At 35.8% G+C, this 72089-nt stretch overlaps 2 protein-coding genes across 2 annotated transcripts; one reads left to right on the top strand and one right to left on the bottom strand.

Moving 5' to 3' along the window:
- Positions 1-15006: 15006 nt before the first annotated feature.
- LOC134664845 (uncharacterized) lies at positions 15007-21618 on the top strand. The gene is made up of 3 exons (XM_063521575.1): positions 15007-17033; positions 21105-21126; positions 21454-21618. Exon 1 carries the CDS (start codon positions 15022-15024, stop codon positions 16969-16971), a length of 1950 nt encoding a protein of 649 aa, XP_063377645.1. The 5' UTR covers positions 15007-15021; the 3' UTR covers positions 16972-17033; positions 21105-21126; positions 21454-21618.
- Positions 21619-25996: 4378 nt separating this feature from the next.
- On the bottom strand, positions 25997-48959 carry LOC134664606 (protein artichoke). Its single transcript, XM_063521336.1, has 5 exons — positions 48760-48959; positions 32055-32274; positions 28589-31711; positions 28053-28345; positions 25997-27747 (listed from the first exon to the last, which is right to left on the bottom strand). Exons 2-5 carry the CDS (start codon positions 32203-32205, stop codon positions 27175-27177), a joined length of 4140 nt encoding a protein of 1379 aa, XP_063377406.1. The 5' UTR covers positions 32206-32274; positions 48760-48959; the 3' UTR covers positions 25997-27174.
- Positions 48960-72089: the final 23130 nt, after the last annotated feature.

The following is a 72089-nucleotide window of genomic DNA, read 5'->3' as shown; positions in this document are numbered from 1 at the left end:
AAAAAACAATTAGCAAATCCCAATCGTTGGTAGGGACCTTTACTGATCTAAGTATGCGCAAATGCTTTGAAATGTTATCATTTAAGGATCTAAGGGCAGTGGCTGTATTAGGTAAAGTGTCAATATTAAACAGAGCTCTCAGATGGCTATAAACGAGTGTCTTAGGGCTATTATATCTCTCGCACAGTAATTGCCACGCTATGGCGTGGCTTTCCTCGGCAAATTCCAATGAGCTAATAACCTCCAGTGCGCTGTCAGTTAAGCAACCCTTTAGGTATTTAAATTTTTGGATAGGTTTTAGACTGGTTTGATTGACGAGTGCGTCGAAAGTGTCTCGAAATTCAATCCAGTCCGTAACCTGTCCATTATAAGACGGTAATTTAATATCTGGGTATTTAATAGAATCGTGCTCACGTGGCTCGCTGACCTCGCGAACGTTGCCTTCGGGGGATGTGGAGGCTCCTGGTCTAGATGCCTGCGCTAAATAACCTTTGCTTAAAGACACACATTCGAAATAAGTGTTCTCAAAGGTCTCTCTTTCCTGTAAATGCTCATCTAGAGTTTCACTTAAAGTCTCAATTCTATCTTGAATGATTTCGAACTCTTTGAAAACACTTGTTATTCTAGTTGTACGTAACTCTAAATCGATTATATGATCAGCAGTTAATGAGGCAGGTGTAAGTTTCGACAGATATTTTTTAAATAAGGTTAACTTCCCCTTAATTACTCCTCGTTTTTTAATTAAAGTTTTTAATTTTACATCCCCAACAACTGTGGATTCCGTGGAATCACTGTCCGATGAAGGCATATTTAAATGCAAGATATGATTGTAGAATTGAATAGGTATAACACGTGTACAGTTAGGTTATAAAAACGCGAAAGTTGAAGGATTTTCAAATAATTTAGCCCGTTAATTAATTGCCAGCCACTTACTTGATAATAGAAACCTGCTTTTAGCCTTCTTCTTCTCTTCTCAACCCTTCTCTGAAGCTTGACCTCTGCAGGTGACCTCGTGGCGTCGTCGCTCGCCACGACTCGCTCGTTGCTTGATGAATCGGTGACTTTCCAATTGATTTTGGTTGCTCTCTGCGCATATGCGAAGATCGTGTCGATTGTAGCACCCAGGTTTCCTTCTCCGCTGACAAAACGCTTCGATCCCCCACGTGGCGATGCGGGAACACAAAGGCTGTATGGATGCTTACCGCTCGATTTTCCCGTCTCGTTGTTGCTAGGCTCGCATCGCCCAGCTTCTACTCCGTGCGTATTCAATAGAAGTATCTTCTTTAGGATCGGGGTCACCAAAATGATGGCACGTGGGCGTAGGTCGGAGGATATTGAGGGAGTCGGAGACAAACCAGCGTGTGCTTCTTATGGTGTATATTCGGAACGTGATATGAGTACATCGCAGATTAACTAGCCTAAAATAATAAAATCTAATTACAGCGCCACCTATGCACTTTGTAGGGAACTAAGTACGTACGTTATATAGATCATTAAGCCATCTAGTGATTCTAGACTTCGATAAAGTACGTAAGAGGTGAGATAGATGGCGCTGTTAAATATAGAATTTAACAGCGACATTTATACGGCTATTTTGACCATAAAAATGTCGATTGCGGCATACAAATGTCGATATAGTGTCATACAGATGTCGAGTAGGTGCCATACAATTGTCGTCAGGGTCTTATAAATGCAACAAACATAATAAATAGTGGCATATACATGTTGATACTGCCATATAATGTCGATAAAATACACGTATACACGTCAAAAGCGCCTTACAAATGGCTAAATAGTGTCATACAAATGTCGATCTTTAAACGTCCATATCTAGCTAACTATAAAAAGTACAGAGGTGCCTCTTACAGTATATTTTTTGTTGTTAAAAACCCTTCGTAAAACGATGATTATAAATCAGATTATTCAAAAATAAAAAATTGCCATACAAATGTCGAAAAAACACCCTCTTCAAAAATTGACCCTAAAGGAGCATTCCACGGGCTGTCCCGTACAAACGCATTTTATTTCCTGTGTTGCGACTTTTTTCTCGGCATTTAAAGCAGGCGATTATTTTTCTGTGCATATTTTTGACCATTTGTCATAGAAAAGGAAACTCGTATACCTTTAAATCTTCAGAAACTTCGCGTTTGTACGGGACAACGGTAGACAATTTCATGGAATGTAGGAGCAAGCAGGAGGAAAAGGAAAGGAAGGAAGCTATCGAGCGATAATACCTCGTTTTAATATACATGTAGAGTCTAAACTGGCAGTCCCTAAGGTATATACATTATCTCAACTAATCGCTCAGTTCGCCTCAGTTGACTGCTGTACCAAGAACTCTTAATAATATCTTCCCGAGCTTCAGTGTATCAAGGCTCGCTAAATAGCATTAAATTAATATTTAACTACTTTTATGAAAAGCAGACTGTCTCTTAGAACCTCTTTAGTCGTTCATTTTAATTTATTGCTGAGAACATTTAGTTGACATCTAGGTCAGCGTTTTAAAAAGTTTCTAGAGCAAATACTTGGCCTGGACTTCCTTTTTGAATCAGGTCATAATTTATTCGAGTTTGTGATTTTAACGCGTTCTTTAATCGCATCGTTCTGCAAAATGGTAATTTTGTTACCCGACTACGCCAAATTCAAAAGAAAAGTTTTTGATTTTACTGTACCTAGGCTTATAATGTGCTACCAGCTATTAGAAAACCAGTTCGACTTTGGAATTTAAAGCACAAGAAAACGATTTTAATAATAATTTTTAATAATAACAAAACTTCCATGAGACGCGGACATATTAAATATATTAAAAACGGGTCACTCACGTATTTTAAGTCGAAAAACACTCGATAAGTTCACAAGAAAACGAATGACAAGTGAATGATTTTAGTTATAACGGATGTTACGGCTGTTATGCACGGTTGGGCACAATAACAATATCAACATAACCTAATAGCGTTACAAAAAATCTCAACATCAATTCATTCACACATCCGAATTCGATAAACGAAGTGGTACAGTCAACACAACATTCGGTGCGCGCGGCATAATCAATAATCGTTATGCAATGTCACGATTTGGCGAAGCGAGGAAAATACGTACTCAAATAATACAGGAATAGGTCTGAGACGTGATGTTATTGTTTCAGCCGATGTTATGGTCGTCTTTGAATTCAGGGGAAGATCATTTGTGCAGTAATATTTTCAAGTATCATGCATTAAATAATATAAGTATTTTTTTAGTGTAAGTACTAAATAAAAATCAGAATTGTACATTAATTTAGGTAGACTATTGCATCCACTTAAAAAGAGTAAGTAAAGAACAATTACATTTTATAGGACAATTTCCGTCGATTTTACATAGATCGACCTACTACTAGTAGCTCAAAAAGGCTTGTGTTGTGAATAATGATGTGTTGTGGATTTTGGATTTACGCATATAGGATGTGTGCATACATATTCACAATTTAACATCACCGACATAATTATTTATTTCAAAATATGGTGTAAAATTAGTTCCATCCCGGACGAGGCACCAAATTCCTTCACTACGCAGTTTCCGTTGAAGAATTCTTCGCCGGCAATTTGGTTTGAATTTAACGCGCCTCTATTAAATATTGATTAGCCGAAGAAGCTGTCAGCCCCTTTTTTTTTATTGTACAGTCGAAAGTTTTACCCATTTTGTTCTTGTCGCAGTGACAATAGTAAGAGGTATTCATATTGATTGTTACTGTAACAAAGTACGAAAGGGGACATAAATTAATACTTTTGAACCTTCGAGCAACACGGAAGGGAGGCGGCATTCGCACTATTTCCCCTCTGCCGAGGTACAAGATTAGCGCGTCAATCTAATCTACCGCGGGTAATAAAACTAGTTGCACTTGGATTTTTCACTAGACCGAGTCCAGACGCGCGCGTGAACACTGCTGCACAAAAATGCCTGTTTGCTCGGGTTTTTGTTATAAAAAGAGGTCGGGGACATCAAATTTACAAAAAGAAAGTGTTGCATTTCACATGTAATATTTTTTTTTACATATCGTACGTTTAATTACATTTAAATACAATTATAATATTTTAATCTCAAGTAATTGTTGGATTTATCGATTTTGCTCGCTCAGTACAAATTGCGGATCAGTCGAGCGACAAATCCGACTTCTCATCTCTCAGAATACAATGACATACTTCAACGAAAATGTGTTAGTGTGCGTGTTGTGACACTAGTCACTCGTCCGTACACAAAAAGAGATCGAGGTTTGCAAGATTTGTCTTTGACGTGTGTCATTTTCTATGTATTTGTGTCGTCATTACAGATTGGATTTTGTATGTAAGTGTGTGAGAAGTGCAACTGTGTGCACCTTTCCCCCCGCGAAAAATGGCAGAAAGATTTGTACGGTGAGATATCGCTTGGGCCCCTCCCTTCCGACGTGTCGGAAGCCGGTGTTGTTGTTGGAAGTTCTGAACATAATATAATGCACCATTTTACATCACAAGGATACAGCATAAATTTATAGATGTCCCACAACGAGGGTTTTATATTCAATCAAATTAAAAGGGCAATCCCATTGCTATGGCGTCCCAGTTTTTCTCAAGCGTAACAGAGTAAATGTAAAAGCGATAAGTTAGCGATTCCATTGACATACGACTTTGCCATGGGTCGCATACAGATGACAGATTTAAGAGATCTACAATTCTACTTACTGAAATAATAGGGTTGCTCAGATTTAGTAAGGAAAGGCAAAAATAAAACGTGTAACCTTTAATGTTATGAACTTAACCTTTAATGTTAGCAATTTCGCCCATATCTATCTGTAGTAACACACGTCTGATACTAAGTCGCTACGACCCAAATTGAGTTAGGATCACACGTGTGATACTAGGGCGCTCCACGAGTTAAGCTCAAGTATTATCAGGGTGGGTATGGGTATCTATATGTCGAGTGTTAGGATGCTTAGATATCTACACAACCGCTCTCTACCGTGATTTTGGGAAAAAAGCAAAACAATTTAAGCTAGTAAGTAGGTATTGCAAGTTTTTCCGTACCAATGTGGTTTTTACAGCGCCTCAAAGCTTAAAGTCTAAATTTTCATTATAACTACTTTACGCATAATAATTGGCTATGAAAGTAGCAGGTAAGTATGCTAACTTTGAACCAACTTGAGCAAAGCTCATTTAAGTTGGTGCTACTCTTCAACAAGTTTTTTAGCATTGGGCGACGGTGGTTTAATTTCTGATTTTCTTTCGTACCCATTTAGTTATACTTTAGTAATAAAATGCAATAGGTAATATATTACAGAACACATCTTGATATTCACGCGTATTCGGGAAACGAGATAATCACAAGATCTAGAAACGATATAGAGATCAACTAGATTTACATTAGATATCGACTAGATGTGACTTGGATATCTAAGTCATAACTTGTCGAAATCGTTCAAGAGGACCTCCAGAATCGCGGAAACTTCAAATTTGACATCTCTATCTTACTGTACGGTGAGTAGGCACATGACGTGTTGGGTATTAGGGTCAACACGTCATGTGACATTTAGGTGACATTTAATAAATAGAAAATATATTTAATAAAATAAACAATAATTCTAAGTACATTTCATAAAGGTCACCTAAATGCCACTCACGTAGGCCACTAGTATATAAGCACCAATTTACTCAATAAAGGAGTTCAGTATTCAGCAGACTTTCATAGTATTATTTGCTACCCGAACGCTCCACATTACATGGCGACCCTGCCAGTGGAACTGCTCAGCAGTTCTGGTATCACCACCTTCCGAATCGTCTAAGTTGCGCCGTCCAGCCATCTAGCCAGCCAGCCAGCCACCCAGTCAACCAGCAAGCCAGCTATCCAGCACCACTAAACACAGCACTAGACCCTGAGCAACTATGGAACCGAGCACAGCTTCAGCCCAGTGCAATACGATCACAGTAACAATAACGGTAAATACTCAAGGACAACCAACGAGAACAGCAAGATGGACAAGGAATCAGCCACATACCCGCCGTCGATCCCAACCGCCAACCCTGCCAGTACAGCGTACGACTCAGCACACTCAGCAACACCACCAAGCCACGTCAAGGAAGAAGAATAAGGGGCAAGCCACACGCCACATTCAAGAAGACCAGGAGGAAGACTGGACGAAGGTACCAACATCAGACTAAATAGCCTTCTTTACACATTTTTTTTCTTTACCCTCTATCTAAATTTATCATTAAGTATCTATTAAATCTAATCTGTAATCGTAATAATGTATAAACTATTCTTTAAACATGCAGATACAACTGCGAGTGATATTCCAAATTCTGCTATCTATTAATTTATTAATTATAATTAATTTACGATTACTACTTGATGACGAAAAACAAAACATGAGTATATGTTAAAAAAAAATATATATATATATTCACCAGTTAACCACAAGTAATTAATTTTAAAGTAAAAAAAAAAAAAGTTTTTTTTTCTCTGTAAAAAAATGGTTATATATGTACTTATAGATAAAATTAAATATAAAAAAAAAACTTATTAAAATAAAACGAGTAATAAAACATACATATAGATAAAATTAAATATCAACAACTAATTAAAATAAACCAAGAAATAAAACAAAAACATTTTCTAATATCCATCAATAATTTCAACCAGTGCATCATTCATTAATTAAAACAAATAAACAAAAATTTAAACAAACAATACACATATAACGTGTCGCATGGTTAACTCAAAAAACTTTACATAATCAGCAACATTAAATATCAAACACGGGGGTGCATTCCATTATTCCCATCTTTGCAATTAACGTATATTATATATTTTAAAGACTATAAAAGAAATATAAAAAAAACACCCGTTACTAACAATAACACTAACATTAACATCATAATATCATTATTTAGCTTCGTTAAAAACAAAACAACCCACTAACCCCACTAACCAACCACCTCCCACCACTTACCCTAACAAACTAACCTAACATTTCAAAACCCCACTAACCCACTAATAGCCAACACTAACACTAACAAACTAACCTAACATCTCAAAACAAAACCTATTTCCCAACATAAAGACAAAACCACTAACAAACAAACCTAACAGTAACTTTGACTAACTGACAAACACTAGAATCTACTATTCCACACATTAAACAACATCACTTATGGTCTATTCAAATTATTATCCAATTTAACGTTCAAAAATTTAGCTTTCACACCATTTGGTTTTCAGTAGGTAACATATTTAATACATTTTTGCAAATGCCCTCTTAAAAAATTAAAAAAAAAAAACCTAATCAAATCATTTCACTATTGCAATTTTATTAACCAAACAAACTTTTATTGGTAAAATAAAAGTATTTTACATGTCAACAATTTATTCCTAAATACAAAACACATTAATATTTTATACATGAAAACATTGCTTACACAGAATATCATTATTATATTAGGACTAATAATTTCAACTTATAATAATTTCAATATATTATAAAAAAATCATATATTTAAATAATTTTATTTTATATATTTTAATACCTTTAATGCGATTTATAATCTATTTCTTTTTAAATTATTATTACTATCCACTCAATTTAAAAATTTGACATCTTTTTTTTTTTAATTAACAGTATAGCTTATTACTATGACATGTCATGGTTATCGTCAATCAAAATGTATAGGCCAATCTGAGTAATTTTTTTTTTCCTAAAGTAAATAAATAACATTCTTACATTAACTTACATTTATATATCAATATTATTCAAGCCACGAATCTACTACTTAACTAATTAATTATTGCATAAAAATAAGAAAATACCATCGGCCACTCACCACTCTCATATCCTTATAATATTCAAATATAAAGAATAATACAAAAATTAAATTAGATCATTAATATTCACATCTAAATAATTGCCAATAACAACAAAACATACAAAGTAACACATAACAACACTAAATACTAATCTATTTAAAAATACGATTAATGGGATGCACCAGCCTTGTGAAGGCCGCGTCACGCGTACTCGTCATACGTCACCCAATACGGATGCAACACATGCTATGTCATCTTAAATTTCGAGTACATAAATTAAGGAAAAAAAAAAGCAATAAACAGTTCATACATTTGACGCATTATTAGAGTTTTAAACTAAAAAATTATTCACAACATATGATATAAAAATTAAGGCATCAATTAGGTAATACGAGTAGGTATAAAATAAATATAATGAAAGACAAATAAACAAAATAAAAGGGAAGGAAACATCTAAACATCACATTGAAAGAGCTAAATCAGATAAGTGTTGCAACCAACAATTAGCCTGATCAACTAAAAGTTATTGTGACTCTTATATGCTTTAAGTTTTCAAAGTGATGATTTCCTTTCAAAACGGGGTAGCTCGTGGAAATAAATAATGTAAGCAAGGTACACCAGGATACAACCAGGCAATAACCCTTGAAACCTAAACAATTCGAGCGAGCTCTCAATTGCAGCGGTCCTTGGGCACACGGAAAGGTTTTTTGTTGTTCCGATGTGTGAAAACAACTGTCTGGCAATGCATATTACGCGTAATATGTATCAGCGCGCTATAATAAATAATACATTTTTGTATCCTTAATAAATATGTTGTATGTAAAAAAGGTCGGCCGACCGAGAGCGCTATTGAAAGGCGCTGTGTACTTTTTAAAAGACAGGTGACAGGTATCACAAAGTCAGCTTACATTATTAGGTCACAATGCAGACATTACAAAATGGCTCATTGGCGATCAATTCCTACAATAATAAACAAATTTTCCACAAATCACGAGCAAACTAAATTCTAAAAAAAATAAAATAATAATAAATGAAAACCCCAGGGAAAATAATAGACACTATAACACAGAAAAACATTTTTTTTTACAAGCACTGAATCCTTGAGACATCATGATACGGTCGAGTTACCTAGCATGAAGGTCCTTGGACACATAGTATGTTTATTAATATAAACATGTGTTAAAAACAGCCTGTAATAAATATATATATACCTATATACATACAAATATCAAATATAGCATTATACTCAATAAATAAATAAAATCAACTATAAATCAAAATAGAAAAGAAAATAATTAATTAATACAATAGATGATATACTAAATATATTTATGAATAAAACTAAATTAAGACAAATAACATTAATTATAAAAAAACCTAATACCAACATTAATTAAATACCTACAATTGATAATACAGTGATAATAATAAACAAATCAATTAAAAAAAAACGAACTTAATTAAAATAAGTTAAATTAATGCAAAAAAATCATACGTGTAAAATATAAATACAATACAAATACACTTTGTATTGTGTCCATAATATGTATAATAATAAGTTAATGACCAGTTTACTTGTCAAAGAGAATTCTCAAAGATACCTAACAACCTATTTGCCATACCTATAATAGGTCAATGTATAAAAAAAAAAAAAAACATAAAATAAATAAAATAATACAAATAATAAAATAATAAAGTATTATATTATACTACAATACGAGTTTTTCGTCATCAATGTAGAAAAATCATTTTTAACCACATAGTCATTAATGTTATTATTACCCAATGTATAAAAGAGCCATATACTATTATTTAAAATCAGTGAACAAATATTAGCATTAAGTAAGAACAGATTGTAAAAAAAAAACCCCCAGTCATACAGCACTAAAATAAAACAACACACATATTAATGCAACCATTACATAGTCAATGACATATTATAAAAATTATATATCAAATTCTCAAATTATTATATTTTTCGGCATCTAAAAATATCAATTTACACTAAACCGTAATTTTATATAACAAATAAGACCCAATTTATAATTTTAACCCTTATTCCCTAGAACTTAAGTATAGATCGCAAAAGTCCCAGGAGGACGCTAGACATAATTTAATTAAGACAAAACAAGTTAAAAAACAAAAATATACAAAAAAAAAATATAAAAAAAAAAACATTCATGTAACTATAACGTAGGAGACTTAATATTAAAAAAAAAAGGAAGATAGAGATAACATGGACCCCGTATACACGGAACCCTACACAGTAGCACAACACCAAGGTCAAACATTAAAATTATTAGTATCAGGAAAAGAAAACATTGCACACCAAAACAGAACAAAGCACTATTACCATTAAAACTCACCTCTTCGGCACACCAGACACGAGAAACACATACACACACAAACACACAAGTCAAATTCAAACGTAATTGCAAGTTCCATGATCGACACAAATCCGCGAAGTAAGCGACAGAACTGATCTAATAATCTAACAATCCACATTTCTTATTTTACAAAATGCAATTTAAAACCGATCACATTTAAACTTACCAAGCCGACAGAATCCATAAAAGGATCTCCATCTTCCTTATTAGAACATAAGAAAGCAAGCAACGCATTGTTTACAGTATTATATCTAATGTCACATAGGAATAATTGTAAGACACATACTAAATGTCAATACCGCACTTTTAGCTATAAGATAAATATAGTCATGTAACCTTTTAGGATAATTAATAGCAGAATAAGCAAAATAATAAACAACGACACCAAGGTGTTTATTGTAATTTAATAACAAAGTAGTAATACGTAACAGGAAGTGAAAAGCAAGTATTGTAATTACATTTAGAATATAAAGTAGATAATTTTAAGAACCTATTAATCTGTCATATGTTAACCAATTTTTTATTTATTATATGTTAAGTGAAATATTTCCAACATTGTAAACCTTTAATTGTTTAAACCGTAATTTATCTTTAATCAACTTATTAAAATGATCCGTTAAATTATTTTATTTAACAATAGATACCTAATTAAAATCATATTCTAATTAATATTTAAAATAACCTTGCTTGTTTCTTTTTTTTAAAGGTAGCTTTAGTGTCTTTATTTGTATGTGCATATACGTTTTGTTTTAGATTGTAAGGTTGGCATGTATTGGAATATTTTGAAATTAATGTCTTAGATTAAGTTATTATGTACACTGAAATTACGACAAAAATATATTGTAACCTATTTTTGTCTCAAAAAAAAAAAAACGGGGAAGGTGTACGGTGAGTAGGCACATGACGTGTTGGGTATTAGGGTCAACACGTCATGTGACATTTAGGTGACATTTAATAAATAGAAAATATATTTAATAAAATAAACAATAATTCTAAGTACATTTCATAAAGGTCACCTAAATGCCACTCACGTAGGCCACTAGTATATAAGCACCAATTTACTCAATAAAGGAGTTCAGTATTCAGCAGACTTTCATAGTATTATTTGCTACCCGAACGCTCCACATTACATTACAAATATCTTTAAATTATCCATATCGTAACTTGTTGACGTCTAGTAGAGATCTAATTCATTTTCCGAATCGAGCCGATTGTATTAGTGTGATTGTAGTAGTGTACAAGTGCGAAAAATAGGAAATTCGCAACGAGTGGCGATAAATTGAAACACGGCCGAAGGGAGTTTTTGAAATCAACACGAGTTGTGAATTACCTTTTCGCACGTGTATTGTACAACGTTTTACAGTACCTACATAATATGGCCCTTTAAATTCTGAACATACGCACGTATTGTCCTTAATCCCGCCCTAGAACGGTGAATTAGCACCATGGGCTCGATTCGGATTTTGAAATACCTATTGATATCTATTAGATATCTTTTAGACAAATCACCAAGATACAGATAACGATATGTTTAAGATCTAACTTGTCAAATTTGACATTTGCGCGATTCTGGAGATACTCTTGAACGATTTCCACGGGATATGACTTAGAGATTCAATTCACATCTAATAGATATCTTACTCTATCGAACGTAAAAGTGACATTGGTTGCCCGAATTGCGCTGCAAAAGAGAACTAGTTGATATCTAAACTATAACTTATCTAGAATGGATCTAGTACGTGTCGTCTCTCGTGAATATCTAGAAGTTCGAAAACGGCAGCTTATGTACTGTAAAATCTTTTAAAAACTAGGTACGTATGTACATATATCTGAATAGGTTCGGACATAAACCACAAATACTGGCATGGGTGCATCATGTTCCATTAATACGATTTCAGTTCAGGATTGCGAAACAAATCAACAGCAGTCAATTAGGCTATTGATATTTGCATGCAAGGGATCTGACGGGCACGAGCGACTAATGGACTGGCTTACTTTGCCAAGCATTTGTAATACAATATGAACACTCCAACGCCGACGCGTATTATAGGTCAAGTACTTAGAAGTGCCTACATAATGTGCGTTTGTCCTTCTGTATAAGGCCGGCGTAGATAGCTGGATTCAAACACGGAATTTCATATTCTTTATTCACTACCTACTCAGTACTTACTTGAACAGACTTAGCTACCAGTGGCGGCGCGTCTAGATTGTTCGTAGGCAAGCCGTAGCTAAGTGGCCGTTTCTTTTCTTCATAAGTTTAAAGAAAATGGCCCAAGAGTCTGAATATCAGACAAGCCGACGGGAATCGAGTTCTATGAACGCTTCGCCACTATTAGCTATCTACACTCCGATCTCGCTGACTTTTCATTGACTTGGCAGTAACATCATATCATAAGTGACATACTTGACGTAGAAATTGACAGGAAAACAGCTTGGCGTGGTGACTGCCTTCTGACTCTATTTATCTCTATTAAGGATGACTCACGTTAGACCGGGCCGTGGCCGGGCCGGAGCATCCGGAGCTTCGTTGTCGATTAAAAGCACCACGTGATCACCGTCAGCCGTCATAGATAATGACATGTCGGACGCCTCGGCCCGGGCACCGCTCGGTCTAGCGTGAGTCATCCTTTATGGCTCTGTTTTGTTTTTCAGATTGATCTGTGATAATCATGTTATTCCGTGGTTTTAATTCTATTAACATAATTATATTGGATATAGAATTTCCACGAATGAGTATACGCTTCTTCAGATTTCGAACAGTAGAAGTCTTGTTTCTACTGTTGGAAATCTGAAAAAGCGAAGCTACAAATAGTTATCAAACTGCGCGGCTAGAAGATGTTGATGTCAACTTGAGCCAGTCTTCTCCGAGACCACGGAGACAACGTCGTCCTCGAAACGTCGGAGGTAAATCTTAAAACTTAAATACGCGATTAAGTCCCGTTGTGCAGTTTGATAATGTTTAATAATCGTGAAAGTTTAAATCAGTGTTTTGCAAACCGGTACGGGCCGGAATTAGCAAATAAAATAAATCGTCTGGGATATTTGCGTAGGAAACGAGTGCGAATAATAACGTCGTTGTCATTTTTAGGGTTCCGTACCTCAAAAGGAAAAAACGGAACCCTTATAGGATCACTCGTGCGTCTGTCTGTCCGTCTGTCCGTCTGTCACAGCCAATTTGCTCCGAAACTACCGGACCAATTAAGTTGAAATTTGGTACACATATGTAAGTCTGTGACCCAAAGACGGATATGTAACGTCAACAAATAAATTTTAAACATAGGGGCTACTTTTGGGAGGTAAACGATAAAATTAAAAAACTAAGTTTTGAAAACTATATCGTGTTACATATCAAACAAAAGAGCTCATTGTGAGAATCTCAAATATATTTTTTTTATAAATTTACGATAAAAAGTTTAGAAGTTATTCAAGAAAATAGACAAAAAATGACCATTCCCCCCCCCCTCTATCTCCGAAACTACTGGGTCTAAAATTCTGAAAAAAATACACAAAATAGTCCTTTATCTAAAGATGATAGGAAAACCTATTAGAAATCTATAGTCAAGCGTAAGTCGGATTTAAGAACAAAAATGCGGTTATGTTTTTTTAGGGACACAGCCGCAATGGTTTAAGTGAAACGTGATGTAGACAGCTATCGTGAAGGCCCTAGGCAGATATCCGCATAAGGCCAAAGGCCCGAAGCGTCCCGTAGCTTCTAGCGTGAGTCGGACTGAAGACAAAAAAAAATGCGACTAGGCCGTATCTGGCACATAGTCGCAATGGTACTTGTAGTACTGTTTAATTAGGTTACTTTTGTTACGTGTTTTAAAAAGCACTATACAGGTTGGCCAAAAAATAAACTAAGTATTCCCGTTGCCAACGTGCAACCCCGAAATCGCGAAGAAAAATTTGGCTGTTTCATACATTTTGTCTGGTCCTATAGGAGGTTTTCTATAGGAGGATACATTTTTTTTCGCGATTTCGGGGTTGGTCCCATACTAAAAGTTGATCAGTATAATCCCAAAACCTCCCCGGCTACGGGAATGCACTTATTTTTTGGCCAGCCTGTAGGTATTATCTCTCTTCGGCCTTCGCTTTTAAAATACTTTCGACCTGTCGGACGCGCCGAGTTTTCAGCTCTACGCGGAGCTCGGTCTTCAGTCTTCGCATTTGGACACTTGTACTATTGTTCGGCATTTAATCTTCAGAGTTCTAGAGATATAAGCCACCACGCCAGAAAACTTCATGTTACATCTGGTTTTTGATTGACCCATTCGGGTTCTTCAAGACGTTTCACTCACATCACGTTTCACGTACAAAAAACAAAATTGTTGAAAATTGTCTGATGTACGGAACCCTTGAATCGCGAGTTCGACTCGCACTTGACCAGTTTTTAATTAAGTGTCGCGATTCGGACTTACTACCTACGTGTGTTAGGATAAAACCGCGTAGGGACATACCGTTTTCTGCAAATATTCTAAGGGCTGCTAGCATCCGTCTTTTAAAACTGCTAATAAGAAACAATTATTCAGACTTGAACAAAGTGCAGTGTGAGTTGTACGAGGTGCATTGTATGTGTAGTGCAGTGTTGTCACGTGATGATTTTGATTTACTCGATCGGATAAGCTTTGAACAAGCGGATCGTATTTCTAAGTCTAGTAGTGATGTGCATGATAAGAAATATGACAGACTGCTTTATCGATATGGGAGAAACGTGAGTACAAGTGATCATCATGGGGACAAAACTACCACCACAGTTGTGAATTTATCGAGTGCTACACTGGATAAAGCAACTGTTAGCGTACTGGAAAAAGGCTTAAATTTTGCAATGACGCCTAAGAGGGTTCCGTATGAGACTGTGATCTGTGGTGTTGAGGAGGCTATAACGCGTAACAAGGTGCCGTCGTGCGACGCGGAAGAGTTAAGACAGGATGTTGCCGTTATTCTAAGGAAAGCCAAACTTCCAAAGAGTAATACCACTGCGGAGGAGCGATCAGCCCTTAGGGATCTAAAGGGAAATGAGGACATCCTGGTTCTTAAGGCTGACAAGGGAAACGCCACTGTAGTGATAGACTCAACGGATTATGACAGCAAAATACGACACTTACTGGATGACAGTCTCGTATACAAGCCTGTTTCGTACAACCCTACAGCTAGGGTCTCTCGTCGCATTAGGGCTGTCATCAAAGACAACAGGGAGTTGTTCGAAGAAGACGTGTTTGATCGGTTGTACAAACCCAAGATCGTACTGCCACCTAAACTGTACGGATTGCCAAAAGTACATAAAAGGAATGTGCCTTTGCGGCCTATCGTGAGTCAAATCTCTTCTCCCACTTACGATCTTGCAAAGCATGTTGCGTCGGTGTTGCAGCCGCTTGTGGGTAGTACGTCGTCTTTTGTGAAGGACTCTCGTCACTTTATAGATATTCTCAAGGGAATAACGCTGGAACCAGATGAGGTAATGGTGAGCTTTGACGTTGAGTCGCTCTTCACCAATGTTCCCGTTAAAGAATGTCTAGAAGTAGTCAGAAGGAAACTGAGCGATGAGGGTATATCGGAGTCAGTAATGGTGTTGCTGAGGAACTGCTTGGAAGGAAGCTACTTTTTGTATTGTGGAAAGCATTACCTCCAGATTGATGGGGTAGCCATGGGTAGCCCTGTAGCACCGGTTTTGGCAAATATCTGGATGGAGCATATCGAAGCCAGTATAAACTTGCAGCCTTGGGCGGTGAAGTTGTGGAAGCGCTATGTGGATGATGTTTTCTGTATTATGAAGGGTGGGAAGCAGGAGGTGGAGCAACTACTCCGATATCTAAATTCAATTCATCCGAAGACGAAGTTCACGTATGAATTGGAATCACAGCGCAGTTTGCCGTTTTTGGACGTGAAAGTGATTGGTCGAGTGGACGGAACCCTAACTCATACTGTTTATAGGAAACCTACACACACTGACAGGTATTTGAACGCCCTTTCTCACCACCATCCTCGTCACTTACAATCGGTGGTTACCTCGCTAGTAAACAGAGCACATGATCTGTGTGACCCTGAATATTTAGAGAGTGAGATGTCGCATATTCAGGAGGTACTAAGGAGGAACGGGTACAAGGTAAAAAAGTGGCAACCCAGACGAAAGGCAAGGCGGAAACGTCCTGATGTCTCCAGACAGCCGGCATTTTTGCCGTATGTAAAAGGGGTAACGGATAAAGTTGGCACAGTACTTGGAAAGTACTCTATAAAGACGGTGTACACACCTTTATCCAAAGTAGCAGGGAGCCTAAGGTCACCGAAGGACGTTATTCCGTTCCAGTCACCTGGCGTTTATAAAATAGATTGCAGTTGTGGTAGTTCCTATATCGGAGAAACTAAGCGCACCATAGCAGAAAGAGTTAAGGAACATATCGCAGCTGTCAAAAATCGTCAGGTCAACAAGTCTGCGGTGGCTGAGCATTTGCTGGAGTCAGGACCAAACCACTGGATTGAGCTGCATAACCCTAAAATCCTCTCCACTGATCGCCATTTCTACAGTAGAAAAGTGCGGGAAGCCATTGAAATCAAAAAACATTGCAATTTTAATCGGGACGAGGGTTTTAAGATCTCATCCACATGGAATCCAGTCATTAGTAAATGTAAGCGGAAACGAATATCGACAGTCGATAAATCGAATATCGTTAGTGTTGTGTGTCGACAGAGTGACATCCCTAGTGCGCAAAACGTTCAAACTGATAAACAAGACCAAGTGCGGGTAGTTCGAAAAACTCGCGCGGCTAGAAGATGTTGATGTCAACTTGAGCCAGTCTTCTCCGAGACCACGGAGACAACGTCGTCCTCGAAACGTCGGAGGTAAATCTTAAAACTTAAATACGCGATTAAGTCCCGTTGTGCAGTTTGATAATGTTTAATAATCGTGAAAGTTTAAATCAGTGTTCTACAAATAGTTACTCAATATATTATATATCTCTTATATATTTAAGCGACCTGTGAGGCCAAACGACAGTATCTATGTAGACTCGAAATTCCGTTTTAATAACAAATCTTCCGTGAGACACCGATACATTAAATATAATAAGAACGTATTCGTCGCCAACGCAAGCTTTTGATGACGCTCCCCGGTACGGAGTGTTGAGCGTTTTTCGACTTAAAATACGTGAGTGACCCGTTTTTAATATATTAGAAATTGCGTTACTGAATTTAGTAGGTATCTAGTTAGGTACCTAATTTCGACTGTGTAATAATGGACTAAGTAGAAAAGCTAAGTAACCTTAGGGATATCAATCAAGAGTACTAGATTTTAGGAGACAAAGACGAGAATAAGAAGAAGTAAGGAGCACTTAGTCTGGATCTTGAAAAGGAAACTACCGTTATTAGCTTTCATTCAACTTATAAAAGGTTTCGGGTTATTAAAGATCTAATACCTACAATTTACTTAATATTTTAAATTTGTTACTACCTGTGAGTTCCTTTAATTGGCTTTCTGTATCCATTATAATTTCTATGGTATTGTCATAGCTGTTGGTTCTCCAAATAAATAAAATAAAATAAAAAAAATAAAAATAAATGCAAAAGTATGTCTGTCTGTTACCTCTTCATCCTTAAGCCGCAGAACCGATTGGGATGAAATTCGTATGGGGATATTTTGAGTCTCGGAAGGGGGTTGTTTTCGACTATTATGTCTCTTGATTAAAACCAATATCCCAACACATTCCACTTTGTTCTCTCGCCAACCCTACACCCCAATGCTCGTTCAATGAGACGTCATCAGAAACCTATTAAGTTGCATAAGCGTGCCATACATTCATTACTAATGTGCCGTCATTTGCCCGATTCCGAGTGATGTACGGGTCTTATTGCCGCAACAGCTGCGGTTGCCTCATTAATACGATAATTATCTCTGTCGGGGAACGCATCATCGCGAAGAGATAGATTTTCTTCGCCTGCCGAATTTAACGTATGCTATACATGTATTATTGTTCTATATGTACAGTCACCAGCAATAATATGTTACTCTTTAAAGGCAGCAAAAATATGTGATACGCTCTTATGAGTCTACAAATAAGATCGTGTTAGATATTTTTGCGGCCTTTGTTGTGTAACATAAAATTGCAGGTGACTGTACCTTTCGTATGTATTTAAGGATTTGAAATAATCAAGGATATTAAAATAAATACGTATTGATTCTTGAATAAAAGTGACATTCCATTTCCAACTGCAGCTGCAATACTGTTCATTTTCTATGGAAATTGACAATGACAGCGACGCGTTTCCATAGTAAAATGAACAGTATTGCAGCTGCAGTTGGAAATGGAATGTCACTCTTAAAGTTGCATCTTAGAGAAAATGTACACAAGTTGACAGTGATTGTTATTTCATACTCCCCCATTTTACGGTATGCAGGCATATCCATAGAAAATACACTTGAAGACTGATAAAATTGATCATCAAGACACAAATATTTGTCATCATAGTGACTTACAATCAATACTTTGTGACTCTTTAATTACCTACCTTAAATTCGATTTATCAGTTTTTTTTTTTGTGTAAGATATATTTTTCTAACATGTATTGCTTAATACTTTGGTGGCTTACCGAAAAATACTGTGACTGGCTGGGCGTTTCCTGCGATATATATTACGGCGTTCCACTCTGTTGCAAGTTTTTTGGACAAACCAATTTTAGAGCACGTACCTACCGATTTACATATTTACCGACTAAAAGAGAAATTCTTATATGTAAAAATCCAAGCAGTACCAACCTAAAAAAGTAGTTTAACTAATATTCAGAAATGTGACACTTTATTTAGTAAGTAAACAAAATGTTCTTTTATTTTTTTTATAAGTAAATGATTTATTTACATACAATATATATATACAGTGGTACATCTAAACGATTTGAAGAAAGGTCCTGGACCCAGGCCTCTCTGCCTATTCGGCACGGTGGCCTGGGTATCCGCAAAATTTCCAGTGTGTCGCTGCCTGCCTTTTTGTCCTCGGTGCATAGTGCTCAAAACCTAATTGGAGGCATTTTATCTCGCTCTCTCGGGGCTATAGAGGCAGCACATTGCACCGAGGCCAAGAATGTTTGGTCACTAACCTGCAGCAACACGGACCCGCCACTCCTTGCTCGCAGAGGCAATGGGACGAGCCGCTCTGCCGTCTAGTACGGAATAATCTCGTTGATACGTCAACTAGTACGGCGGAGCGAGCTCGTCTCCTTGCCACTGCAGAGTGGGAGTCGGGTCTGTGGCTACAAGCCCTACCCTCTCCATCCATAGGGACCCTATTGGACAACACCACCTTCAGACTGGCGACTTGTTTGCGCATAGGGACTGTAACAAACGTCCCCCATCACTGCCGTTGTGGTGCCATGGTGGACAAATTTGGACATCATGGACTTTCCTGTGGCAGAAGCGCCGGACGCATACCCAGACACGCCAGCATCAACGACGTCATCCGAAGGGCCTTTGTCAGCGTCAAAGTCCCGGCCATACTCGAGCCCGTCGGTTTGGCTAGGGACGATGGCAAGAGGCCCGACGGTATGACGTTGGTGCCTTGGAAGATGGGACGGCCTCTAGTCTGGGATGCCACATGTGTTGACACCCTCGCGCCGTCCCACATTCCAGGCACCAGCAGAGATGCTGGTCATGCCGCGTCCATGGCCATGGCAGAAGACCTCAAACGCCGCAAATATGCCACCCTTGGCAGTAGTTATATTTTTGAGGCGTTTGGGGTCGAAACGCTGGGGCCGTGGGGGCCAAGCGCGCGCCGTATATACAGGGCCTTAGCGGAGCGCCTTATAGATGCCGCAGGAGACCAGAGGGCTGGCCAGTATTTTGCTCAACGCATAAGTATTGCCATACAACGTGGCAATGCGGCCAGCCTTCTGGGCACACTGCCCATCGGCAGTGACTTGGGGGACGTTTTTTATTTATAGGCTTTTTATTTTAAGTTTATTTAGTTTAGAGATAGTTTGTATTATTATTTGTAAGCTAATTTAATGTTTTATATTTACTTAATATAATTAACTATGAACATTGTATGTTCAGTTGTCATTGAACTTTACTTATCTAATGTCATATTCTTCAAATAAAAACGAAATTAATAACTAGCTTAAGTCCAAAATAGGCCCCTGAGGCATTGTACCAAGGATATCTTCTTTCATATTATGTAGACAGATCATTGTCGGCAATGTCGACTGACTTATAGCTAACAAAAAATGCTCGTTGATTGCTGTGTTCATCACACAAAATATAGAAAAGTTCGTAGATAGTAGTTAAAAGTACTTTTATTTTTAATTATAGGTATTGAAGAGTCAAGCGTCTTGTACAATTTAACTTCTTTCCCCATGCTCGTTACACCTCAAGTCAGTTCTTTACGGCTACCATCAGTTTGGCATTGACATAAACGCTATCGTGAACGTAAATTACTTTCTATGCGTCTCGCTCGTACTGACACATTAGTGCGAAAGAGATATATATAAAGTAAATTTTGAACGTATTCATACAGATAGCGTTTATGTCAATGCCAAACTGATGGTAGCCGTACTTGATTTTTATAATAGGTTATAATAGGTACGTTTTGTTTCTAAAATAAAACAAGCCATTTATTAGACTTATATCAACCGGGATATGTATCGTGATTGCATTTTGTACTGTTTTCGAGCTCCCGATATTTGGACGTAGCTACATGCATCTTGTTCAGTGGTAACTAAAGAGCTCGAAAACAATACAAAAGGTAATCACGGTCCATATCCCAGTCGATATAACTCTAGTGAAACTAACCGTGAATCATTCAAAGCCATTTATTATTAAATTTGGTAATTTATTAGTCTATTTTTAGCTTTCTAGGAATGGATACATTTTATTTTTGTTTTTAGGAATTAATTCAATTAATGTTTAAATATTTCTTCCAATTTCAGACTGTGCTCATGGGATAACAAAGTAATGAAACATTTCATATTTCTTAGAACCTTAACGTAATGTCAAAGAGAAAATTCAATCGCTTTGCGAGTTTAATTAATAGAAGTGCTCAAATTCATTGACCAAACCTTTCTATTTCAGCGACCTCAGTAAATAGTGGTCTGCCTTTTAACTTGACTATTCAACCATTAAACAAACATTGTAAAACCGCAAAAGGTATTTTAACAAGCTGTACGAAATTCAAATAACCATACAACTGAAAATAGCTCCCAGGCGTCTAATTTATATGCTTACAAAAATAGCGTTACTTGCAAAAATGATTGTATCTAACTACCTCATTCTTTGCAGAAATACGGCATTGTTGGATACCCTTGAATTTGCCTAGAAATTTTCAAGAATCGAATCACGCTGACAGTGATTGACGAGGTGATCGATTTAACCGCAGACCTGCAACAACACATAAACTGACAAGTGACATGACGCGTTGCGTGCAGTGTTAAACCGATTTGCATATTTTTGGGGAGGAAAGGTTTAATTTATGTTGAAAATCATTTAATATGTTAATATTTTCCAGCTTAGTTAAGAAAACATTATTATAAAATTACTTACTGTTGTCATGTTTTTACCTCAAGACCCAGCTTACTCTTAGACGACACCGATTTATAAAGGGTTTATCCTGTAATGTTTAATCGAATCGAATCGAATTTGTGAACAGTTGTGAGACATACTGCCGTATTCGAACTTCAAGATATTCACAAGAGACGACACGTACTAGATCCATTCTATATACGTTATAGTTTAGTTATGAACTAGTTCTCTTTTGCAGCGCAATTCGGGCAACCAACGTCACTTTTACGCTAGATAGCGTAAGATATCTATTAGATGTGAATTGGATCTCTATTATCTCTAAGTCATATCCTGAGGAAATCGTTCAAGAGTATCTCCAGAATCACGCAAATGTCAAATTTGACAGGTTAGATCTTAAACACATCGTTATCGTATCTTGGTGATGTATAAAAGATATCTAATAGATGTCTATTTCAAAATCCGAATCGGGTCCATACTAACATTAAAATAATTTTACGGTTGGGTTTTCCGAAACATGTCGCGCGACACGTGAGTCTAAGTCGTAAAATTATTTTAATGTCCATAACGTTTATAAATGATTGTCACTCGTTCGTGTACTTATAGGTACAGTCAGCATTAAAAGTAGTGGCTAAAACAACGCCATATGTTTGTGTATGTTTATGTGTCTCTCTCGAGTGCTTTTGCAAATAGACATGTACCTATCTCCACAGTTCGCGCTTGTAAGTATTTGTCACAGCCTGATTGTTTTCCATACAGTTGAAAATATTAGATAATTTTTACCCTTAGTGATAGGTTTTTTGATGCTATCTGCACGTAAAAAAAACGCTCTCTTTTTCGTTGATATTATTTTACGGCAGGATAATGAAGGATGATCGGACAGACATTTGAAGCATTAATAAATTATTTCAGTTAGTAAAAAAATCTGCTCGAGAATTATCTCATTTGAGGCAATTTACGAAGAGTTCGGCTGGTGTTCAATGTTATGAAATACGCATCCAATTTTGTGTGCATAATTAATTAACTAATTAACGGTTCTTACAACAATTTTATCAGGTTGTGTTTGTTGAATATTCAATCTGTTTTCGATATTACGTTTACGGTACTTACCGCGTGTGTTTTTTTTTTCACCAATGGTGAAGTCAGGGTTCCCTAGGGTCCACTCGACGGCAATAAAAACGCGTTTCTATAGTAAAGTCTGTACCTATTGCTACTTGAGTGTATACAGTTGCCATCATTGATAAGTACAGAGTTTAGTTTGGTCAAAAAACTACAATGAACAGTGTCCGTTTTCAGAGTTTTGCCTGTAAGTAAATAAATACCTACTCAATGCTTATTGATACAAACTCATCCGTTATTTCTGCGAGATTGAAAATAAAACAATCCAGATTAAGATGAATTTATTAAATAATAATTGAATCCATACATCGTTAACTCTGGTCCTAAAATATAAGAAGCGTCCTAATTTTTAACCGAGTCTTAAAATTATCATTTTTTAATATACCTAAATTACTAGCATGTATTTTGTAGATTCGTCAACGCGGATAATAAATTCATTACTTATACATGTTCTAAAACTGTTAATATCGTGAGGATAAGATCAAAATTTCTAACTTCTACTTATGTTATTAGTTCCATGAGCGACTGCATGCAGACACGGAATGAGCTTCTAGGTACTCGTATTTGAATCGCAAACAGCCATTTAAAGCGCAAAGCCAGCGCTTCTCCTACATCCGACTCGCCTGGAACAATCGCATTTTTAACGTGGCCGCACTCCTTTGTGGACAAACTTCGGCGCGATTCGATTCGAACCGGGTTTTCCTTTCATGTCTATTGCTGATGCTGTATCTACGTCGGTATTTTCATAGTTTACTTAGCGATGACTCGCTTTCAAGCGCTCCGTTTTCTGTGAAAATGACATGTCAGATGCCTCAGCTCGGGCTCGGCCCGGACTAGCGTTAGTCATCCTTTATTTTGACCAAATCAGAATTAGATAAAACCAGTACTTAACTGTTTGGCCTATTTGTGTTAATGTTTATTCGATTTTTATGATGTGAAATTGTAAAAAGCCGCTAATAATATTTTAAATAGACTTTCTTAGGTTGGTACTTACACTCATAACATTTTTGATATCAAAGTCCCCTAACTCACGAGCAGATACAAAATGAGTTTCTTTTTACTCGTATTTGAATTGAAAACAACCATTTAAAGCGCAAAACCAGCGCTTCTCCTATATCCGACTCGCCTGGAACAATCGCATTTATACGTCGCGAGGCCGCTCTTCTTTGTGGACAAACTTCTGCGAGATTCGATACGAACTGGGCTTTCCTTTCATGGTTTCCTTCATTTTGACCGATATGCGAAACACACATACGCAACAACATTAAAATAGGCTTAAATGTAGATAAATTTGAAGTTACAGTGCTGCAAGTGGTTCCAGAAAATAATAACACTCAGCATGTATCGCAGGGTTACGACGCTGATTTTCAGTGTACTCATTGACACTTAAAGCAAACACAGAACATAAAAACAAAACCGAAATAATCGACCCTTACCAAGCATAAGCGTTTTATTGACCATATTGTTTAACTAGTGCGGCATTTATTTCGACTATTTGATAAGATATAATATTGCTGCTAGTGAGCGGAGATTAGCATCAAACCAATATCACATTATTAAAATCTGAGTCACATCGGAGACGCCCCCGACAGGACCGATCTCATTTTTATCGAGGCCTTTCTTGTGGGGATAATCTTGTGCCTCATTCGATTCAGATTTCCGTTATTTGTTACTTCGCACGTTTACCCTTAATATTAGCAACTACCAACTACCAAACGAAACCAAACTACTAACTTTACTAATCAACCAAAAATAGTTAATCAAAGTACAGTAGTAATAGTTAGTCAAAGCAACTAAGTTTTACTAACTTTCACCAAAATCCTGTTTTTACATGAGAGCCGATTTGACCAACATCCAAAAAAATCGTAAACATATCAGCAGGAACACTTTCGTTGTCAAGATAAGGCCTCTTCAAAAAATCTCCAGAATGACGGGTTGTATTAAATATCTTTCAGTCCTTGGAATCTTGACGATTTGTTTTTGCCTCCACCAGCCGTATCCATAGGTCATTTTGAGGTTAGAACTTGTGTATAGGAAGTAGGTATCACATACTTTATTGAAATTTAAACCATTATCATTTAAATTTAATTTATTTCGCTCGATTATTAAAAAATATATATTTTTCACACTAGGTATTCGTTTCAAATTCAACAGTCAATTTTTCTTGTATTATGTGACTGTTGATGATGTACAGTCACGCTATGTAACGGCATTAAGATTCAAAGTGATAAACCTTCATTTGATTGTACCTAAGGAGAGTACTATAAGTACTTACCGACTATAAATTTTTTTTTCATACCACCTAACACGATTACTTATAATATATGGCTTTCCATTAGAGAAGGCTCCATATGCTTCAAGTGCAATAAGGTCATTGTCATCAGAAATTCCAACAGAAATTGTGATAGACATGAAGCATAAGGACCCTTTTCTTATGGAAAGCCACATATTTTCTTATTCCGCATTCTCTTCTTGCAGATTAGAAGCTGTTGTTCAATCAATCGATTTTCCATTCTCCGGGACCTACCACATATATAGCAAAGGGTGTTACACTGAATGCAGAGTATCCGATCGTCTTGACTGAATTATTCATTTCATCCATTTGATTCAGACGACACAATACATCTTGTATCAAGGATATAGAATTTCTAACTCCTTGTCTCGTAAAGCTTATCCCTGACATTGAATTTCACTTGAAGCAAAGATAAACACAAAGGCAGGAAATTTTATTGAAATTGTCTTACAAAAATCCATGTACCTATACAAATATTTGCTGTCTACTTTTGAAAGATAAATTGAGAAGGAACCATAGTACAAGATACCAATATTTTAACTTCACAAATTGATATCATTTCACGCCACCACATTATTATTGCATAAACAGATCAATAATTCATAGTCAGTCAAAATTAGATAAATTTTATAGTTTAAATTCTACTCCAGGAAGAGTGAGCTGGCATTTCGTTCATATTTTACTAAAGCGATCAACACATATCGGGTTAAAGTGTTAGGGTTTTAATAACGTTGTGTATAAATAAGAACATTAATTATCTGAGATCTAAAGAACGAATGAAGTCTTTCAGTTTTTCTTTGAATCCGACAAGAACTATCTTAAATATAACGAAGTTAAATTATAACTTGAGCTGTACCCATAAATAACAAGGTCTCTAAATATGAAATAAAACGATTAATTTTAGGAGTTTTATTTTATCAATACTACAGTCTTTGTACAAGTTTTAAACAGATTGTGATGAATCAAAAACAGAGTATAAAGTTGTGATTATTTGGTACAATGTTTTATATACAATGCACCTGATATCTTCGTTTTATATACAGTTAATATACTAATTAATAATTCAGTTGTTAGCTATTCGTTACTAATTTGCATCTTGCTAGGTGAATATTCGTTTTCTGTGTGGCACGTATTAACATTAGTCATTTACAATGTATTATCTTATAATACAGTAACACCTACCGAAATGGATATAAACTATAGATGATTATACACAATAATGTTACTAATTTTTTTTACAATTACAATCAATTTATAATTACAATCAGTTACAAATAATCACAATAATATATTCATTGGTATCAAATCAACATGCAACGTTAAACGTTGTAAAATAAACTAGGAACCACATTATTATTAATGTGTCAAAAAATTATTCGCCATACAAGCAAATACAATTTACAAAATTACGTCATAATTTAAATAAACACGAGAAGGCGGGGTTGAGTAAACAGCTTCAGCATTTCTTGTTCTTTTGATGCCAAATACCTACTTTCATTTTCAAGGATCAAGCGACTGCCACTGTGAAAAATTACTCCAATGATTAGGCAGAATACACAGGCGGCATTTATTTATGTAATGTAACAGCTTTTACGATTTTATATTTTAAGAGTGCCGTCTGGCTCTGAGAGATCTCCACATAATTATTAAGAGCTACATAATGTAGGTAGCTTATTGTTTAGGCACACATAATTATGTCACGTAGTCTTTACGGGTCAGATTACATAAATAACAAGATCTGATTTTGTATTCTTCAGGAAGTTCGTGCTTCATGTCCTTATAATGCTAGAGAAAACAAAATAGGTTCTGTTTGACACACCAGGTTGCCATCCGCGTGTTCTTTAATATAAAAGTTTTTCGATTATCACACATTTCGTTATTGATAGCCCCGAATCGTAATAATTCATTCGTGTCTGTCAAACTTCCCAGAAAAGTTTCAAAGACGATGAGGGTTATAAAAGGTTCCTACCTATCGTGAGTGATACTCAGTCCTATTCATACGGGAACCAAAATGAAAAAATCCCTTCAACTCATAAAGGGATACTCACGTGTGAAAGAAACTTTTATTACACTCATGTTTGCATTGTGTTTTTGTTTTTATCTGTAATTATTGAATTTACATCCATGTCTGTAGTTTGTACTTCTACGCTCGGCGCAGAAAAGTCATCGTATGATATATACTGCGGTGCTTGCTGCACTTCTACTTTGGCGATAACTGGACGTTTTTTTGTTTTTATGTAACCTAAAGCCGATACTAAGACCACAAATACAATGAATCCCATGCAACACCCAACCACTAAGCTAAGTCTTCTTGTTAGTATATCAGCAATTCCCATATAAGTATTAGAGAACGGACTATCTACAGCTGAGCCGAAAATTTCTATCGTATTTACAGTAGTACATTTACTTATAAGAGAATCGTTCATAAACGGCTTGAGGTTATTGAATATCTGTTCATCATTGTACAAATTGGTACTTGAATTTTCTGGTAGAAGAGCAATTCTTGCATCTGGCATGGAAGCATCGGAGAGAGTTGACGTCTCGAAGTTTCCAAAAGCAATGACGCAGACAGTGTAGCGCGCGCCTGGGGTCAAGTGGTTCAGCCGTATAGACCTTTGTGTTGCATTCACTATTTTTCCGCGAATCTGCAACAAATAACGGGTAACGTAAACAAAGCTGTACAATTTTCAAGTTTTCATATTAGGCAGATGAAAAATCTGTGCACATGAGCCGTAGCTGAAACGAAGATTTAAATGGATTCACAGTAGCACCATAAATATTTTTTATGGACCATTGAAGTGATGCAGAGCCTTTGTATTCAAATGTTTGTTGTAAAGGTTGTACGTATTTTATACAACTCTTTACCCGGCAAGTTACCACGTTTAATTTATTTACGATGGAATTGAATGACGATTGCCGGTGAAATCTTTGGATAAAATTATGTACTTACAACACTAGGATTTTGATCTCCGAAATAAGCCACTCTGTAGCCATTTAAGCCGTTCTGGTATCGGCTTTGCCACGTAACGCTGACAGTGTATGTTGTAATGTCTTGTATAGCGACTCGGATCACAATGGGTAAGTCGCAAAGTTTCTGAGACGGTAACTCTATAAAACTGTGCCCATGTAGTTCCTCGGGGTGTTCGCAGAGCAGGTTAGCGCTGCCGGGTAATATTATCTTATGATGGTCTTGCATCCATCTCCACAAATCTTGAGATTCACAATTACATGTAAGTGGATTATCTGAAATGAAAACAGTGGACATTAGTCGATATAATCACCTTTATTGTTTAATTTTAAACATATGAACAAACAAAACTTTTAACGCATAGTTTTAATTATTCCGATATCATATATATGTATAAATGCTCGAAGATATTATCTAAAAACGATTATTTCTGGCAGTAAGTAAATATTTGTTTTCAATTTCGCTAAAGTCTACAACTACTCAAAGTTTAAAGGAGTTAGAATAAAATGTATGCTTACCGTTAAACGAAATGCTTTTGACTTGCGTTTCAAGAGCCAAAAGCATATTCATTCTTATTACTTCGAAGTAGTTACGGCTCAAATCGATGTGCGTTATTTTATTCAAATATCGGAAGGCATCTGGCGATATTGCTGCTAACCAATTTCCACTTAAATACAGCTCTGTGAGGCTCTGCAATCCCCGAAATATGTCCTTATTTATTCGATTAATGTGGTTCGACGACAGATCCAATCTTTGCAAACTATGTAGGTCCGCTGTAAACTCTTCGAGGTCCCGAATGGCGTTTCGGGATAAATTTAATAATCGTACCGAATATAATCCTTGCAGTCTCTCTCTGGGGATGTTGTCTAACTTATTCTGGCTCAGATCTAGTATATTCAAGTTATGCAGTTTAGCAAAAGCACCAGGAGATAGTCTGTCTATTGAATTTTCTACTAAGATTAACCTTTTGAGAGCTGGGAAATTTTCAAAATCTTTGCTCGTGATAATTGTCAAGTTGGTTTTCCTTACAATTAATTCTTCTAAAGCTGGATATTGCCGTGATGGATATGTTTGCAATAACTGCACTAAAGGATTAGAAGACATGTTTAGCGTCGTGAGCGCTGGAAGAACGGCGTCTGACAAACCGTTGCTAGGTATGTGCTTAAAAAGATTATGCGATAAATCTATTTCTTTCAATCCTAATGAATATTGAAAAAAATTCGCTGGAAGAACTGAAAGCATATTTTTGCTTAAGTCCACAGTCAACAAATTTTTCAATGCAGGTGAACTGAAACCATTCAAAACTGATATCTTATTTTCACATAAACTAAGTGTTCTTAAATTTTGTAAACCAATAAACTTATAAAAATCAACACTGCTGAGCTGATTCTGACAAAGATCCAAGTGTTCAAGAGACGTGACGTTAAATAAAGCCACGTGAGGAAAATCAGTAAAACTGTTGCCTTTAAGATTTAATTCTTGTAAAATTGTCGTGTAAGCGAAAACATCTTTATGTAAATCTTTCAAACTGTTAAAAGCTAAGTTTATTCGTAAAAGATTTTGGTTTTTAATGAAAGTTGCCGGAGGCAATTGGGATATGTTTGATAGTTCCAATGACAGCGCTTGTAACGAGGGTAAATGAGAAAAAGTTTTGTTTTCTAATAGCGAAAAGTTATTTCGGGATAAAATCAGGGACTTCAGGCCAGGTATCTGAACTTGAATGATATCCTCCCAAGTTAGCAGATTACTGTTCATTTCCAACTCACTTAAGTTTGGTAAAGTTTTGAGTGAGTCCGCTTCAATTATTGATATTGAGTTTTTATTAAGTCTGAGTTGTTTAATTGGGAGTGACGAAATGTCAAAATCCAAGACAATTATTTCGTTTTGGGATAAATCAAGAACTCTTAATTTGGTTAAAAACTTAAAGGTATCTTTTGCCACCTGATTTATGTTATTGCTTTGCAAATACAGTTCTTCCAACGTTACAATCTTGAAAAATGTTTCATTATTTAACTTAATTAGATTATTGTTACTTAAATCTAAATATTTCAGTTTCTTTAGCTGAAAAAATGTCTTATTTTCTATATGTACAATGCTGTTATTTTTCAAATACAACCTTTGAATGTTTAACAAATCAATAAATAAATTAGCAGTTAATATTTTTATGTTATTTTGGCTAAGCCACATTATTTGCACATTTACTTGGCCTCTGAGAGAGCTATTTTTCAATAGTGACAAAAAGTTAACGCTTAGTTGTATCGAGACTAAAGACGAATTTCTATTTGGAAATACGTCTCCAATAGTGGCCAGTCGATTGCCTTGCAAATTTATGTGCTGAAGATTTTTCAAAGTGATAAAAGCCTGCGAGTCTATATTTTGTATGAGATTGTTTTGTAAATGTAATTCTAAAAGTCCTGGTAACGGACTGAATACGTTTCGTTTAATACGTTCTAATTTATTATTTTGTAACCGGATTTCTCTTAGTGTGACTAAGCTATCGAATAATAATTCGTCTAAATCGTTAATTTTATTATTATCTAAACTTAAAGTGACTAACTTGGTATTGAATTTAAAAATGTCACGAGGAAGTTTCCTTAAGTAATTTGTTCCCATATGTAATTGCGTTAAATTTTGAAGAGATGCGAAGCAGTCGTCGTCTAGTCGCTGCACAGCATTATGTTCTAAATTAAGAACTGTCAAACCTAAAGCGTTGCTAAACGCATCGCTCGGTATTTCAAGAATATTATTTTCCGACAAGAATATTTCTGACAAATGATGAAGGTTTGCAAATACACCTCTAATATAATGGAGATGGTTGTGGCTCAAATCGATTGTGCGTATATTTCTATTCCTCTGAAAAGTATTTTTTTCTATTGTTGTAATTTTGTTTCGACTTAAATCGAGCGTTTCTAGTTGTTCTAATGAGTAAAATGCTTTTTCATCTATAAGTTGAATCTGATTGCTAAAAAATGTTAATGTTCTAATATTAGGCATAGAGCGAAACCAGTTGTTTTCTAATTTAGTGAATACATTTGAACTTAAATCTAAATTTGACAAACTTGATATAGTAAAATTATAGTCAATAGGGATTGAACTGATTTTATTCCAGGCTAGTCTTAAATTGTTCAGTTTGTTCAACTTTCCTAAAGTTTGCAAAGGAAAATAGTTCAGAAAATTTTCAGTAATATCCAGCTCAGTCAAATACTCCTCTAAGTTATGAAACGCAATCTCGGAAACATTTCCTATTTTATTTCCTTTCAAACTAAGTTTCTTAAGTTTAAGCCCTTTGAACGCGTTTGCTTGTATTTCTTCGATGTCGTTAAGTTGTAAATCTAGTGCTTCAATAGTGTGCAAGTCAAGGAAAGACTCCTGTGGTATTCTGTTTAATTTACTGGAAACTATGCTCAGGGATTCCAATGAGTTGCTGAGTGGTATGAAAGCATTAGAACTTATTTGGTTTATGCCGGACTGTGAAATTTGTAAATTGATTATTTTTGTTTTCTGTGGGAATAAATCGGCTTTTAGCTCGGTGGTGGAGCGCTCCAGGTCGTAAATGGACAAAGATTGGATAGTGCCTCTGATCTTCGATAATACGTTTTTTACTGCGCTGGGAGTAGCACTGGGACACTCCAAAAATAGACCTGAAATAAACCAATATTTTATATTTGTTCACGCTACGGAAAATTAAATTAAATCCCCTGAATAATGAATTACTTTATTCACTTTTTGTTGAAAATATTGGTTGAGTGAATTAATTGCGTTATTCTTGAAATAATTAGTTGGAAAACTATCGTTTTGTTTTTGAAAGTACATATTATTGTGAGGTAGTTGCACACCAAATTAAAAAAAATATTCACTGTGTTGGTATTAAGTATACCTTTTAGCCTATTATTTACCAAAGAAAATGAAAACATTTGAACGATAACTTCCAAACTGTAATTAAATTTCATAGTATCATGAGTTTTGTTAACAATAAGTACTCACCTTCTTTGAAGCTATAGCACGGACAAATCGGGTTCTCTGCTAGAGTAGGACACATGGGTTGCTCTTCGCCTTGCAGTATCGGAATATGGATGATCATTAGAAATGCGTACAGTCCACATGCTGCACCGGAGAACTGCGTATAAATAGCCATCCTGAATCGACGTCATGTCACTAACATCGTGCATCGGAACTTCCGTGTGCTTCGTCAAGTGTTTTGCAGCTAAAGGGACAAAATAAATGTTATGCATTAGTGTTTGCGAATGACTTGGTTAGTTGGTACTATTAATTAAATTTTGAAAATGTTTATTTAATTCTAAGTCAAATATTGCCACAAAAACGAATGGGAAAGTTAAAAAGTTATCAGGTTTTTAATAAAATGATATTTAATTTAACAACAGCCCTAATATATCAAATCAGTATTACATATTAAATATTTAGACGCTTCATATACTTTCATAACTATGATGTAGGTAGTTTAATCACTGGTCGTGATATTGTTATTTGTTATATACAACAATTTTCAAAGTTTTTTAGGCTTATTAGTGCAGGCTCCTACTTAACTACTTAGTGGTTTTTCTATAAGACTGTGGGTATTTTGATATGAATTGTATTAAAAAATCTTTAAATGTACCTAACTGTAATTTTAATAATGTTTATTTATTCGATTTTAACGAGGAAAATATTTAGTTAGTTAATAAATTAAAGAACATCAACAAAATCTCCTTTACTGGAACATTGCAAAATTAATAAAAAAAACATATCGTGCAGCAATGGAGATAATTTAATAAAATATTGCCTAAATTAACGAGTGCTGGCGGCAACGGGCGCGTAAACAATTTTAAATTCATGCAATAAAGATTAGTAGCGGGCTGTATATCAATGAAACAATTTACATATAGAGCAGTTTTTGGGAGTTTGTGCTTAGGCGGAATAATGGTAAATAAACTTTTCATTATTTATTTGTTTAGCGTTTGTTTCAAAAAAGTGGATCTTTAGATCTATGTCGGTTTTGTTTTGTTTGTGGTCAGCCTTAACTTTCGGGATAAAATAGAAAACTTATCAATTTACTCTGAGTGTTTATTTTAATAAGGACACGATCCCTTGAGGGCACTTAAAATAACATACAAAAAAATGAAAGCGTAACTTTTCTCGAAGCGAAACTCAGAACTTTTCAAGAGGAAAATATCTCTTCGATACTGTAGCTGTCTCGAACTTAGGTATTTACACGCTCTCTCGTTACACGAGCTATGTTTTAAAATGTCATTTGTAACTAAATTTATCTTTCATTTATTTATGTAAAGTAATATTGCAGGGTCTCTAGAACAATGTCGCATAACTGTTAGACCGCAGTTTGACTTCTGATCCTCGTAGCAGAGCTCCGAGTCTTCAATAAATCTGATAATGCTAGGCTAAAATGTGGTAACGTGTCCCCCACCAGCTACTGAATTTCAGGTTATTGAAGCCTGTGAGTTCTTTTAGAATGATGAGAAATCAAACTGCGGTCTAATAATCATAAAGCATATAACACTTTAAACTCTCGCGTTTTGTACACACATTCAATTACACAAACGGGTCTACCGCGATATAATTTCATTGTTTTTACCTTTAATTCCGACGTTTCAGCTGAGTTGCACCAGCTGTGGTCACGGAATCGTCGTGTGGGAACGTCGGAATTAAAGGTAAAAACAATGAAATTATATCGCGGTAGACCCGTTTGTGTAATTGAATATGTAATCATAAAGCATCAAGCAAACTCAATTGAACCAAAGTGAAAATCATATCATAGTCAAAATTTTACGTGTACGAAATAAAACTGCTAATTGATCCCCGGCATCCTAATTACTAAAGTCGTTTTCAAATCACCAATGGCGATTCTGAATTATTATTACAGCCAGCAGAAGTTGAAGTTGGTAAAAGTCATTTATCACGCGATTATTTCGAAATCACAATATAATTACGCTAATGCCCGGAGCATAGCCGGCTATACGTCATTGTTAATGTCGTCTAATTAAATTTTATTGGCCGTATATTTCCGAATATGCAATTTTCATTCATTTTTATCGCAATAAACGATCGTCATTGGACAGTGTAGCCTGGCTTATTGAGATAGATTTACGCAAAGTTTGTGGAGCATTTCCAGAGTTAAAGATGGCGACAAACAAGGAAAAGTTACAGTTCGACACAACTTGAAAGTTACGGACGGTTGACTGCTACGAATCCACTTAAAGTTTATGGTTTAAGGTTATATTCGGATGGCAACTGCAGTACTTAACGTTGTTACTGCTGCAGTATGGAAGCGGGTGACGTCACTATTAGTTTACTTCATAAATGGCATTTTTGTTCCACAAGACCTAACCCCTTTTCACTGCTCTCGAGTGTGATAACCGTAGATGAGGACTGTTTACATTGCGGATTAAAATTTTCTAAGAAAAAACAGCGTGAAAAAGAACTCGCTTCTCGTTTCTCTTTTCTCTTCTCGTCGGCGGGCAGTGGGACAGCTACAATAAAGTTATAAAAATTGATGTTCCTGATTTCTTATTGGATTATTATGCAGCAATACGAACGGTATTAACCACTTTCCTTTGACATTAAAGTAACAAATAGGTTTACCCAGAGCACCGAGACATCTATTCCGAGATTGGAAAACTTTGCCAACTTAAGATGAATGATTCGAAATCGTTTGCTTTCTTACTAGCTTCGCTAGTTAACTTATTATAACTCTATAAATGCATTTATAAATGTTGTACATTCGTTTGCAAATGACATATTTTAGTTCCAACAGATTACTTAGCCTAATTGGCTTTGATTTGTTGATAAAATATATTTGGACCCTCGATACGCATCTTTAAGCCAAGCAGATTTCCTTAATTAGCATGGCCTGCGCCTTTCATTCAAAACGCTTAGTTTACAACCCAATCTTAATGAATACGTTCGCCCTTTCATTCGACTTTCTACCTTTACCTTTATGCTCTCTTTGCATTACAGATCTGTTAATTTATTAAACGCTTCAACGTCATAAAAACCAGCGTAAATGTGTCCTCAAGATCCGTAAGTACTAAGTATAGTCGGAGACCAAGCATGTACTGGTTAACCAGAGGTAAATGTTCTGGATTAAAAGTCGTTTCACATTAGAGAGAATGGAATACTTTCTTTCTGCAAAGCCTAATTTAAAACCATTGAAATACGGAAGGAGTCAAACACTTAGGTAACTAGGTGAAGGTGAGTGTTAGGATGAATGGAACAAATTATTTATAACAGCAGTTTATATCAGCGTTCGGAAACCGGTTTCGTTCATTCACTCGCGAAAGAAAAGGATTTGGTTTCCGTTTACGGTTACCGGTTAATAAAATTGTTGAATCGAAATATATATCAGATTATGCCAAATTCGTTCTTGTGGAACAAAATTAACCGGTTGAATTGAAAATGTCAAAATAAAATAGAACGAGTAGGTATCTCTTTCAAACATCGTGAGTTTAACCGGTATTATATCGTTTCTCGCGAACCAAAAAAAAACGTTTTTTCAACTTACCAGTTAATAAGAGAGAAAGATTTTTTTTCCGCGTTCCATCTACTCGTATTAACTCGTATCGTATTTTATTGTTATTATACTCGTTAGTAAAATAAAAAGCGGTCCTTGAGACTAACAGAACACTATGAAAACTTGATTGCATATATTTGCTGTCTCATAATTTATCGAGGTTTCGATAATTATTACAATTTATCGAAACCTACCACGACACGACTGCTCTGCCAAGAGTAATTCGACGGAGAAGAGAAGATCGAAACCTCCACCACTTGTAACGCCTGTTGATAGTGTTGATGTTAAACACTGTTGAATTAAAATACACATGTAAGCGGCAAATATTAGCACTTTATCCAAACAAAAAACCCCTGCACGCATGATAAAAAACAGGCTTCAAATTTTACATGCTCAACATGGCCCCGACATAAATCGGGTAGCTCGCAGTCATTATAATTCTATATTTTCAGACGGTAAGCTGGCACGCCGCGTCATGTGATATCGGCTATTATGCTATTAACGCCAGTGATCCTCTCTAACTGCTCCATTTATTTAATGTGACGCAGAAAAGGACGCTATGTGGGAAACCAGGTTAATACTGTGATAAAGAAAGACTATAGATATAATATATTATTACCGGTCTGAATAAGTCTGATATGACGTCTTGATCTTGATAGAACAATCTGCCCGATTCGAACTTTTAAATACGTCAATTAGATCTAGAAACGATATGGATTACATGTGTCAGTGTCAAAAGTGACGTTATTGTTTGAAGAAAAGTGACATTTGACACTGACATATCTAATCCATATGGTTTCTAGATCTATTAATTGACGTATCTTAAAGTTCGAATTGGGCCGAATGCCTCAAAACAATTACATGTACCTAAAAATGATCAAACACAGTAAGGAAACTCCAATACGATTCAGAATTATTCAAATATAATGTTTATTTATAGCATTTCACTCAAGCCATACCTAGTTAATTTTTTTATATGAAATTGTAATTAACATAGAATCAGCGATATTATTACTTTTCATGCCTTAACCTAAAAGAGCGTGGGTATTCAAGAAGCAAAAAATATTTCGTTCGCATAAAATTAAGTCTGAGGCACGTCGTTCATCGCTCTATTATTCACGAGTTCCTCTTAATTTCATTGAAAAATATGCTGTGTAGCTCCATATTTTATTCCGTTTTAAGTCTCGGTAATGTAACTTGGGACTTTACTTACCTATAGCCGAAAACTTACGATGTTGAGTCATAATTACAGGGGTCGGACAAAAAGTGCGGATGACGTAAAAATGACGTAATCTTGCACACAGGATGATGTTTGAGTTTGTATTTAAACTTCCGTGTGACATGTAGTAACAAAGTAGTATTAATGAAGTAACAAAATAATCGTAAATAAATCCATGGAATTAATAATACAGGTGGTAGGGTGATGTAGTGAATAAAATAAATTTCACGAATAAATGTCTTTTAATATTGCTTACCTTCGTTGGTATATCTTGATTACAGCAAGAGCAGTATACGTGTTTGTCACGTACCTCCAAAAACGGAAAATTGCCACAATATTCGAGTAAAGATGACATTTTAGAGCGTTTTCTTATACATTAGTAAATATAAATTTTAGCTAAATATTATCGTGAAGATACAATAGCTAAACAATAACGAAGTCAATTTATTGTTCATCTGATTGACAATGTGTCAGTCAAAAACGTACTTACTCATTTCAAGTGGCGATATCGTTTAATAAAGAGGTTGATAAATGATAAGTGGTAATTGTTTATGAAAATCAAAAATACTATTTGAAATCATCCTATAACTGGTTTGACGTCATCCGCACTTTTTGTACGACCCCTGGATAATGAATGAATGAAAATCTTTATTTCAGGCAACTGGTGGCCCATACATAAATAACTCTAGCATACATATTATAAAAATATATTCTAAAACTAGGACTAGAAAATAACATTATGGTTGCGATGCAGTTTGCAACCCCGCAACATTGCTATGTATCTCATAGCAATTGATATTGGTACAAGAACCTTTTGGCTGGCAAATTAAAGGGGCAGACGGTAGTTTCAAGTCTACTGTCAGCAAAGACTGATCTTGAAGGTGAATCTCCGTTCATGATTGGTTGAGATGGCAGTATTAGATCGATTTAGTGACATAGAGTGATGTAAGATAAAATTCGGATGTCAACTGTAGCAACTGTCAATTGCCGAGGGGTGATTTTTTTTTTAGAGTAGGTGCAGTCAGCCAAAAAAGTGGTCTACCACTTTTTGACTCTATCATCTGATTGATAGAGTCCAAAAGTGGTACCTAGACCACTTTCTTGGCTGACCGTACCTAGTGTAAGTTTAGGGATGTTATATTTTTATTAATTTAGGGTACTTACTATAATTTAGTTACTAAAGTTCATAAGTTTTATTACAATATTTATATTTATTTGCTTAATGTTTCAACAAACCTATGAAACTGCAGCGGCATTTTGTAACATTAGGAAATTGATAGATACAGCGGTGATGTCAACGCTGCCGTAGTAAGGTCGCAATGGTAGTTAGTAGCAAACTTGGGGAGCTCAAAAATCAAAATTAAAAATAAATTTGTAAGTAGGCCGCATATCAATGAACCATTCACAATGACCTCATACAGTAACATGAAAAATATATAGCTCACGTAGGTAACAAAACACCGATGTAAAATTGGCACATTTGTGTATAAAAACGCCAAATATTATTTACGGTGAAGGAAAGATCAAAGCAAACACATGCGCATTTAGAAGGGCGCTACCCAAGGCTGCAAATAAAATGAAATATTAGTACCCTTATATTAATGTATTGCCATGAAACCATGTTTTTACACCCTTTAGGTGACATGACGTATTTAAAAAAAAAAACAACTTATTCAGCTCCGGAAAACCAACTCGTTTTTGACTTCAGTTAAGAGAAACAACTATCTCTTAATTCCTTTTTGTTCAAATCATTTAGTATTGATAATAACTAGATACAAATTATTTTATAAGTTATAATGTAGAGTCTGGCTAGCCAAAAATTGTTGACAGATATTTCTTTGTTGTATCACCAACTGTCTATGATTTAGAAAAAAGCTAAAAGTCAGTTGTCAATTTATGTCATTCATTCAAATTGTTTGCGGTTTATAAGGGGTTTATTTTAGTTAATATTAATAATGTCTATACTGAGTGAGATTCGCTAACTATTATTTAAGCTCGTAAATAATTACGACAATGTGCGAAATCGACGTGTAGCGTTGTATAATGAAAAACTGCAATGTTTACAACTCCTATACAAATGTAAACAAATTAGGAGGTTGGTGCTCTATAAATATTTTGATACTTAGCATTTATCATCGGCGAGAGCAAGGCTGCTCGACTTCGCTGGCTCGGCCATGTGGAGAGGATGGGAGAGGGTCGTGCGGGTAAAAGAGCTTATCTGGGGCGACCAACTGGGAGAGACGTCCGGTCGGAAGGCCTAGGTACAGATGCATCGACGAGGCCCAGAAAGACCTATGTGGCATGCAAGCGGCTGAATGGCGTCAGATCGCACAGAATAGGAACGAATGGCGCAATCTAGTGTCGGAGGCCAAGATCCACTTCGGGTCGCTGAGCCAGCGAAGTAAGTAAGTATTTAGCATATTTGGCATGGTACTTATGTATTTTTTTGGTGTTGGATTAATATTACGGTATTATCGAGCTAAGTCTTATTTACACTACATTTCATTTTTCGCCTCATTACAATGGTATATTGTGAGGAAGTGTTAACATATATGTGTTTATCGTTGACTGTATTTTACATACCTAGTGGTAGAAATTATGTGAGCTGACTTTGAGTGCAAGTCAACGATACCTTACCTTTAGGTAGGTACCTTACGTGTGCACAGAAGATCAAAAATATTGTCTAGTATCAAAACTATAATTCCTACTTCACAAAGTGTGACCAGCCCAAGATATTTTGAATTTCCCGCCAAACATTTGTGTAATATTTCAGTAGCCAGACTCTAGTAATAGGTATTGGTAACATCTACTAAAACACGGTGATTCTAATAAATAAAACAAGGATGTTATTTCTAACAACTTTTGTACCTACATATGTATACAAGGAAATATTAGTTTTGATAAATCGGGGTAGGTACATAAGATATGACTGCGGGTAGAAGATAATAACTCAAAGCATAACAAAAGTACGAGGTAATACCGTTTATCATGTGGGATGCGAGTGAGGGATTTGCCGGCAGAACCAAACAGAAAAATAAATAATTTGCTTGAATTAATACGCATATATTAATTAAAAGCAATCGTTTAAACAAATATAAACAAGCGCGAATGCTGATATGAAATTGTTCGTATTTCAGATAGGTACATACTTTTTATATTTTATAAAAATCAACTGCCATTTTAAAATCTGTTAATTTTTTGTTACAAATATAATTTTAATCTGTCAGCTGTCAAAGTAATATTTCTTTCTTAAAAATGTACCTACAACATCTTTATGAAAAAAATCGATACTTTCTCATTTCTAAAATTAAGTAAGTAGGTAGTGATCACAAAAGCAATGTTAAAAATAATTATAACTTTGTCATGTAAATTTGATGCCAGTAATATTAAATGTGCTCTGAAATTTTTAACCTTCACTTTACAGAAAATATAACAATCCTCTCTCTGTAGCCCTGACCACCGGTAGCTTGGGCCTTGCCCCGCTGCTGGCGGCACCCTAGGTTAGGTTTTTTATAATGTATTTATATGTATTTTTATTGTTTTGTAAGTGTTTTTATATTTTACTTTTATATTCATATTATAAAAATACCTAACCTAAGACGAAAAATAAATAAAGAAAACAATAACAATATTTTTATTCACAATAAAAGTTTAACAGGCACATTACAGTGAACCCCGCACTAGGCATGGCCTGTGTCGCGGGGGTCATGATCATCGCGAGATACCAATATAATAAACATAAGAATAGGAATTATATTAAATATAAGAATAGGAATTAGGAAAGAAAGAGGAGTGTGAACTTGTGTGTGTGTAAGCTTGTAGTGAGAAGGGAGTGAGAAGTGTGGGAATGAAATCTAAGAATGTAATGACTGCAGAAGTTTGTTAGATTTAAGTGTGTCCGAAAAGCGCTGTGAGAAACTGAAACTGAACTAGAGGAGGAATGAGGAAGTAAACCTATGAGTACGTGGAGTTAGGACTCACTTGGGAAGGATTCAGAATTGCTTCTGATTCCTCGTTCCAAGACTTTACCAGGTAGCCATTCGTTACAGAAATAACCGAGTCGTGATATTATCTGGAAAATCACAGCCACACACATAAAAGATCCAAAACTAATCTTTATCACCATTACGACCTTTCAGCGGACAGTACAATTAATAAACTCCCTTGATCGCCCCCAGTCCGCATGAAAAGATGATAACATTGACAAATCTCTCCCGGGCCCCAGGTCACTAACCTACTGCCGAGAGTAGCCAATTAATTCCCTTCTTAATATCAATGGCCAATGATTTGTTTAGCTTTCTTTGGGGAGATCTGAATATTCTGAATGTAAGTATACGTTGTAACGACGTAATTGGGGCCAAAAAAATTTAAACTAGTTACTTCTACACTGATAGAATCATGTTGATTATTATTACTTAATAAAAACCGGGCAAGTGCGAGTCGGACTCGCGCACGAAGGGTTCCGTACCATATGCAAAAAAAAAAGCAAAAAAAAAACGGTCACCCATCCAAGTACTGACCACTCCCGACGTTGCTTAACTTTGGTCAAAAATCACGTTTGTTGTATGGGAGCCCCATTTAAATGTTTATTTTATTCTGTTTTTAGTATTTGTTGTTATAGCGGCAACAGAAATCATCATCTGTGAAAATTTCAACAGTCTAGCTATCACGGTTCGTGAGATACAGCCTGGTGATAGACGGACGGACGGACGGACGGACGGACGGACGGACGGATAGCGAAGTCTTAGTAATAGAGTCCCGTTTTACTCTTTGGGTACGGAACCCTAAAAAGGTACGACTTAAGACGTTGGAAAATATTAAAGCAATCATCAACAACAAACATCAACTTTAATGAAGTGCGCCTGGAATAAACATTCCTATAATAAAAACGGTGTCAGAAAAACAGTCACAACTTTTTTGCATGTGGTAGGGCAATAAATCAAGCAAATGATAACGTCACTACACAAACAAATTGCACGGTAGGTTGCTTACAATTGTCACTGTCGGAAAAGATACGGGATAAACCGGTAGGTATATGCCATGCGCGTTGGCGGGTCTGCCATCTTGTGGCCTGAATCGGAAACATAAACTGTACTTGAAACGTGACGCTAAAGTGCTGCCCTCTACAGTTCACGACGTTTTATTGTGCGTTGTAGTTTCTGCCATTTTAAGGGTCTACATTGGAAGCTTTAATTTGGTATTACTTCGAACTAATAAACAGTGGGCTCCTACTCCTATGCTGTGCCCTACAGCTCATCCACGTTCCCTATAGTAAAACAAAATTGCAACTAATAGTAGTATTGAAACAATTGTTATCAAAAGTTTTTCGAATTTATGTCAAAGTTCATAAGAAAATATATTAAGTTTGTATTGGCGTAACATCCATAATTTAATTCTATAATTATTGCATTAAAACCCTTAAATGAAATTGAAAAAAAGAAAGCTTTGAACGTTATTTTTACAAAGGTTAGTTACAATAACTTATTTAAAGATAACGCTTTCCCGTCTGAAACACAAAGATCAAACAAAAGTAAGGCGACAGACGATAGCCGATTTTGTCGCCGCAAAGTGATTATTTTTAGCACGAACGAAATTAAAAACTCATAGAAGTTAACAGGTAGTTCAAAAAGTTACGTTGCGTTACGTTAGAGAGTTAACACACAAAGGTATTAATTAACACTTACGATATACGAATGTAATGATTATATTCCCACTGCCATTCCACACACCAGGCCCAAAAATGTTGTTATAAAATAAATACAAAAGACCAACTCTGTAGGTACAAAATTATTATCAAATTGATGTCTGTGTGATCAAAGGATTTGCTAGACGAAAATAATGCCGACTAAACAGACGATTTGTAACCTTAATGCTTGAACTTTACGAGCATGAAAAGTGAAAAGGGTATTTTAATAATGGCATCCCAATCGGGATTCGATAAGACGGCTGTCATCAGCATTCATTGTATTTTTCCTTGCTGTTTACATCCTGGGACAGAATTGATTGAAAACTCTTTAATCACTTGATTTCTGTTTATTTAAATAGGTTGTAAATTAAATTGATATTTGAATCTCTAACGGCGATTAGGACAACTTCAAACTATGTATTTAAACGGAGTTTTTAATAAAACCATCTTATGTGGTCCAATCCCATGTTTCTGGGTAGGTATTTTTTTGCCTTAAACCGTACCTTCAGACCAAATATGATTTTTTAAACCGAAACTTGCTAAAACCGAAATTTCGGTTGAAGCTTATAGATTCAATCGAAGAGCAAAGGAGTTTAATTTTCCCCCCCTTTACTCTCTGAATGCGAAGAACCTATGATGGCTACTGATATTAATCTCTTCGAAACCATTTAAAGATCAACAACTGCGCGTAATCACAAAGTGCATAAATTAATCTCTTACAAAATATTTAAATAAACAATACTATGTTCATTGCAGTCTAAACAAAATCTTGCTATAAATAATACAAAATACTAGTAATATGTCATGGCGTCTGTAACGAATCAAATCTCATGTTTCACTATTTTGCGGATACCGGCATGACGGACGGGAGGCCCTCGGGCTGTCATTTGGCACGTGTTGTGCCAGAGATCACGTTCTGTTACATATATATCGTCAGCCTTATCATCAAGGCAATAGAGTTCAATGTACAAGTTTAGTGAGCGATGTAGGTACAAACGTCTGGTCTTACCAGCGTCTTGGGAAATGGAGCGCACGTTTTATACTTCATTTTGCTTTTAAAAAATTAACATGGTCGCAGCAATAATGTTGTTCTTTGAAGGAAAGGCAAGCACCTTTTTGAATCAATGGCGTTATTTTTCTAAAATTACTTTTTAGTAAATCCTGGACTAACAATAACACCTAGGTTTCATCATTTGTCACGATAAATATGCCCAACTGATGAATAAAATAATTAATTTATACGTAGGAACCATATGAAGTAAAAATGAACAATGTTGTTTCCTATCAAAGTTATAAATAATATTAAAAATTAAAAAACTCGTTAGCAGTTCTCCGAGAATTGAACACATCACGAATGTGAAATAAAAATGGAAACCTAGTTAATTAAATTAAAACTTCAACGCCAGAACAGGGGGCCGACTTTAAATTTCGAGTCATTCGAAAATCTGTGGAAAACGGCGCAATGCTCTTTTTGCAATATTGCGCGATAGAAATTGGGAATCTAGTGCTATTGGCCAATAATTTTCAATTCTATTATAATATTTTTCAAACGCGAAGGGTACGGGTAGGGTATGATAGATGTCATCTCCGTAATAACCTAAAAATGCCAAATGCCGCAAAATTGTACTGAATTGACATATATCGTGGAACCTTCTCAGTTTGAAAAATATTATAAAATAATTTTAATGCCTAGTAGTGGAGATAGTATTCAAGAGAGCGCTCTATTAATAATACACATGAAATCGAGCGCTCAAAATTCAATAGTCGACCCCCAGCATCGCTACCGCTAGTAAAATATTGAGTTTTGTCTTTTGCAAAGTATTTTGTATATTGCTGGGTACTTTTTTTTTTTTATTATGAATGGGCTTACTCATGGCCACAGACTAGCCGAGGCGTAGACGTGGCCTACGATGGAGCGAGCTCGCCCAGAAGGTGCCTGTTCACTCTTGATTTTGTACCCAGTATAAGTTCCGATACCCGACACAGCTCTCGTCGCGCGTACATACATCGCGGCCAGTGACGAATGAAGGCCATTTATCCGCGCAACTGTACACCGCGCTCAGGCTCTAAATCTGCTTTTCAATTAAAAGCTTTAACGAAATTAAGGCTGAACAATTATTTTGGACGAGTATAATTAAGGACTGTCGATAATGATTAAGTGCACTGTTTTAGGTTGCGGTTAAGGCTACCGCAGGCGACATTTGCTTAGTTTCGAGGCAAGCTGAGAAATTATTATAACATTATATCTGAAATATATCTGAAATAATATAATTATAATATAATTATATATCATGTTAACAGAACTAGCTTCCAAAAAATCAAAAAAGGAAGTCGGGAGCCGAACATGAGCTTCATCCTCATGGTCACCGAAGCAATCAGACCGAAAAGAACTCGCGATGACTGGCAACTATTTATTACAAGACTGGCACATTCGTCAGGAAAATATGCCAAAGAAAAGGGAAGGCCTTCAGGCCAATGAACCATCATCAGCAAAATACTTAATAGGTTTTCAGCCGATTATTTACTTTAAGCAGTTACAAAATATATAATTTTAGGTGCTACACTTTAATTCCTTAACTTTCTCAACTTCCAAATTTGCCCTAAAGTTTCAAGGATTATTAAATCTAGATAATAGACTCTATATCCAAACAAATTTTATTTATCAAGCTATTTGAAGGTGTTTCGATTATAGGATATAATTAAAACTTTGTGTTTTGCCAAGTCAAATCTTAAATTTTAATTACATCCCAAGCGAACTAAAAATTGGCACCCATATCAGATCTTAATTCTTTTCCCAGCGAAGTCAACAACGACGCATATTCTTAATAATTATTGAACTTAGCTCTCATGTCACATTAATATTTTTGATGGGATTATTTTATCTCAACTGTCCATGCGAGGAAAATAGGTACACCGAAGTTAATTACATACGGTTAATTAACTCATTCATTCATTCATCTGCATAATTAGCTACACAAATAATTTATTTCATTTTAGTACTTTAAATCAAAAGCCTGTACCTGTCATAAGGCTGATAATAGTAGGTATTTATTGAAGTTTTTCCAGAAAACTGTACGAGTATAGAGCGTATGGGAATAATGAGATTTTCTCTGGAACTAAAAGGTAAACCCTTAAGGGGCCCACTGATTAACAGTCCGCCGGACGGTATCGGCCTGTCAGTTGTTCGGAACTGTCAAAATTTTGTTCTAACTGACAGGCCGATACCGTCCGGCGGACTGTGAATCACTGTAGGCCACTTTATATCCTTGCAGGTGCTTATAATACCAATTGTTTGTGATTTTTTGGCATACTGTCCGAAAAAAATATAGTAATTATTTTCCCGACCAATTTCACTTATATTAAACTTCAAACTTCAACATTTATTCAGCAAATAGGCCACAAACTTTTACACGTCAATATTGAATTTACATACAAGCAAAAATAATAATAATAATACATATTTTACTTTTATATTCATATTATAACAAACCTAACTTGAGACGAAAAATAAATAAAGAGAATACATCAACAATTATAAAATACAACTAACTGCAACTACCAATTCAAACTAACGTGATTTATGTATTACAATTACTTAGCATATGGTCTCTTAATGTGGAATTACATACAAAATAATATAAAAAATACAGATACAAAAACACAAAAAAAAACCTATAATACTTAGAGGTGTAAACGTCTCTAAGTGTCAGAACTATAGGATTATAATAGTATATCAAATTATCCTTAGAGATGTATAGGGTTTCCAAGAGTCAAAATCCTGTATAATTAACACATTCATTAAGTGAAATTAAATATACTTACGATAACAGAATGAGGCGTCTCACTGTAATTAAACTCAAAAATAAAGTTACTATATATAATATTTTAGCTCGTGTTAGCTTAAACAGACTGGTCTCCACAAACAGCACCCGTTCACAAGTACCTATAACGCGTATCTCAGCCATCGCCTCCCTCAACCTTCATTCGGAAAAGTGGCTTAAAAGTAGTAGTAGGCGGGAAAAGTATTCATTCTGGGATGTAATTATAGCTAATTAACTAAAAAAACCTTTTTCAATAAAAAAACTGACAATTTTAAAATTGAGTTTCTATTTCTAGGAAAGGCGATCAGCCCACAGTGCGACATCTCGAGCTGTCACAAGGAAATATTACTTAAATACCTTTACGTTCCTAATTTAATATTCTCTCAAGCAGTTTTTCGTCATAATTTTCGTCTTTGAGAACTCAGTCGGCTGCTCGTTTTCAATAATATTTGATACCGATCATTTAATTAAAGTATATCTTTTATTTTATGTGATGTTTTGGATGGAATAGGACTTTCTCGACAGAAAATGGAAGTTGTTAATTACTCTTTAAGAAGAAACACACATTTGACATGTTTTAAATACACCATATTTTTTTTACAAGAAATCAGATATGTAAACTATTTTTTCACAATTATTTTTCCAAAAGTTAACAACAATGGTTCAAAATGAACTCGTTTACTTTTATTATAGTTGTTGTATTATTTGAAAGTAGTAGTTATTGGGCTAAATCTCTACTATATTATTAATATTATTATAATTGCATAAGTAACATTGTATGTCTGTATGTAACCTCCTCACGCTTAAACCGCTGAACTGATTTAGACGAAATTTGGTATGGAGATGGTTTAAAGTCCGAGGAAGGATATAAATATTTATAATCAATCATCATCATCATCCTACGCAGACGAAGTAGCGGGCAGAAGCTAGTATTTTAATACATGGAAGAATAATTCAGTTCGATAATTGGCACTTAAACGTAATTGACTTTAATTACGGTGGTTCTACGGTGCCTAAATTATGGTTGTCAATTAAACAAAGTAATGATTAAATACTTGAGTTGCGAAATCCAAATTTAACTCTACCGGGTGTGGCCTGTAACACGAGCAAATAATTAAAACATAGATTGTACTCCTCGAGCGGTGACACTTTTGTTCAACAACTTTTAAAAATTATGAAGTATTTAGACTCCCTATTTTTCATAAAAAATAAATATTATCTTCTATGGACGCCATCGCCACGCCATATCATTGTGATTGAAGTTGCTTGTCACGCCTTAAACATAACAAAATTCTCAATACATTGCGTCTTAGAATAAACTTTAAAGTGTAAGTATTAAAAATCAAACCACAAGTTATTTTTAAAAGTCGCTAAACAAATGTTGGTCAGTATGAGGAGTACAGCCTACAGTTAAATTTTTTGCTCATTTTACAGGCCACACCCGGTATACTTATTAACATTGTTTTCATGAATATAATTAAAATGCGAAAAATGTATAATGGAGGCAAGGATGGAGGCAATCCCAAACCAAACTGGGGAAAGGTGATAAACGCGCACACGTCAAGTCAAAGCTGGCTGACATGTTAAGCCCTGCCCCCAAGGGCCCCACTCAAAATTTGATTCCCATTTAATATTGGCATTTAAATTCGAACAGATTTTGGATTTCATATCTCATAGCAAGAATCCCATTGTTATTTAGCCATGCTGCGAAATAGCATGGACATATTAATATCATAAATTGTTTTTATTTATAAAGTTGAGCTAGACTTTTGCAGGTAGGAATAAATAACATAGTTTCACTATGTTAATTATTGATGATATTATATCCTTAAAATAAAATTACGGGTTCTTACTAAGTTTTTAGTTATTAGTAAGTAATAAGTATTATGGACAACATGTGACTTATTTTTAAAGAGACAAACTATTAAAATTAATAAAAATTGCTTACCTAACTATTAAAATAATCCTATAGGTTACTCAATTATTAACTCACTCTTTCAACTTTTTGCCTACTTGTTAACCTACAAAAGTGCCTAATTATTGATTAATTATTAATTTATTACGTAATAACTTTTCTACTCCAATTGAATGTCCATGTCCATACGTTTCATAATTTTAATATCGATAATATTATATTGTTAGCATCTACCTACTACTTAATAAAAGATATTTATACCTCTATACTTTTAATCAAAAAAAAACTACAAAAAAACCTAACATGTATGTACGTATATGTGTGTTTTTACTTTCTTTAGGATGCAGTTCCAGTAAAGATATAAGTAGAAGGAATCAAAATATATCGTGATATTTTCCTTTGAAATTTATAACATAAATACTTATAAGTTTTTGTGGCAATATTAACGCAGCTGTCATTTATTAGTGGTAACTATTAATAAGTAAGTAATTCTAATTTTATAACAAACTTACATCGTTAAACTTACCAATTGCACACTCATTTAGCACTTATGTTATCATTTCCACAGTCAAACCGGCACTCAAAGCTGTCAAGTATCCAATCCGTGAAAGCGGGAACGTCCAAACACTGAACGGAGAGCTCGGCAAGTTGGGAGACGACGGGACCGGGAGCGACCGCCGCATCCAGGCTCCCGAATCACACTGGAGCAGCCATCTCGACGGAGTCTGCGTAGAACATCCCTACACATCGCTATATGAGAATAAACGCTAATAAATTACGTACATCGTACACGCGTAACGCGAACAGTGCTGTGTTCCTGATTAGTTTGAAGTTCCCGCTAGTAAGACGCGGGCAAAGATTCTGCATGCGATTTCAGCGGAATTAGCTCGTTTGATCGTTGCGCTCCCGATGCTGCTCAGTTTATGGCGGTGACGTCATCAGCTATGCATTTTATTTTTTCTTAGTTTCAGTTGAGAATGTTCATTTATTGCTGTTGCTCTATTTATTGGTTATTAAGCATAAATCTTGTTATTACAGTGTCAATAAGTTACTGTGTATAGCATTTTCTAGTAGAAAAATAATTCAATGTGTACAAAATGTCCGTAACAATAAAATAATTATATTGAACTAAACTTTACTCCCGACTCGTGACTTCGTTCATACAAAAGTCGTTAAACACTATTTGTGTCTTATGTAGACTGAGCCAGAACTAAATTTCAAATCGGAGGACTACTGAAACACATATTTTCATGTATAGGTACATGAAAATGTAAAATTCTGAAAAGGAATAATACGAGTACGTATCACGTAGCAAATCGAGCTGTAAATGTACGAATACGTTTCTGTTTTTCCTGGTGTCGAATATAATATGCGCAAACAATGAAGCGACCACGGTTTTATAATCAAATGACAACAAACGAATGTAATTGTGAAGGTAACCATATTCAAACTGTAATAAAATTATGTTACACAGTGCAATCAATATCGCATTGTCTGTGACAATTGTATATTCCCAAAAATATATAGAGTCAGACCTAGAAAAGTCTGCAGCGATTTTGATAGCCCACGCAGTGCAAATGTTATTTATATGTCAAAATTTGATTGAAATTTGATATTTCAAATAAGACTTGCACTGCGTGGCCTATCAAAATCGCAGACTTTTCTTGGTCTAACTCTAATCTATTTTACTGTTGCAAAATAACCAATACCATTATGAACCCTCCTCAATGAAATTAATCCAAAAGATAGGATACGAGTACGTAACAAATAACAAAACTTATTGTTTCGAGTTCATTTCTAAATCGTTTTGTATGAACGGTCATAACTACATACAAAATCATGGATATAAATGGTAGCCATTGAAATTTGTCATTTCGTTAATTTAAAATGGGTATAAAGGCTTACGAACGCACCGGGGGCCTTTTGATACACTTTGGGTACATGTTTTTGTTTCATCTCTTGTATTTTCATAATGTAAATGTAAATATTTGATTTGTCTAAGGCGTTCGACTGCGTTTGTCATGAAACATTGATCAGGAAACTACACTATTATGGAGTTAGAGGATCGGCACTGAATTTACTTAAGTCCTACTTAAATGGTAGAATACAAAGGGTCGATGTGAGTGGACAGCGATCACCGGGGTCATTGGTCTCTATGGGTGTACCACAGGGGTCAATATTGGGGCCTTTCCTGTTCCTTATCTACATAAATGACTTGCCATTCCTTGTAAAGACCCACCATGACATAGTATTGTTTGCAGACGACACCTCACTTATTTTCAAAGACAGCAACAAGCGTACAATGATGTAAACGATGCTATTTCAAAGGTAGTAAATTGGTTCAATGTTAATAATTTATTGTTAAATGAGAAAAAGACTAAATGTATTCAGTTTGTCACTAGTAGTAACGTAAGGCATGTGCAAACAAGTGTCATTGTGAAGGATGAGGAATTGGAATTAGTTGATAGTACAGTTTTTCTTGGTATAACTTTAGATTCTAAACTTCAGTGGGGTCCCCATATTGCTACTCTTTCGAGTAGACTGAGTTCTGCAGCTTTTGCAGTGAGCAAAATCCGTCAGTTAACTGATGTGAAAACAGCTCGATTAGTATATTTTAGTTACTTCCATAGCATTATGGCATATGGTATTTTACTGTGGGGCGGTGCTTCAGAGATAAATACCATTTTTGTTCTGCAGAAGCGGGCTATTCGAGCAATATATAAATTGAACCATAGAGACTCACTTAGAGATAAATTCAAGGAAATTGACATAATGACAGTGCACTGTCAATATATTTATGAGAATATTCTGTATGTACATAAAAATATTATTAATTTTAGGAAAAATTGTGACATTCATAATATTAATACTAGAAATAAACATAAGCTCGCAGTGCCCTTCACACGGCTCCATAAAATTAAAAAATCATTAATGGGTAATTGTGTAAGATTTTATAATAAACTTCCAAACCATATTACTGAATTATCAATTAATAAATTTAAAAATTATGTAAAGCGTAAACTTATTTCTAAAGCTTATTATACCACACAAGACTACATGAGTGATAAAACAACGTGGGATTAATGGTGACTCGAAATAGATAATTCAATGTATGTACTTCTTTGTTAAGTTTTATTGACATTTAGATTTTATTCTAGAAACATCCTAGACTAGTATTTTTATACAATTTTTTTTTTATGTTTGACGATCTTTTTGTGAAATTCTTAGTATTAAATTTGATCTGTATAATAATCCAATATTACTATGGAATAATATTAACTTCAATAAATTGCTCTGATAATTAGCTTAAGATAATATATTATTATGTAAAACGTTCATAAGTGCTTGTTACTAGGCCTACATGAATAAAGTATTTTTGACTTTGACTTTGACTTTGTAACGGGTTATTTGCGAAGGTCTTTCGGGCCGGCTTAGGATGTTGCGATCTACAAGTTTCTTTCTGCGTAAATCATGAGCCCGATTCTGATTTTGTTTTCTTGTTATGGAACTGTTATGGGTTTGGTCGTACATTGACAAGCGCTACCTATAGTATTTTTCTAAATAAAAGGGTACGCTGATGTTAATTTAATACAATTTTGCGATATTTGGCATTTTTGGTTACAAATGGTATGGAGATGACACCTCACCCTTCCAATTAGAAAAATAATATACCTAATAAAATAGAAAAAAACATTTCGGGATGACAGATGCTACGAAATGTCTTGTGGCTATTTCCATATATGATTAAATTTTCAGTTTTGATTGCCATTTTCTACCCACGAGTGTCATCTTGGCTAGGCCCCAGGTCCTCAAATCTTACTGTTGATAACAGATAGATCAAATCCATAACAATTTCAAAATAAGAAATTAAAATCAGAATCGGATTCCTCATTTCTGATTTCACATGTTCACATGGAGGTTTGAAGTGAATATCAGGAAGATTATTATACATTTTGATGCTTTTACTAAACCAAAATTTATACATATAGCGGAAGCAGTTATAAAGTTGACCCAAAAATTTTTTATTAAGCTATGAGCTTCATCACATATGTTCCTTGAGTAATTCTAAGCATTTCAAGCCTGGGAGCCAATAAGAAATGTGTGTCTACTCGGATTTGTAATGGATTCAAACTTTCAACCCCTTTTTAACCCTGTTAGGGGATGAATTTTACAAAACGCTGAAATTACTTTTCCTATCTTTTAATAATATCCCCAAATACAAAGATTCAAGTCCCGCGTTCGAAAATTTTTTTGATATCCATACAAACTTTCAACTCCTTTTTCACCACCTTAGGGGATGAATTTTCAAAAACGCTGAAATTAGTTTTCTTGTATTTTAATAATATATCGTTTTACGAAGTTTCAAATTCCTAGCTTAAAATAAAACTTGAACCCCATACAAACTTTCATCCCCTTTTTAACCCCCTTAGGGGTTGAATTTCTCAAAATCGCTTCTTATCTCTTGTACACTTTATAAATGTAATCTAGTGTGCAAATTTCAACTTTCTATCTTTTGTAGTTTCGGCTCCGCGTAGCAAAAATCTCCAACCAAATTTTTCACCTTTTTACGTTTTTCTTGTAAAATTACTATGAAATTGAAAAAACAAATATCAGCAATGAATTCTACGTCTTTGGTTTATACGAAAATGATACCAAACTTACCCTAGTACCCACCAGGATCAGAGTAGATTTTTTTTAAAGATGACGGATGGCGGCCGTCTTTGTATCCCACCCTCCCCCCCACTTCACGCTAGAAATGCTTAGAATTACTCAAATATCAGATGTGATGAAGCTCATAGCTTAATAAAAATTTTTTGGGTCATGTATGGCAGCGTTACATAACTGACTCCAGTAATATTAAGTTTCATAATTTGGTAACGAACATAAAATAATTAGTAGCCTGTTAACGAGAGAATACACAAATAAGAATAAGAATAAGAATAAGAATAATATTTATTTCAAATAACCTTGTTGACAATATATATATATCCTGTGGCCCCACACTAGGCTACGCCTGTGATGTGGCAGCCGGGTTTTCAATTTGTAAGGTTAAGAAGAAACTAATCTAATAAACTAATAATTAAGGAAATTTTGAAATTCAAAGAAAGAAAAAAAGGAATGAAAAAGATGGTGCGTGTGTATGTGTGTGTGCGTGTGTGAGTGCGAGTGTGTGTAATGCGTAAGGCTACAGAGATGGTTATCATGTGAGGGATTAGGTGATGACCTTCAACAGCGTCTCAGTTCGAATATAGTTAAGATCTTTCAACCAGTTCTTAATTATGAATTTTGCTTCAAGAGGAGACTTTTCAGATATGTTGCATGCCTTTACTACTGAATTGTAAATATACGGATGCAGGAAGTTAGGAAAACGCCTCGCGAATGTGGTTTTTACGATGGGCGTAGGAATTCTAAAGACTCGATTACGATTAGGGTAAAATATTGGTAAAAGGTGATCAATTTCGTGGTAGGCTAAAGCTTCGGTTTTACCGAATTAATCATTAGTACTATATTTTCTAGAATCATATAGGTATACTTACACAGACACACAAATTACGATTTAACAGTATTTATTTATACTATCTTTTTTGTTTCGCGAATATTTATGTCAAAATATGAGTAAGCAAGTATGAAGCGAACAAAAATACTGTATTTTATAGCTAGATATTTAAACTATACATATATATACACGTTTATTTTGATGCTAAAGTCCATGAAACGCGTATCAAATCCTCGTGAGTTAAGATACATGCGTCTATAATAAATGAAGAATTCCCTCGATTTCCGTCGATTAGAACCGAATCAAAAAGAATAGATTTCCAGGAATCCATCATCTCATTCGTAAGTGGAACCAATGAATAATATAAAAAAATAAAAAGATTTTTTCATATCCGTTCAGAGAAATAAGGAAACATCCTTCAAGCTGCAAAAAAAAAGATTCAGGTGACATTGAAACCTCTTTTTCGATAGTCGGTTAATAAAGATTGGAGACTGAGTGGCTGTCTCGGTCATCTTCTCAGCGAGTACTTGGCAAACTCTATCTCGATAGTGTGTTTACAAGACGCCACTCGCCAGCGCTCGGCCGAGAACCCTGGTTCGTCTCTGTATAGTTCGTATTTTTTAGCATTAGAAGAACTTGCAAGAAGGTAAGCGATCTTGACATGTCTTTTAATTGAAAAACGCTTTATAAAGATATAAAACTATTACTTATGAAAGCAGAAGAATATAAAAAATGATTGTATTAGATTCATTATTGTTACATATTTGCCGTAACTTATTTTTAAAATGTGTTTTTCAATTAAAAGACACATCAAGATTGTTTACCTAATTTCTAATGCTAAAAAAACGAAGTATAGGTAGGTACTCGTTTCGCGTAATAAAAGCTATGTGTTTTAAGGTGACAGTCCATTTCCAACGACAGCAGCACTACCATTCATTTTACTATGGTAATTGACAATAACATCGACGCGTTCGTACTAGTAGTGCAGCTGCGGTCAGAAATGAAATGTTACCCTTATAAATATTGCGGGAGCCTTATTTAAAATGCGTCCTTAAATATCAGTTCCCTGTATCTAATTTTGGATATGAACGCAGTGTAAGTTTATTTCAAGATTTATAGGTCATGTAGATACCTAAATGAAAATATACTGATTTTCATTTACTAGTCAAATAAAAAAAAGTATTTTAGTGAATTGACGTAGCGTACAATCCAAATAACTTCACCTCTAAAATTACACAATAACTGCGTCCTTTGGTTTAAAGGTGAGACATGCCTCCTTGAAATTTGTTGAAATCGTACGCTAATCAAAGTCAGTTTGTTATTGTGTAACTGAAATTCACGCGTGACGTCACGTTGCTTGGCACCTTGAACAATGCCTAAGTGAGGACGGAGTAGTTAGCTAAGGTTATTGAAGGGCGTGAATTACCAATACATTCAAATTTAATTAAGGCGCTTACAGACCCGAGGGGTCACCACATACCACATATTACATACTAGTTGTTTTACTTGTAAAATGCTTCTTACATCCCCTCAATATTTTTACGGTTCCGTAGTCCATCCATCTGTCTGTCTGTCAACTGGTGGCTATATATGTCTGTTCGTCCGCTAAGCTCAGTTAATGTTAGAACTAGAAAAAGGCACCTCTTCTAAGTAGGTATAAATTTTACACCTTCAACTTTATGGTGTGGAACATGACTCCATGACTTTTTACTCCTAGTACTCAATTTAATTTTGTAGTAGTTATAGTAGTATTCGTCACTCATAGTACTGGTGGTAAACGTGGAACTTGAAGGAGCGGTCTCATACCAAATTAGTTCTCATACCAATGATTACCCTCGATTCATTTTACATGCTACGTCTAGCAAATTGATTATTGAAGGACAACTAATTGCTGTGTGCTAAGTGGCCCTATTACCACAGTGATATAATGGGCTTGGCGTGTCAGTGTTACGATCGCCTAAACATACTCATTGGACCGAACCCATTAAGGTGCATCGGCACATATTTGCATGCTCCATTTAAGTGGATTACGAGGGCCGTTGTCATTGGCTTGAGTGGCCATTTCGATGTTAGTTAGGTAGATAATCAAACAAGTTTGTTCCTACGATAGTAAAAGTCATTAACAGGTGTATGTAATTTTGTTTGTCATTCATTTGCGGTTTATAAGCTGAGAGGTACAAGAGTATTAACAATATAAAAAGAGATAATAAGTCAATTATTATACGGATAAGTGCGGCTGTGGGGTACCTAATTTTTAAGTGTGACAGCCTTCACATTGGGGCCAGAAAAACACCGCAGCTACACTAACCCGTACCTAGTTGGTACCTTAAATTAAAATATATTTTAAGTACTTATACTACAGGAGTAGTCACGAATGCCCTCCGAGTGCGATTTAGAACTGATGTCCTTAGCATTTGTGGCTGACGTAATAAGCTTTTAGCCACTCTGCCACATTGTTACCCATCCGTCCCAATTCCTAGTGTATATGCAACATATAAAAAGCCACTCACCTTGGCGATCATCTATATCGAATATATATCATAATGTTTTTGCAATCGACGCAAATATTAAAGATGCCTTTCAAATTCAAACCGGCTAAATTTAAAAACCGTGTGGTTTCTTGGTTTTATTGACTAAAATATCCATAAGCACTCAGATATATATTGAAATATTATGATAATGTGATATTTGCAGTTGCGCCTACTTTAAGGTTCCACAGTACTAGCTGTAGGTGAACTCAGTCAAATTTGATTTTGGATAGCAACGGTTCCATGAAATGTTTGTTTACCTTTAGATTTGTCAGTCGATCAATAACAGTACTCATAAAAGGTCTGAATAAATTTCTAGTATTGGTTTAACTGCGTTTTAAATCTCTGCAAAGTCTATCCCCCACAGTGGTTATGGTGCCTACGCACGATCAGTGATCGAAAATAGTGTTAACCGTATTAGAAAGAATTTTTCAGCGGAAATGAGTAGTACTACTGTTAGGATTGATCAACTCAACGATAAAAACTACGAAACATGGAAGATCCAAGTAGAAGCAGTGTTAATAAAAAACGATGGATGGGGATACGTTAATGGAAGTATCGAGAAACCAGAGAAACCAACTGAAGCAGCCGAAGCAGCTAAATGGGAAACAGCAGATTCTAAAGCTAAGTCCGACCTAATTTTATCCATAACACCAAGCGAATTGCGACATGTGAGAGGATGCACGACTTCGCGCGAGGTATGGCTAAAGTTAAAGAACATTCATGCTTCCAAGGGACCTGCGAAAAAGGCTACGCTGTTGAAAGAGTTGTTACTGCGTAAATTGGATGAAGATGGTGACTTGAGAGAACATGTCATGAGATTTTTCGATGTAATAAGCCAATTAGCGGACATGGATATTAAAATGAATGATGATTTGACGTCTATAATGCTCTTGTATAGTTTGCCGTCCAGTTTTGACAATTTCAGATGTGCCATAGAATCTCGAGATGAGTTGCCAAAACCAGACGCATTGAAAATTAAGATATTAGAAGAGGAACATTCCAGAAATCGAAAAGAAAGTGTAGACAAGGCACTTCTTGTGAAAGGAAAGAGGTCTTCTAAGCCAAAGAGTGGTACAGAGCAACGTCAACACGCATGTGATGAGCCGGCTAATTCGAAATTTAAGTACAAATGTTTCAAATGTCACCAGCATGGACATAAAGCTTCCGAGTGTACACAAAAGAAGAAAGAACAACGTATAGATAGTGCAAAGTATGTGTCGAACTCAAGTGACTTACAAAATGTTGATTCCAATTTTGTAACATTCAATTGTGTTTCAGATGTTAATGCTGTTTGCAACGAGAATGGAGATTGGATCGTCGACAGTGGGTGTACGTCACATTTGTGCAACGATGCGGATAAATTTGGTACTACATTACTACCGTTGTCTGGTAAGCTAAATTTAGCGACGAATTCGAGCACAAACGTACAAGGTAAGGGGACAGTAAGATTTTCTTCATGCGATAATGATTCTAAAACTGAAGTGCAACTGCCTAATACTCTATTTGTTCCGGATTTGCGATGTAACCTAATTTCAGTAGCTAAAATTACTGATCAAGGGTATAGCGTTACGTTCAAGAAAAACATAGCTAGTGTTCAAGATAGCTATGGTAACACTAAACTTGTCGCGAATCGTAAAGGTAATCTTTATTACGTTGAGGAACATTGTGAAGGAGTGTCAGCGATTTCTGAGCGAAAGGTTGACGTATGGTCGTGGCATGAGCGTTTAGGTCACTTAAATGCGAAAGATCTTGTCCAAGTCTTAAACAAATCTGGCATGAACTTAAAGATGACAGATGTAACTGAGTTGTACGATTGTAATATTTGTGCGAAAGGAAAAATGAGTAGGTTACCCTTTTCTAGGTCGAGTGGGCCATGCGATGAAAAGTTAAGAATCATTCATTCTGACGTCGTAGGACCCATGCAGCATACGTCAATAAATGGAGCGAAATATTTCGTAACCTTTATCGACGATCATACGAGATGGTGTGAAGTGTATTTTCTTAGCAAGAAAAGTGAAGTCTTCACTACATTCAAGGTATATAAAAATCAAGTAGAGAACCTATTCGGACGTAAAATAACTTATCTCCACACAGATAACGGAGGCGAATACTGTAATCGAGATTTCGACGAGTTCCTGAAGAAAGAAGGAATAGCAAGACAATTGACAATTCCTGGAGTACCTCAGCAGAACTCGGTAGCCGAAAGGAAGAACAGAACTTTGGTAGAAATGGCAAGATGTATGCTGATTTCATCAGGACTTTCTCCGGGTTTCTGGGCAGATGCTGTAGCAACGGCTTGACACGTTAGAAACCGTTGTCCGACCAGAAGTCTTGAAGGTGAGATACCTTTTGAGAAATGGTTTGAGCGACCTGTCAAGTTAAACTACTTACATAAGTTTGGGTCTAAGGTACACGTCTTGGATAAGTCAACCGGGAAGGACAAGTTCGCACCAAGAAGTCTGGAAGGAATCTTTGTAGGCTATCCTAGAGATCGCAAGGGTTACAGAGTATGGATGCCGAAACAACGACAAGTTATCATGTCAAGAGATGTGAAATTTCACGAAACAAAAAGTGAAGATATAGAGAACGTGAACCTGAAGATTGACCCCTTTGAAATCGATAAGGGAAGATCGGTAAATATTCAAAATCAACCTTTATCGGTAGATGTAGAATTCCATCCGACTCAAACTAGTGGAAATCCGGTCATACATATCTCCAATCACGAGGATGAGTGCATCGACTCATCGAGTGATCGTGATCCAGAGCCCGAGGGAGGAGATGATGTTTCCGTCGAAGCCCGCCAAATGACAGACGATCCAGACACTGTCACCGAACCATCTCAACATGATCATCATCAAGACGACGTTCATGTTGATGGGGGGAGGATAGTTAAGAGAGGTCCAGGGCGACCGCGACTGGAACGAGGTCATGTTGGACGTCCACGGAAGATATACAACATGGTTGACGTAGAGCCACAGGTTCCATTGGAACCACAAGTTCCCTTGGAAGAAGGCGTTGAGTCGACTGATAACTCATCAGTAGACTCACTCATCAATGACGAGTATACAGACTGTGAGGATTTCGTTGGAGTCGCTGAAATAACTCTAAAGGAGGCCTTATCCGGTAATGAGCGAAAAGGATGGAAAGATGCAATAATTTCAGAAGTTAAAAGTTTAATCAAGAACGATACTTTTGATGTTGTCAAGAAACCTATGGGTCGAAATGTTATTGGTTGCCGCTACATATTGACAACGAAGTTGAATGTCGACAAAACTGAGAAGAAAAAAGCCAGACTAGTTGCGAAAGGTTTTAGCCAACGTTACGGCGTAGATTACCAGAAAACCTTTGCGCCAGTCGCTAGGCTTGACTCGGTAAGATTATTAGTCGCACTTGCAGTGGAACTAGATCTTGAAATTCATCAGTTGGACATTAATACGGCATATTTAAATGGATTATTAGAAGAGGAGATATATATGAAGGTTCCAGATCTCCTAGATGAGTGTTTGCAAGATCTAACACGATTGGAGCAGCCAGGTTCAGTTTTGCATGAAAAGGCTAGCAAGATGTTATGCGACCTGAGGTCTGGAGGCAGTGTGTGCAGGCTCAAGAGGTCGCTGTACGGGCTTAAACAAGCTGGTCGTCAGTGGAACATCAGACTGGACGAGCAGCTGAAGTGCATGGGATTGCAAGCATCTTTGAATGAGCCGTGCCTTTATTTTAAAAATATAGATTCGCAAACTAAACTCTTTGTATTAGTTTACGTAGATGACATTCTCGTCGCTTCGCAAAGAGGTGAATGCATACAAGATTTCAAAAAGGAACTGGCCACTAAGTTCGAATTGAAAGATTATGGCATTGCGAAATATATGTTAGGCATAGAGTTTGACAGATGTGACAAAGGAATGAAATTGTCACAAGAAAAATGTATTGACGATTTATTAATTAAATTTAATATGCATACATGTAAAACGATATCTACGCCTATGGAATTTAAACAAAAGTTAGAAAAACCTGTGAGTAAATGCAGTGAAAGTGAACAGTATCCATATCGTGAAATTATAGGTTCTTTGATGTACGGGAACGAGACCCGATATTACGAATACGGTGGCTGTATTGAGTCAATTCTTGGATTGCCCTAATGAGGAATGCTGGAACGCTGCAAAGCGCGTGCTGCGATACCTAAAGCATACTAAACAATATGGACTTGTTTACAAAAAGACAGGTAAATCATTGCATGGTTACTCGGATGCTGATTGGGGAGGGTGTTTGATAGACAGGCGTTCTTATTCCGGTTATGTTTTCATGTTAGGAGGTGGATGCGTGTCGTGGAAGTCACAGAAGCAGAAATGTGTCAGCACTTCATCCTGTGAATCGGAGTACGTAAGCTTGGCCTCGTCAATGAAGGAAGCAGTTTACTTGAACAGCTTGCTTACTGAAATTGGGTTACGTAAGTTTGCACCATTATCTTTACATGTAGATAATCAGGGGGCGATTTGTCTTGCGAGCGATCCAATGTTCCATTCCCGGAGTAAACACATTGACATAAGGTACCACTTTGTACGAAGTGTATTAAAGGACAATAAGAGTATTGAGTTAAAGTACTTACCGACCGACTCAATGCTTGCCGACATATTAACGAAGGCTTTGCCTAGAGAAAAGCACTACAAGTGTATGCGTGGTTTGGGCATTGCTTGTTAATTGTTTACTTTTGTAATAGTTGTTCTTTGATATCACTTTAATTTGTTTGTATGTTTTATTGTGTTACCATTTATTTAGAATATGCACATTAAAGGGGCGTATTGAAATATTATGATAATGTGATATTTGCAGTTGCGCCTACTTTAAGGTTCCACAGTACTGGCTGTAGGTGAACTCAGTCAAATTTGATTTTGGATAGCAACGGTTCCATTAAATGTTTGTTTACCTTTAGATTTGTCAGTCGATCAATAACAGTACTCATAAAAGGTCTGAATAAATTTCTAGTATTGGTTTAACTGCGTTTTAAATCTCTGCAAAGTCTATCCCCCACAATATACACGTTAAATTTGTAACATTCCTCTATTTACAACTCGGTCAAACAGTACAAAAGTAATTTATCAACAAAATTTACTCATGTAATCTTTATACAACAGAATCGTCAAATATTTAGAGGCAATCACTGGAACAGAGGCAAAATATTGTACGGTCGGACCTTGCAAGAATATCCAAACATGAAATTCCTGTATTGTGTACGTATACCTGGCCCGATATCGGCACAACTTATGTCCTCTATAAGTTGACTTATCCCTAGGGAAATAAGGCAAAGCAGGAAATACGCCTGAGAACTCATGCAAAATATCTCCTCAAGTTTTATTCCTCACTACATACGTATGCTCTCACGAAGATTTCACTTTAAGAATTTTATTCTATTGTCCATTTTTAGTGATGCGTTGCATGGTTATAAAATCCGTTTTACAGTCGTTTGTTCTGAATTTGCACTGAAGTCAAATAAATCTTACACATCCGTGCCGTGTTCGAGCGTAAACCGGGGTAGGTACAGTGATAAAGTTCTCGTCAAGAATGATTCATTCAAGTCAATTAATCTTTCAACAATCTTTACATCTAGACTTTTGGAGTACTTACCATTTTTTTGTTGCATAATTCATGTATCATTTTTTTAAGTGGGTGCTTTTTTGTTTGCATAACTTATGAAACTTCAGATTTTAATTAGATCTACTTAACCTCAAGTAACGTTAATTAAACACTTAAGTTAATCAGTACGTTTATTGCGTTAATTACTTATTTACTTAATGTAGTTAAATACGTAAGTAATTAAGGGCTAATATTGCTAATAAACGGATCTCCGAAACAAACAGATATTTTTTGTTGTGTACGCATTACATGCGTACACATTTAATAGAAGCAAATAATATGATAATATATCCATTCACATGAAAACAATTTGCAAATAATGGTCATCCTCGTTGCCATAACAGCCAGCAAAGGTACCTATACAAAGCACACCTCCACAGAGAATAGGCTGCCCTCATTAAGGGATACCGTACAATTTCAATCTGATTGTCAGTGTAGACATGACATGACTGTAGAGTCCTGTTGAGTTAGCACGCTGCCTTTTTCGGTGCGTGGTCGCCATGAAAGGACCATCTTGCCCCAACCGTTACTTTCGTTTCTGTCCAATCTTTTACAAACAATGTACCCCACGTAAACCTTGAAAGTAAATTAAATATTTTCCCTTGAAAACAATCGAAGTTGAAACAACGTGAAATTACGTGTATATAAATCGTATTTTCTACCGGCTTTTCCAACAAGCAACTTTAAACAAGTCGCTACGTAGTAATCGAATGGACAAATTATAAAACCGTCGCCGCTAACGCGATGTCGCAACAGGGGAACAGCCATCGACGTCGATAAAAACTAGGTACTCGGCTCCGCAAACATCCGGGCGCACTCCATTACTCCATTTTCTACGAGTACCAAGGAATTGCCCGCATCGGAGACAAGCCAATTATAAAGACCATACTATGTTGCGTTTATCGTCATTTTAAATTGAAAACTCCCGTAAGAATCTGATAAAGCTATGGGTTTTATTGATATAAAATACGTTCACTTGTATTGAGCTCGACCTATTTCGTTTTATGAAACAAATACATGAAGGTAGGAGGTACCTATTTGTTTATTACGAGTATTATTTTCCGCGTGAGTGACGACAATAAATATTTTGTTTGATATTTTGTATAATGTAGCAACGTAAGATTTTTCATAATCAAGTTTCAAACCTCACAGCTGGTTTTCTTGGACTATGAATTTGGTATATTAGAAATCAGAAATGAGGAGATCCGTAGACGAACTAAAGTCACCGACATAGCCCACCGGATTAGCAAGCTGAAGTGGCAATGGGCAGGCCACATTGCGCGCAGAGAAGATGGCCGATGGGGTCGAAAAGTGCTCGAGTGGAGACCACGGACTAGCAAACGCAGCGTAGGACGTCCACCCACAAGATGGACGGACGACCTTGTTAAGGCCGCCGGAAGACGCTGGATGCGGATCGCTTCCAACCGGTACGAGTGGAGGTCCAAGGGGGAGGCCTATGTTCAGCAGTGGACGTCTTATGGCTGAGATGATAATGATGATATTAGAAATGGATATATTTTCTTATAACCCTTAGACGCCTGCGCCGTCGAGTAGCCGTTGAGTGCAAGTGCGCAGCCTATCTCGCGCAGCCACCCTGGCTTATTTTACTATTATTTATTCGGATTCTTGAAATTATCGTACGTGCCCTAACTTAATACAATACAATACTCTTTATTGCACACCTCACATACACGTAGTTTACAATAATACTTAATACTTACTTGTTTACTTAATTAGGTCTCCATAAAAATATAGAGTTAAGAACTCACCAACGTGGCAAAATCTACAACAATGATGAGGAACGCAACTTAATCTACGCAAGTAGACTATTTATAGCTAACTCGGCGTAAACTCTCTAAGAAGCGGGATATTTACCATATATGTACATATATTTTTTTAAATACTTTCACGATATTTCAGCACTGTTGCAAATACCATTTTCAATAATGAACTGTTACTCTGTCTGTCTGTAACAAATATATATACATGGTCATACTACGTCATTAAAAATCTGTATTATTTCCTTGTCTATACCCACACTACTGCTGCGTTTATTTTCCGTGTAACTGTTTATTAACTCCTTTCTTGACTCGCAAACCGATATTGACATTAGATTCTTGGAAAATTAAAGTAACTTGGCAATGATGAAGTATATTTGAGTTGTTATGTTTACACTGGTAGAAATTTACTCAGAAGAGTGAAGTTAAATAACTTTGTTTTGGTCAACAATTGAATTTATTTAATTTAATATAGATATAAAACACCTTCGCTACACCGTGCTTCCGTGGTTTTTTAGGGTTCCGTACCCAAAGGGTAAAACGGGACCCTATTACTAAGACTTCGCTGTCCGTCCGTCCGTCCGTCTGTCTGTCACCAGGCTGTATCTCACGAACCGTGATAGCTAGACAGTTGAAATTTTCACAGATGATGTATTTCTGTTAACGCTATGACAACAAATACTAAAAATAGAATAAAATAAAGATTTAAGTGGGGCTCCCATACAGCAAACGTGATTTTTGACCAAAGCTAAGCAACGTCGGGCGTGGTCAGTACTTGGATGGGTGACCGTTTTCTTTTGCATTTTTTTCCGGTTTTTTTTTTGCTTTATGATACGGAACCCTTCGTGCGCGAGTCCGACTCGCACTTGCCCGGTTTTTTAAGTTGACTGGTGTTTACAGCTGCTGTTTCATATCCTAATATCTGAACATATATGTCCTCTACACCAAATCAGGAATCATGTTATCAATACTGTGTGAATTTAAGGTTTTTATTTAGGCAGTTAGATACAGTTAAATATATTGTAATCAATTAAGTACCTAGATTATCACGTATTATCTATAAGTTTTTACTAACAGCCATATTCGAACAATGAGATACGTCAAATACTAGATATTGAAACGATACGGAATAGATATGCCAGTGTCAAACAAGTGTCAAAAGTGACGTTTTTGTTTGAAGAAATGTCAATTTTGACACTTGTTTGACACTGACATATCTAATCCATATCGTTTCAATATCTAGTATTTGACGTATCTCATTGTTCGAATACGGCTGTAAGTATCCTAAACAAGTTACGAAACTTTCATTCGAACGAAATTCAGAACACTCGACGGGGTCAATGGCCGTTAAGATCGATTCCCGACCATGTAATTTCAAACAAACATCCCTGATTAAAATTCTGAATTAATTAGAGGGTGATCAATTTATTACTACGGATATTAGTTAATTTAAAATTAATAACCAAACCGTCACCGTTGTAATTAGACTTCTTTAGATATATTTTGGTCGCCGCAATTATAATTTTAGTGTTTAATAGTGATCCTCTGACTGTTCCCTTTTCAGCGGATATTACAATTTGGTTTTTATGAGAACCCAATAAACACTACAGTTAGCATTATTCTATCTACTTGACCAAAGCTCGAAATACTAAAGGACACTAAATAATTGTTAGGTACTTACCTTTTCTCGGGCGTTTTATTTTCGAAGCTACATTCGGTTATATTAATAAATAAAAGAGCCCTTGTTAGGATAAGAAGCCATGTATGTAAAAGTAAATTTCTATTTAAATGATATTCATATACATATTTTTAAAAATAAACTGAGTGTAAATTGGAAAAACAGTACCTATTAAGTGCAAATATATAATATCCCGTAGGTTTAAAACCCAAAAAAGAAACTCATTATTACGACTTAAATAGACTTAAATGAACCCACGACCGACCTACGCTCTGAAAGCTACATTTTATATTACATTATAAATAAATAATACATTTTTAGATTACGAGTAGGTACTTAAGTATTAACTACTAACTAATTAGAAATGAGATCACCGCGTAACATTTTTTTATCAATTGAATACTTTTTATGATAATATAAAATAATTTACAAAAAAATATTTAATCTTGAAAATGACTTTCATACGACTATTTTAATAAGTCTGAATATCACTTTTTTTTTTTAATTAGCCTGTAGGAGTGTCCCACTGCTGGGCAAAGGCCTCCCCTCTTTCCCGCCATTTGGTCCTATCCGATGCATACTCCCGCCACTCTTTACAAAACGTGTCAAGGTCGTCCCGCCATCTCCGTTTTGGTCTTCCTCTGCCCCGAGATCCGTCCTGTGGGACCCAGTCTGTAGCTAATTTCACTTTACTTCGTTAAATTATGATTCTCAAGTTAACCACTGTACTGGCTTGAGATCTGAGCAGTAATTACTTTCGCTAGGCATTCCCAGACGTCGCGCCTATATTCGCCCAACCGAGCGTAGTCAGCTGTCAATCTCCCTTGTATCAATGTTAGTCTAATCGCTCACCAGATTCTAACGCATGTTGAAACCAATATAAATCTGCTTTCTGATTACGCATAGCTACGGATCCCGGTTTCATTGTTAAAATGGTTAGACTGAGCCTTTCTCTAGTGCTCGATGAGAATTATGAATACTAGGGCAGCATCGCTCCACGTCAGTCTTTGTTTATTGCCACAGGATGTAGACCATTTCTTAGATAATGGCATAATTCAATCATTCAGTTAGTAGTAAATAAAAAGTGTTCCGTTGCTTTAGATTAAGCAGGTACCTACTTATGTACTTAATATAATGATAGTTATAATGAAAAATTACAAAACAAGTAATATTTATAGGTTGTCGCCATTACAAGCTAGTTAACTTTAAATTGTTTTTAGATCAAAGGGCAAGTATCTATTTTTTATTACAATTTAGAGTTTATCCCTTCGGGTGGCAGCACCTCCGGTTGAACGGCAGGAGAAATGGCGCGGCCATTTTTTAAATATGCCTTTGCGTGGCAGAGGCCGCGAGAAGGTTCGGTCATAACAAGCCCGTAATTGGCAGAGACCGTCTCGCGGCATCTGTGCGACGCTGCATTTCGCGCCTAAAATAAAACCGTTAAAACGATGCCTTGCTTGCTCACTCTTGCAAGATGCATTCGTCAATAAACAAGGATAGTATTCCCTAACGGTCGAATTCCCGCGTAAAACAAAGTCACGCGCCAAATTCGCGATGATCACCCATTGAGGCCCCGCCACTTGACGTATATTTTTCCAAAATGGCTGCGCCACTCAACGGGCTTGTTATGTCTGTCCTCCTCGCGGCCACCGCCACTTACCGTAGAGACCTCGAGGAGGACAATGCCACTCGAAGGGTTATTGATTTAATAAATACTAAAATTAAAAACTAACATTAAAAATAAAAATTAAAAACTAAACTAATCTAAATTAAAATAAATCTTAAAAAGGCCCCCGCGACTTCGTGCCAGCTGCTGGCAGCATTCCCTTGCTGAATGGCAATACTGATGCGGTGCGAGAGAAAGCTGCCAACTCTCTGGTCACCGGTCACAGTATTATCATATTTGCATTTGTAGGTACACTTAAGTAGACTCATTTTTTATGTTTCTTTATAATGAAAACCAACCCGTTTTCATTTCTCTTGAAAGTACAATATCAGCCTTAATATAAATTTAAATATCGCTTAAGTCATAATTATGAAATAAGACATACAATTCTGATACTTAGGTGAATAATATGTACATGTATGTAAGTATATATTTATAAACTCTTTATTGTACAAAACACAAAACACAAATATGGCACAGGAAAAGGCATTAGCAACTGTTTGTTATATTAAATTTTGTCTTTTTATTTCTAACAATTACAAATATCAAAATGACAAATCCCGCATCCCCTACGTATCTATCAGAAAGATTTAGTTTTTTGGCTACTGTTAGCGATCACCGTCTGCGATCTAGTGCCAATCTGACTCTAGCCATTCCACCGAAAAAGTCGCGTGCGTACTGTAGGTCTTTCACTGCCTACTCAGTTAAGCTGTGGAACGATCTACCAGTGGACGTAAGGAAATCGCAATCTGTTGCCTCACTCAAGGAGAAGTTGAAAAAGTTGTGGTTATTAGACTCCTGATGTAGTTAGAACTGAATACTTTATATGTATATATATATATATTTATATATAGTTTATATGTTTATGTATACATATATGTATATGTGTATTTTATGTAAGTATATGTCTAAGTATATATATGTATAGGTATGTTATAGTTTATGCGTATTTATACTATTTATTAATATGTACCTAGTACTGGTTTTTTTTTTCTTTTTCTTTAAGTACTTATTCGCTCTCGTCGTCCTTTATGTGTATCCAAAATTCTCATAGTGCTATTTGTCCATATTAAATTGTCTTTCACCTGTTAGTATCTGATCCTTTCGCATTTTCTCAAAGGTTAGCTGGAAGAGATCCCTTTTAGGGATAAGTTCGCCTTTGTACATAACATTTTTATTTTTGTTTTGTTTTTGTCCATTTTATGTAAACCTGTTTATGTGCAATAAAGTGACATACATACATACATACATACAAATATAAAGACAAACGAATCAAACGATTACCCCTCTGTCATTGATTTTTAACGTCATACACTTGAAAATAGCATACTATCACAAAACTCGCACTAAAACCAAATCTTATTCATTTTAGTTCCGCTAATTTAATTAAGAGCAATATTTAATGGCTGTCGGAGTTTGAGAAAACAGAAAAGTTATTTGTCGGAAAGCCCCAATTAAGGCCCAAGCTTTCTGGACGTAATCCAATAAACCTACTCATTTAGTGAGAGGAATGAAAGGTAAATAATTTTAGGGAACGCCGCCGATAGATTGGGACAGAGTTCTGAGAGCCTACCGCGAACCACGTTCGACGTGTTGCCACCCTGTCACACTTACGTACGAAGTTACAAGTGCAACAGAGAGGCAATACGTCGAACGTGGTTCGCGGTAGGCCCTCTGAGCTGTGATTGCGGTCGCTTCGCGAATACTTGCTCTTGCGAATAAGGTTCATGTTTCACCATGCCAATTAACATTTGACTGATATTTCACCTTACATTGCTGGTCGAACAAGTAAACATTGACTATGATGAATAACTAATTGGGTTGATATTTTAAAACATCAAACAGGCTAGCAGAAGCTAAATTTGAACATACCTTATCTTGATTTGTTAGTTGAAAGAAATTATCCGCCGCGAATCACACTCGTTCTTATAAGTAGGTTCAAGTAAAATGCAATGTAAACAAACAATTTATTAAAGTTCCACGTAGCCACTTTTTTGTATGTTGAGGGTTCTGATCCGTCTGAAACGAGTGCTCGGTAACCGATAGAACTAATAACTGTGTTTTGAAACCGAAGTTACTTACAACTTACAATACAACGGTACGGCGGGGCTTATCTCGAATCAAAACGAATTGAGATTCTTCCGTGATGAACGTATGGGGTGTTTTTGATCAGTTTCTATAACGTTTACCCTTTTGTTGTTTTTGAGAAGTTATAGGTAGCGTGTATTTTCAATCATAATGAAATCAAAGTACCTAATTAAAGATGGCGTGCTGAATTATTTTACAAGGTAAAATATAATCGTAAAATTTTAGTAAAACGATGATTTTATACAAAACAATTTTACCACAATTTTACAACTTTTATACCTACGCAATACAATGATATTAACTTTTCAATTTTATGGGAGAGTACGGATAGCCTTTTTCGTTTCATATTTGTCAGTAGATTAAAGTGAACACTTAGTAAAAAATACATCTATAAAATTGGTTTCGTTAAAATACAGGACTATTCAGAAATTTATTTTGTGAAATATAAAATATTCTTTTGATAGGCAATCTTTTACACTAGGCTGGAGGTTCATCGTTCGTTCGTTTTTGTATTTCGAGTCAGTAAATTGTGTAGGAAAAACTTTGTAGACAATGTAACATATGTTTATATATGTATATTTAAAATTAACTTTAGTTTTCAAAATATGAAGTTTTGCGCTTTTCCCTGTTCTCCGACATATTACCTCTTACCACCATAGGAATTTAATTTGATAGCTAGTCGTAATCAGGAAATCTTAAGGAAAATTTATATTTTCAAACATGAGATAAGTTTTTGTCCCGATTAACGAGTATTAAGAGGTTTGGCACTTTTTACCATTCAAACACAGTGCCTGTAAGTGAAAAAGTATAGGTAATTCAATTTCACACTGCTGAATGGTCCACGTTTCGAGCATTCAAGGGTCTAATACGGAAAGCTTTTAGTTGGTTCCAAAACTACTTACGGCCTGCGCTGTTCACCAAATGAATTTTATTACATTACTTCCTAAAAGCTTTACCATTTAATAATTTGCACTAAACACATTAACTGCGAATAGAAATAACGGCGACATAAGGCCCATACACTGGTCAGAAAAGGTAAAAATAGGAACTCCAAAAGAGGTTTTATTTGGTTACTTATTTTAGAAGGTTTTCTTTGAACAATTGCGTATGGAGCAACTACTTCTGCAAAACTTAGGCGTGTAGTGTTTACCCATTACGTAACGAAGTTTTACCGCAGACTTACAACTTAAATTGTAAAATACGAGTACGTCATATTAAAATGACATGGACTGATCCTATGCACTTGATTGACTATGGGTACGTACCAAATATCAAAGTTATTTTTTGGGGAAAACACGTAGGTGATTTTGAAGACGGTTTCGAATGTCACAATACTTTCTGACTAGAAAAAAGAGACCTGAGATTAAATCGGTATCCACACCCAGCCGCAACATTGTATGGCCATTTTATTAATGGATTGATAATGCAGCTCGCTGCACAATCCACTAGTTAATCATGTGTCAAAACGGAAATTGTGTATATTAAATAACTTGCCTATAAAATATTATAAAGTCAAATCCTAGTATATTCCGCAAATTCACATTTTAAAATGTTCAATTCAATTCAAATTTAACGTATACATACGTACGTGGCTCGCGCAGCACGCGTTCGTTAGTGAAATGCATAATGCAACGGCCGCGCCAAGTGGCGCCAAAAGTGAAATTTAAGAAAATGAAATGAATATGCAGGTGCGGAAATGTAAAATGAAATAGGATAGAAGTCTACATGTTGAATTGATTATTTAATTTCATTTCAATGTGATTCGGCAAAGTACATCAAAAATAAATGAAAATACCTATCGATTAGAAATAAAAATAAACCTATTGAACTTAGTTAAAAATAGAACACCTCGAGGTTTGAAAATAATTACCTTTTGTTTTAAAATAAATCTTAAGGACAAGTTTGTAGGTATAAAAGTAGGTAGCTTAGGTAAATGGGTGTCATTCCAGTCTTTGTCCGAGCTCGGGGGAGTTTTAGGCAAGGAAACCAGCCGCAGCTTTGACCTCCTTCTACTTCAACTATACTGGATGTAACTGGGGACCGTAGGAGTGTGTACTGTCTCTTCCGAAAATAGTTTTTTCAATCGTTGAACAATATAGCGGAAGCAGTTATAAAGTTGACCCAAAATTTTTTTATTAAGCTATGAGCTTCATCACATACGTTCCTTGAGTAATTCTAAGCATTTCAAGCCTGGGAGGCAATAAGAAATGTGTGTCTACTCGGATTTGTAATGGATTCAAACTTTCAACCCCTTTTTAACCCTGTTAGGGGATGAATTTTACAAAACGCTGAAATTACTTTTCCTGTCTTTTAATAATATCCCCAAATACAAAGATTCAAGTCCCGCGTTCGAAAATTTTTTTGATATCCATACAAACTTTCAACTCCTTTTTCACCACCTTAGGGGATGAATTTTCAAAAACGCTGAAATTAGTTTTCTTGTATTTTAATAATATATCGTTTTACGAAGTTTCAAATTCCTAGCTTAAAATAAAACTTGAACCCCATACAAACTTTCATCCCCTTTTTAACCCCCTTAGGGGTTGAATTTCTCAAAATCGCTTCTTATCTCTTGTACACTTTATAAATGTAATCTAGTGTGCAAATTTCAACTTTCTATCTTTTGTAGTATCGGCTCCGCGTAGCAAAAATCTCCAACCAAATTTTTCACCTTTTTACGTTTTTCTTGTAAAATTACTATGAAATTGAAAAAACAAATATCAGCAATGAATTCTACGTCTTTGGTTTATACGAAAATGATACCAAACTTGCCCTAGTACCCACCAGGATCAGAGTAGATTTTTTTTAAAGATGACGGATGGCGGCCGTCTTTGTACCCCACCCTCCCCCCCACTTCAGGCTAGAAATGCTTAGAATTACTCAAATATCAGATGTGATGAAGCTCATAGCTTAATAAAAATTTTTTGGGTCATGTACATATGGCAGCGTTACATAACTGACTCCAGTAATACAGGATTGTGTTTAAA

This window comes from Cydia fagiglandana, chromosome 5, assembly GCF_963556715.1.
Source record: "Cydia fagiglandana chromosome 5, ilCydFagi1.1, whole genome shotgun sequence".
Classification (NCBI taxonomy): Eukaryota; Metazoa; Arthropoda; class Insecta; order Lepidoptera; family Tortricidae; genus Cydia; species Cydia fagiglandana.
The sequence above is the reverse complement of the archived record's forward strand: the minus strand, read 5'-3'. Positions and strand labels throughout refer to the sequence as shown.

Coding starts and splice junctions, on each gene's coding strand:
- LOC134664845 (XM_063521575.1), top strand. CDS start 15,022: ATGACGCCTAAGAGGGTTCCGTATGAGACTGTGATCTGTGGTGTTGAG.
- LOC134664606 (XM_063521336.1), bottom strand. CDS start 32,205: ATGGCTATTTATACGCAGTTCTCCGGTGCAGCATGTGGACTGTACGCA. Junction 28,346..28,588: donor CAAAAGCATTTCGTTTAACG/GTAAGCATACAT, acceptor TTTTCATTTCAG/ATAATCCACTTACATGTAAT. Junction 27,748..28,052: donor GAGATCAAAATCCTAGTGTT/GTAAGTACATAA, acceptor TATTTGTTGCAG/ATTCGCGGAAAAATAGTGAA.